This window comes from Corythoichthys intestinalis, chromosome 1, assembly GCF_030265065.1.
Source record: "Corythoichthys intestinalis isolate RoL2023-P3 chromosome 1, ASM3026506v1, whole genome shotgun sequence".
NCBI classification, from domain to species: domain Eukaryota; kingdom Metazoa; phylum Chordata; class Actinopteri; order Syngnathiformes; family Syngnathidae; genus Corythoichthys; species Corythoichthys intestinalis.
In genome coordinates this window covers 23,780,756-23,840,888 of record NC_080395.1, presented here as the reverse complement: position 1 = coordinate 23,840,888, position 60,133 = coordinate 23,780,756, and the positions used below count along the sequence as shown (strand labels likewise).

The 60,133-nt window shown below is 38.9% G+C and overlaps 6 protein-coding genes across 7 annotated transcripts; 3 read left to right on the top strand and 3 right to left on the bottom strand.

The window, feature by feature from the left end:
• The first annotated feature begins 6,468 nt into the window (after positions 1-6,468).
• LOC130926453 (gastrula zinc finger protein XlCGF8.2DB-like) lies at positions 6,469-13,235 on the top strand. Its single transcript, XM_057851403.1, has 2 exons — positions 6,469-6,907; positions 8,756-13,235. Exons 1-2 carry the CDS (start codon positions 6,763-6,765, stop codon positions 9,787-9,789), a joined length of 1,179 nt encoding a protein of 392 aa, XP_057707386.1. The 5' UTR covers positions 6,469-6,762; the 3' UTR covers positions 9,790-13,235.
• Positions 13,236-20,652: 7,417 nt separating this feature from the next.
• Positions 20,653-23,408, bottom strand: LOC130926469 (gastrula zinc finger protein xLCGF3.1-like). The gene is made up of 2 exons (XM_057851404.1): positions 23,064-23,408; positions 20,653-21,979 (listed from the first exon to the last, which is right to left on the bottom strand). The coding sequence occupies exons 1-2, from the start codon at positions 23,110-23,112 to the stop codon at positions 20,883-20,885; spliced, it is 1,146 nt and encodes a 381-aa protein (XP_057707387.1). The 5' UTR covers positions 23,113-23,408; the 3' UTR covers positions 20,653-20,882.
• A 2,941-nt stretch (positions 23,409-26,349) lies between these two features.
• On the bottom strand, positions 26,350-33,049 carry LOC130926513 (gastrula zinc finger protein XlCGF62.1-like). Of its 2 annotated transcripts, XM_057851445.1 has the most exons (3): positions 32,836-33,049; positions 27,550-27,867; positions 26,350-27,002 (listed from the first exon to the last, which is right to left on the bottom strand). In XM_057851445.1, the coding sequence occupies exons 1-3, from the start codon at positions 32,957-32,959 to the stop codon at positions 26,908-26,910; spliced, it is 537 nt and encodes a 178-aa protein (XP_057707428.1). In that variant the 5' UTR covers positions 32,960-33,049; the 3' UTR covers positions 26,350-26,907. The 2 variants fall into 2 exon arrangements, with proteins under 2 accessions (XP_057707428.1, XP_057707420.1); XM_057851437.1 differs by having other exon boundaries at positions 26,350-27,867.
• Positions 33,050-38,760: 5,711 nt separating this feature from the next.
• Positions 38,761-43,284, top strand: LOC130926506 (dead end protein 1-like). Its single transcript, XM_057851428.1, has 5 exons — positions 38,761-38,947; positions 40,542-40,621; positions 40,833-41,064; positions 41,144-41,276; positions 42,397-43,284. Exons 1-5 carry the CDS (start codon positions 38,882-38,884, stop codon positions 42,894-42,896), a joined length of 1,011 nt encoding a protein of 336 aa, XP_057707411.1. The 5' UTR covers positions 38,761-38,881; the 3' UTR covers positions 42,897-43,284.
• Positions 43,285-46,176: 2,892 nt separating this feature from the next.
• LOC130926331 (zinc finger protein OZF-like) lies at positions 46,177-49,338 on the top strand. The gene is made up of 2 exons (XM_057851394.1): positions 46,177-46,657; positions 47,533-49,338. Exons 1-2 carry the CDS (start codon positions 46,531-46,533, stop codon positions 48,963-48,965), a joined length of 1,560 nt encoding a protein of 519 aa, XP_057707377.1. The 5' UTR covers positions 46,177-46,530; the 3' UTR covers positions 48,966-49,338.
• Positions 49,339-53,696: 4,358 nt separating this feature from the next.
• On the bottom strand, positions 53,697-56,375 carry LOC130926485 (gastrula zinc finger protein XlCGF8.2DB-like). The gene is made up of 2 exons (XM_057851406.1): positions 55,990-56,375; positions 53,697-54,739 (listed from the first exon to the last, which is right to left on the bottom strand). The coding sequence occupies exons 1-2, from the start codon at positions 56,183-56,185 to the stop codon at positions 53,802-53,804; spliced, it is 1,134 nt and encodes a 377-aa protein (XP_057707389.1). The 5' UTR covers positions 56,186-56,375; the 3' UTR covers positions 53,697-53,801.
• Between the last annotated feature and the right edge of the window lie 3,758 nt (positions 56,376-60,133).

The window sequence follows — 60,133 nt, the reverse complement described above, 5'->3', positions numbered from 1 at the left end:
CACTTTACATCTAGTAATTGATTTTTGGCGAGCGGCTAGCCTAGCTTGTTTATCAGGTGGGACTGAACATTCGGCTAATTTAGAGAGTTGTATGGAGACAAAGGCCTTACATGATACCTTTGCTAATATCGGTATCAGTACTGATAAGGCAGTAAATTAACTCATTTGATGCCATTAACAACGATATACATCAAATTCAGACATCATTCATTCGCCCCTTGCAGCCTTCTGTTGACCTGTTGTTGTGCAAAAAAAAAAAAAAAAAAAAGAATAACTGAATATCGATACTTTTACCAGCAAATACGATGTCCGGATAAAACATTTCAGTATAGATACTTTTGACCACTCTACTTTGTCGGTCGCGTCCACTGGCAGAAGCTCAAGTATGTTCAAGTGCTGGACCACAAGTGCAAATTCTGCTCTTATTTAAAAGGGGGCGCTAATGCGACCCTACTTTGTCGGTCGCGTCCACTGGCAGAAACTCAAGTATGTTCAAGTGCTGGACCACATTGCAAATTCTGCTCTTATTTAAAAGTGGGCGCTAATGCGATTGTTTAGTTTCTAAGGCTGCCATTTTATCCAATGAAGAACGTCCTTTTAATTTGCTTAATCTCACGCGCTTGTTTAAATAAGGTTTTTTCTTAAATTTCTAGCGATTAGATCGACGTCTTGGTACCTCTGAGATCCACCAGTACTCGAGTACACTGAGGATCATTCATGTCCGGATACATTTGCCTTGAAGCTTCTTAGGCTAACATAGCTTATCTTTTCCGCTAACAAAGAGACGTGTTGGTCGAGCAAGTGAGTAAAAAACCTTGCGAAAATGTGTGCAAGAAGTTCAGCGGACTACATGGAGGAACTTTGTAGAACAAAAGAGGAGAACAAGCGATAGGACGGGCTTCAGAGAGCAGGTTTGTATCACTCCTCACTCACATTTTCCGACCTACTTTCTACTTTGCATTAATTTAATCGTTTACCGGTTCGCGGTACAACTCATTATATACAACCAACGAACAACCATAACGAAACTACATTTAAAAGACAAAGGAACAGAGAGGCATGTGGCATAGCCTATTGTTTTCCCGGGACGGGGGCAAAGTATGGCTTTCGACCCTCATCTGTCCTTGTCCAGTATCTTCATCGTTGAAATTAAAATGGAAAGTATGCACAAATTTTAATCTGATGTCAGAAGTGCAAGTGACAGTAGCAACATGTCTTCATTATGCAAACATAGAGATAGTTCTGCTGTAGTTAGCAACTTTTGTTACTCTTTTAGAAACTATTTTTACAAATAAGCAAATACAGGACTGCCAACACTTTTGGTCTTCATGTTACATAGCAATTGGTAACACACTTTATTTGAATGCTTCTTTTGACAGTGCCATGAGACTGTCAGAATAATGACCTGACACCTGTCAAGAATATCATTAACTGTCATTCTGTAAATCATGTCACTTTTGATGCAAAGTTGACATTGTTCCTAAAGTTTTTGGGTTAGTGTTTATGCTTGGGAACCGTGTTAAGCACTTAATGATATCTGTCATAAGTATACACTCATTTTCATGACAATTGTCTTGTCGTGATTGTGACAGTCTCATGACACACGTAAGAAGCTTTGAAGTAAAGTGTTACTGAAATATTCTTCGTTTTACGTTGTTTAATAAAGGAACCAACAGGTTTTCACCCAAAAATTTCACAATGCCAAAATCTCCAGTGCGTATGTTCAGTCATTGGCTGCCATTGACGGCGCTAGACGTCCAATTTATTTTGAATGAGAGGGGTGAATGAACGCCCACTCCCAGTCAAAATAAATTGGACGTCTTGCGCCGTCAATGGCAGCCAGTGAATTCAGAAAGACTTGCTTGTTTACTACAATGTAGCGATAATGTATAGGGCTACAGCTATCGAATATTTTAGTAGTCGATCAATCGATGAACTAGTCAGGTCCAAAAATTGAGTAATCGGATAAGGAACATGAAAAATTAAAATACCTGAATTGAGCCTCAAACGGTATAAAAAAAATAAATATATAAATGAGGATCTATGTACAACAAAAGGACAATTGGCTAACTTTCATAGCAAAAGTCCGCTAGCTTAAATGCTATAAAATGCTAGCGTTTTATTTTTTTTACAATGCTCTCAACAAATGGTTCAGACACATATTCCCGCAAACAACGGCTAAATATTCTTATACACTAAATTACGAATGCATTAAAAAAAACATTAGCTCAAACAAAAACTTTGCTGTTGGTCTTAACAGAGAGCAGCTGGATTCACCCATGTGAAATGAGGCAGACCAGAGGGCAGTGTATCCACCCAAATCAATAAAACTAAATGCAAACACTTTCAAAACAAACCATTACAACGCCACTTTAATTAAACGAATACTTGAAGCAGCAAAATTTAATCCGAATCTTTTTTTCTAATCGAATACTCGAGTTAATCGAATAATCGTTGCAGCACTAATAATGTACTGTTGCCATACTTACAGAAACGTTGCACTGAAATGTTGTTCTAGTCTGTGGAGAAGGCAAAAGCTTTTGACAGATTGTCTGCAACAATGCAAAAATAAACATAGTTTATTTTCCATTTACAAATAGCTTTTTTTCTCTTGTATCATATAATATTGTAGATTGATGTCCTGACCCATCTATCAATAATTGGTGTGTCGCCATATTGTGAGATAATAGTTATCATGAATCTTGTATCGCAAATAGTATTTCATCGTACCCCTAGTGTGAAGACAAATGGATTCAATGCATCACAATATTGTTGGGTAATCTGTGTGTCCTTTCGGTAGTTTGTAGATTACCTCAACTCATTTTTTTTTAATCATCGTAAGCATTGTCTAAATATGTGCATACAATAATTCTCAACATGAGATTTGACAAAGCAAAGCTTGACTCAAGCAAACCCATGAATCTTTGTCTCCAGCTATCAGTGAAGAATATCTTCATCTTGAGCAACAAAGGCCAAAGCTCCTCCAAATGAAAACAGAACACAATAAAGAAGAAAAGGCAGAGACTTCCCATGTTAAAGAGGAGGAACAGGAGGATAAAAAGTTTCCATTAACTGTCATTGTGAAGCGTGAAGAAGGTGATGGAGCGCACTTTGGAGGAACCCTAGCAGACAGCCTATCAGCTCCACTGTTAGAGAGTGATGACATCACCTCTCATTCTTCTGACACTAACGAAAATGTTGATGAATACTCCAAAGGTGATGTGACATGTCACGCTGAGCACAAACGTGTGAAATGTTCTCAGTGCAGCAAAACCTTTGTCAGCAAGGGATCGTTGAAAATACACACAAGAACACACACAGGAGAAAAGCCTTTTTCCTGCTCATTTTGTGGGAAAACATTTTCTGTAAAGGGAAATTTAACAATTCACAACAGAAAACACACTGGGGAAAAACCTTTTGCCTGCTCAGTTTGTGACAAAAGATTTTCCACAAAGTCACAACTAGAAAGTCACAAAAGAACACACACTGGGGAAAAACCTTTTGCCTGCTCAGTTTGCGATAAAAGATTCTCTGCAAAGGAAGATGTAAAACGGCACATGAGAACACACACTGGTGAGAAGCCTTTTGTCTGCTTGGTTTGTGATCAGAGATTCAGCGAACAGGGAAATTTAACGCAACACTCAAGAACCCACACTGGGGAGAAAGCATTTGGCTGCTCAGTTTGCGATAGAAAATTCTTAAGAAAAGATGAGCTTCAAAGGCATGCAAGAACACATAGTGGTGAAAAACCTTTTGCATGCTCACTTTGTGGTAAAAGATATAAACAAAAACGAAATTTAAAAGTACACACAAGATCACACACTGGAGAAAAAACATTTGTCTGCTCAATTTGTGATAAACGTTTCTTTAAAAAAGAGGATTTAAAAAGTCACGCACAAACCCACACGGGGGAAAAAACTTTTCTCTGCTCATTTTGTGGGAAAACATTTTTTACAAAGAATGCATTGAAAAGGCACACAAGAACCAACACTGGAGAAAAACCTTTTCAGTGTTCAGTTTGTGGTAAAATATATCGGGAAAAGCAAAGTTTAATAGTACACATGAGATCACACACTGGGGAAAAACCATTTGTCTGCTTGAGCTGTGATAAAAGATTCTTTAGAAAAGATGATTTAAAAAGGCACACACAAACACACACTGGGGAAAAACCTTTTCCCTGCCTGGTTTGTGGCAAAAGATTCAGTAGGAGAAGTCATTTGACTGAACACATGAAAAGTCACACTTATGGGAAACCCTTGGGCTTAAGTGTGTCTATGTGACACAAAACTCTCTTTAAAGGGTCACCAAATATTCTGTTTTTAACTCATTAGCTGCCATTGACAGCGCTAGATGTCCAATCAATTTGAATTAGGACTGTTGGCAGTAAATGAACTCATTGACTGCCATCCGCCCATTTCAAATGGATTGGTCATCTACTAGGGATAAACTAAGGCCATGTCCACACCTAGCAGTTTTTTTTTTTTTTTAACTGAGGATCCTGCCCTAATACGTTGGGAAAAAACAATTGCGTCCATCCTGCACGTTTGTAAAAAAAAAAAAAAAAAAAAAAAAACTTCCACAACCAACCACCTATGGGCCAAACCGTAGAAAAATTTCTTCTTTTTGCCAAATATCCTGCTACTTGTGGACATGGCCTAATTCATGGAAGGGTGCATCTTGGCCATATAGGGAAGAACTAATTCATTTTTTTAGATCATTGGCTGCCATTGTGACCCGACCTCGGATTAAGAGGTACAGTGGGGAGAACAAGTATTTGATACACTGCCAATGGGTTTTCCCATTGACTGTGTATCAAAGTGTATGTAGATGATGGATGGATGGATGGATGGATGGATGGATGGATGGATGCCTTTGGCAGTGCTAGGCGTCCAATCTATTTGAAATGGGGGGAGGGTGGGTTAGCGAATAAACGTTGGATTATTTGCTTCCACCATCCCTCTTCAAATGGTTTGGACGTGCACTACTGATAAACGCACACAAAAATACATCCAATGTGAGGATAGCACTGCTTATTTATTCCATTCTCTTCTCCATTCCATTCTCTTTGATTGTTGAAGTATCGAAAAAAAAAAATTTTTTTTTGTTTTTTGTTTTTTTTATCAATATCAAGGCGAAAATGTTAGTATTGTACAGTATTGGATCATTAAACGTTAATAATTTTTTTTTCAGATTTGTTTGTGTCATTATTTTTAATTTTAATACATGGTATGGATAAAAATAAACACTCCAGAACAAATGGTGACAGGAATGCACTAATAATGGGCTTGACAACTGCAAATGAAAGAACCGCATACTATTTTTAATGTATTATATCATTACGATGAAGAACAATTTGAATTAAACAAAAATTCTGTTGAGTTAGATTTTTATGCTGATTAAAACTAACTCTGGCATGCTGATTTTAAAAGTTAAAAAAAAAAAAAAAAAATTCCACAGAACATGTTGTAACTACATGCACACAACTAGCCATAGGCCTATCTATTATAAAACATTGTCAAAGTTTGCAATTATGCTTGTTTGCTCTATATTTCATTGTATTTCAATATTTTTATATTTGTTTGATCAAGGCAAACATTTAGATGGAACAAATGACACTAATTAGTCTTACAGCATTTACCAATATATTTTTGAAATTAAATTAAGCATCAACATATATGCATAGCCTTCCTTTTCAGTGCAGTGTAATAAAAGTGAATTTTAATTCCCAACTATTCCATCCCATCCAATTGTATAACGTTGGTCCTACACAGTGGCTCTGAGCCTTGCGAAAGGTACCAAACCCCATGAATTTTACATGTGCATTCACTAAACCTTTGGAATTTAAAAATAAAGCAATTTTTTTTCTTTTCACTGAGCCAAACCGTTTCTACTCCCATAGACAGCTAACAGTCAATAGAAATTGAATAAAGCCTGGAAATTGGGGACAAACCAGTCTAAAACCTAGTCTAAAATGCCTTCTTGCCTAGATTTAGTCTTCGTACAAAAACAGGGCTTTTCATATCTTAACCTTAGTTGAACCCCTTAGACTTTTTATATTGAAGTATCGATTTTTGGGGGGGGGGGGTCAATATCAAGGTGAAAAAGTTAGTATTGTACAGTATTGGATCATTAAACGTTAATAGATTTTATTTCAGATCTGTTTGTGACATTATTTTTTATTTTACTATATGGTATGGGTAAAAATAAACACTCCAGAACAAATGGTTGTTGAAGTATCAAAAATGTTTTGGGGTTTTTTGTATCAATATCAAAGCGAACATGTTAGTATTGTACAGTATTGGATCATTAAACTTTGGTAAAAAATTTCAGATTTGTTATGTGTCATTAGTTTTAATTCTAATATATGGTATGGATAAAAATAAACACTACAGAACAAATGGTGACAGGAATGCACTAATAATGGGCTTGACAACTGCAGATGAAAGAACCGAATGAAGTTTGTCCAAGAGTTGTCGCTGTACCAGTGGTAGGCAGCACGACACCCTTGTCGAGTTTGCGGATTCGGAACCCCTTGCGCTGGAATACCTTGTGTTTCTTCCAATATCAGTGGAAAATGGACCGAAACCTGAGACGCTCCGAGTCTCACAAAAACTCCACTAGACCAAAAAAAAAATCATTTCCGGGGATACTGGCTTTAAAGCTTCTGAAGCTAACTTAGCTTAGCTAAACTAAGCTAAGGGGCTAAAGAATAGATGCTTTCGGGTAAGCAAAACTCGCGTGAGTGGAAATAACCTTGCAAACATGTGTGCAAGAAGGACAGACGACTACGTAGAGGAACTTTATGGAACAAAAGAGGAGAACAAGCTTCATGCAACAAAAGAGGAGGAGAACAAGCTACAACGTCAAGATTGCAGCATGCAGCTTCGAGTTTCGTTACTCAGAGCAGGTTTGATCATTTCTCATTCGCAGTTTTTACTCTAAGTAGTAGATACTAAGCTGTTCAGGTCATGGTAGTTGGCAAAGGTCCAATCAAGACAACTGGACTTTTTGTTGAAGACTTTTAACGTCATCCAGAAGAATGCTTCAAAAATTTACTTCGTTTGATATTATCGTCAACATTACTAAAACTAGGGATGGGAACCTCTATATACCTCACGATTAGATTTGCGATTCAAGTCTCACGATACCGATTATCTCTCAATATGACAAAATATAATTGAAAGTAGTAGTCATAATAGGAACTCAAACTATGATATTTTACTATACCAATATTCAAGATAAAAACTTTATGAAAGATCTACCTGGAAGCAAGAACAAGTGAAAGATTTTAAAACTACATTTTTAAAATGTTTGTGTCATATTCATTGTCTTAAAATGAATAATGTATATTTTTCGTTTTCCTCAAAATTATTTTGCATTTTTAAATGTACATTTAAAAACACATTATTTTTTTCAATATTTTCTTCTTTGTTAAATTTAAATTTTTTTTTTCTATTTTCTTATTTTGTTTTCTATATTTCCTCTTTTAAAAAAAAAAAAAAGATCATTTCCTCCCATTGACAATGATTTAAGTCTAATTTATTTAAACTGGGAGAACTGGCCCCAAAAGCTTGTGTATCAATGCCATTAATGGCGCTAGATGTCCGATTCATTTTGACTAGGACGGGGTAAATAAACAAATTTTGACTGGGAGGGGACGAATGAACAAATGTTCGTTCGCCCCCTCCCAGTCAAAATGAATTGGACGTCTAGTGCTGTCAACAGCAGCCAATGAGTTAACATAGGCACTAATAATTTTGGTCTGGTGGAAAATTCTGCCACCAACCTGTTGTTTCCTTTATCAAACAGTGACAGCTTTTTAAAATGATATATCGGTTCCTGGCGGTAGCATATTGATAACCTATTGGGATTCAAAGTACAGTGATACCGCTACATACGAAATTAATTCGTTCCAGGACCTTGTTCGTAAGTCGAAATGGTCGTATGTCGAGCAGGATTTCCTCATAAGAATACATTATAATTCCATTAATTTGTTCCACAGCCCAAAAACCTCCACAAAATCATTAAGAAATACTGTTGGTACTATTGCAAATAGCAATTGCACAGAACAAAACAAATAAATAATGAATAAAAATCGGAATAATAATTCCTGAAATAATGTCACGAGGCGGGTTCTAACGTGGTGGATGTGTTTTGCGTGCTGTACCTGAACATACCGTGTGGCTAAAGCCACAGTAAGATAGGTGCGTTTGGTAGAGTTTTTACTTTCACTTTTAATGCCCTGTTGTTATTGGCATATACTGCGGGGGACACAAGGCATGTTGTGCTTCACACGTCCTTGCCGATGTTACAACAATAATAATTGTCACCTTATAAAGACTGGCGAACAGAGGTCGGAGGACAATAGAGATCGTAGACATTCTAGGGCCGTATTGTCAAGCCACTTAACGGACGCGCATCCCACGCTCATATTTTTCTATCATTTCCATCTTCATTTCAATGGTAAGCCTCACCTTTGTCCTTTTTTTCACCACCTGCAGTAACATTCTTGGAACCCATGTTGATTTCTCTCACAAGAAAATCCGCCGTGCGTCCGTCTTGCAAAGCAATGAAATTGCAAAGCTGTCACAAATCGTCGTATTTAGAGCATGTCGCTGGATGTAGAAAGTAATGGCGAGTCAAATTTTATGTCTGATGTCGAAAAGATCGTGTGTCTAAGCGATTGTATGTCAAGATACTACTCTGTAGCCAAATATCACCCCTATTTACACCCCTTGTTTTTTGTCTTCTGCAGACATCAGTGAAGAATATTTTCCTCCTAAACAGCAGGAGCCGGAGCCCCCTCATTTTAAAGTAGAAGAAGAGTCTAGGACTGGCCACATAAAAAAAGAAGAAGTAGAGCCAGAAACCAGCCACATTAAAGAAGAAGATCAAGAGGACAAAGTCACCACCTTTCCTTTGACTGTTATTGTAAAGAGTGAAGAATGTGAAGACAACTGCGAAGCATCAAATGCAGATGACCTCTTAGCTCCTCTGTCAGATGCTGATGATATCACCTCACATTCTTCTGACACTGATGATGATGATGAACACTCCAAAGGTGATGGGACATGTCACAGTAGCAACAAACGTGTGAAATGCTCTCAGTGCAACAAAACTTATGCCAGCAAGATAACATTGAAAAGACATGCACAAACACACACTGGGGAGAAAACATTTGTCTGCTCAGTTTGTGGTAAAAGTTTCTCTTTGAAGGGAAATTTAAAAATGCACATAAGGACACACACTGGGGAAAAACCTTTCGTCTGCTCAGTTTGCGGTAAAAGATTCTCGCAAAAGTCAAATTTAAAATATCACACGAGAATACACACGGGAGATAAACCTTTTGTCTGCTTGATTTGTGGTAAAGGTTTTGGTGAAAAGCGACATTTAGCGAATCATGCAAAAACACACAGTGGAGAAAAACCTTTTGCCTGCACAGGATGCGGAAAGAGATTCACTAACGAGGCACTTTTAAAATTACACATAAAAACGCACAGCAAAGAAAAAACTTTCCCTTGCTCAGTATGTGGAAAAAGTTTCTCTTTGAAGCAATATTTAACAAAACATGCAAAAACACACAGCGGAGAGAAAAAAAAGTCCTGCTTGGTTTGTGGCAAAAGATTCTATGGAATAGAAGATTTGAAAAGGCACACAAGAACACACACTGGCGAGAGACCTTTTGTGTGCTCGGTTTGCGGCAAAGGCTTCTCTCAAAATGGAACCTTAGTTAAGCATCAGAGAACACACACTGGTGAGAAACCATTGAATTGCAGTGTGTCTGAGTAACGTAACATTCTCTTACAAATTTGCTGTTCCACTTGTTAAGAAGGAACCTAAAGTACAAAAAGTTTGTCTTCCTGTGGGTGTGATGTTTAAAAAATTATTATCTAAAATTGTGGACTGAAACTACTACGTATTGTGTATGTTTCAATTATTCAATAAACTGCTCTAGAGAATACACATATTCCTGCATTGCACAAAACCATTATGATCTTTTAAAAAAAGACACTTGTTTAAACTATATAAAGTATCATATTGTCTAGATATAATACCCCTACAGTGTATGGAAGTAAATCTGTGCTAGTGGAGTTTGAATTTCAATTTCTAACCTGAATTTTTTTCATAATCCAAATTCAGTTAAAAGAAAATTGATCACCAGATTTCAGCTACAACAAATACAACCTGCTGCGATGAACTTTAAAGGCTGAGCGAGAATCTTGCTACTTCCATGTTTTTTTCTTCACTACGGGATGACAAATAATCTTGAGTCTGTGTCGTAACTTGATTGCCTGGATGTCCGATGGAGTAAGACTAAGATGTATTGCTTTTCCCTGGCGACCTGGATGTTGCAACTGATATTTTTTGCTGCAGAATTTTCTGTTGCTGCACTTTTATAAAGAAAAAAGTGATGTGTTGATTATAAGAGTGATGTGAGCCTTTCTGGGTTTCAAAAAGATTTTGTTCACCGCGAAGAATGCGCAAAACAAGTATGACGATCGAGCGACCGTTGGACGGACGAGAAAGTGAGTAAGCTACGTTTTTTATATTGTCAAATACTGGGATCATGGCACACGTTTTAATAAGGCGGTGGCTTGCATTTTGTGGGTGACAATGCTCCCTGTCCACAGAGAAGCCGGGAGTGGCCGCCTACCTCGGCCGATGCTCTTGTCTACGGTTCTCGATTGTGTTGAGATTTCCATCCCTCTCGGCCCTCTTTGTGTACCCGCCAAGAGAGTGCTACCCTCGGCTTGGGCTTGGTCAGCCACGCGCTCTGACGTCGTCTGGTTTGTCCACCGAGAATGCGCTATTTTTGGCATTCATTCCCCTGTTGTCCCCGTCGACAAGCACTTCTGCTGAGGCCGCAGCAGGGGAACGACGAGCCGAAACTTGCTCGACGCCGGAGGCTGGCCGATCAGTGAAGGCTATCACCCCCGCTGCCGTGTGTGACATGAGTCGGGGTAGTTTTGTGTGATTTTTCGTTTTCAAAGGGCGAGGAAGAGACTTGGAAGAGCTGCTTGGTTCAGGATAGCATGTAGTACACTCCTTTTTAATTACACTCTTTCCTCAGTCTACGAGTCCCCACTGGGAAATGACGAGCCGGAATAACCTCGGTGGCATAAAATACCGTTCGGGAGCTTTAATAAGTCGGCAGTTTTGACTATTATGTAGTAATTTCGCCCTGTCGTACAGAATAAATGTTGCCTGGTATAGACCCTACTCACGTGACGTCACAGCCATGCCCCCGCGCCATGTTCTCCGTATACTTGTCATGTTAATGCATTAGCGCTTCGTAAATTCCTCCTATTATGGCGTGTTTTTCTGCTCGTTAACATTAATAATCAAAATGGTGTAGTCGTGTGTGGCGGTCGGTTGCAAAAACAGAGAAGATAGACGGAGAGACTTGAAGTTTTACCGTATTCCGAGAGACCCGAAGAGGAGACCGAGATTGACTGCTGCAATTCGACGAGAAAACTGGGCTCCAAATGACTACCACAGATTATGTAGTAGTCATTTTATATCTGGTAAGATGCATTTAATATATATTTAGAGGGTTTTGGGCTGACAACCACAATTAAGATCATTGCTAGGCTAATTGCCGACAACATACACTCAGACGTTGTGAATGAACTACCTGAAAATATATAATTATAAGGGGATAATCAGACAGTTGTCATACAATTAATTTACAATTTCACTATTGAGGTCACAAGCCAAAAAATAAATTCAACTAGGGACAATCTGGAGTAGTGCTATCGCACTTCATATTTATTACCTATTATATATGTATGTAGTGAGAGTGCTATCGCTAAACCATATAAACATTAAAAGCCCTAGCTCCATTGACAAATGACATGAAATACATTAGACTTGACAGTGGATGTTAGCAAGAACAAAAGATTTTGAATTGCAAATTTCGTAACTCACCTTCCGAGCACAAGATTCCTGCTGAATTTTCGTGTACGAGGACCTGTTTCACCCAACCAGCAACGTAGCATTTATAAGCCTCCAAGCTCTTAAAGTTTTTCAAACTTTCGTGAGAATAGGCTGATTTTGTGTGGACAAGATAGTTGTAAATATCAGGATAGCAGATGTCAGGCAAAGACGGCGAATCAGCGGGTCGAAAAACATCGATTTAGGCATCAAATACGGATCTGGCGAATGGATAAACTGAAGCTTTTCCACGTAACGCCTTTTATGCAACGCATCCAATGAGTTTACAGCGTCAGATAACACCGGGGCTTCCATGAATTGCTCTATAACTTGCTCGACTAATTGAAAACAATGAGAATAGGTCTAAAAAAAAAGGTACAATATGGCGGCCGGAAACAGACATGCCCATTTTGTGACGTAGGTGAGTAGGGTCTATACCAGACTCACCGCTGTTCCAGCGATTGAGTCTGGTGACCGTCCGGCGGATCAAATTCCGAGGGTAGAGCAAGCTACAGCAAACACAGCGGAGTGGACCAATCAACGACGGGCAGACGTGATGTTGTTAAAGCGACAAGTAATTAGCGTGAGCGGAGAATGGAGAAGTTTATTCCACATGGCTAGCGCGATCCATGTTGACTGTTGTCAATGACTTGTTACGATGTGTTTTTGGTGATTTAAAACTGGTTTTACCGCGGATTGGAACATATTCTCGGCTCTCCCGTTCGCCATCTGCGTTGTTGTAGAGACGACTTTCGGCGCGCAAGAGTGACGTTACTCGTTAAGAACACCTCACGCAAATAAACGAATCTGATTGGACGGTTGATTTTGTATCTTGCTCGAGAGGCCGTTAATGGGCTGGGTCCCAGACTATTTCTCACAGTGTTTGAAAAATACAGGGAGAATAGACTGGCTGTGCAAGGCAAGAATAAATGCGTTTTTAATATTTCATATTCCATTTAGCACAAGACTGTGGGTCCGTTTAGATGGTGACTCTCCGAGAAGACGAAAAATTTCATGTTTGCATCTATATGGTTCCGTCTCCATTCGACCAATGTCGCAATTCCGCATCAATACGATGTAATATTCATGCCAGGCCCTAGGGGGCAGTGCAGATTTATCAGGTCACAGAGAATGATGCACTTTCACTTTGACCCCAACAACTTCCTAAGCCCGGAAGACAACATGCCCGCCCACTCCAAGCAATGGCATTTTTCTTTTGCTCAAAAAGGCTCTAAAATGGAAACATTCAACATACAGTATTTAAATTAAAAATATTATTAAAATTAAATTAAAGCCGACATTCCGCCATTTGCTGTTTTTAATATTTAGTAGCACCGCTGTGCACGCCCATTGTGACCTGTGCGAGTGCTGATATTATCGGCGCAGGAGCTTTCCATTGATATGAATGCAGAGCAAGCCCACGCAAACAAATACTTCCACTTTGGAGGCAGGATTCCAAGGTTTGCGTTTTTGCTTTCAGTCTTCACCGACACAATATGATTGCGAGGCCACGCCACAACACAGTCATTGCGTCTTGGTGTCGCAGAATCGCCTTGTAAACTGCCGCTGTTATTTGTCATAACCATACAATTTATTTAGCAATCGGGAAAAAAATATTTAGATACAAACAATATCCAGTAAAAATATTGGAGTAGAGAGATAAAACAATGATGGCATTTTGCAGTATGCTCTAGCCATCAGCCTCCTGTTTGTTGCCTCCTCCTCCAAATACCACTCAAACGTATATGGCTGTATGCCACAGGCTTCCTCTGGATCGACTATATTAATTGAAAGATCCACACTTGAACCAGAATAGCTGAAAAACGCTTCATCCTCCATTGGGCTGAATTCAAAATCCGCCGAAATTGCTACTCCGCCGACGTCATCACCCAGATGGAGGCGCCAGAGCGCTATAATGACAGGAGCAGCGAAATGACAGATTAAAAGACTAATTTCTCGTAATCTGCGCTTTGCTAAATTGTTGTATATAGTCGAATGCTCTCAAATTATGATTTTAATTCCAATAATAATGCTATTTAAGTTTTTTTTTTATCGTGTCACAGGCACTTTAAACCCGAGATAGGGAAAGTGACTATTTTGGGTCATTAAAAACGAAACAAAAGCAATTATGATTCTATAAAAATAATTACTGTATTTAAAAAAAAAAAAAAAAAAAAAAAATCTAATTGTTCATGAAAATATATAAAATGTTAATAGAAGTTAAATAATTAAAATGAACAAAAACAGCATTTTATGGCCCTAAGTAACACAAACTTATTTTTTTCATAGTATTTCACTCATTGCATGCCAATGACAACGATAGATGTCCCAGTTCATTTAAACTGGGATGACTGGTGTTGAATGCTCATGTTTGAGTTTCGTTGATGGTGATAGACATCCAATTAATTTTGACTCTCAGTCGAAATGAATTAGACGTTGAGCGCCATCAGTGGCAGCCAATGAGTTAGTAACTATTCTAGTGGAAAATTTTGGAATAGTGGAAAATTTTGCTCTCAACCTTTTGTTTCTTTATTAATCGAAATATCGATTCTCGGCGGGGGAGTATCGATGACCTATCCCACTTTTAAAAAGGCTTGGAGTTAATGTGGGAGCCGCATAATGCCCTTTATTTTGAATTGGTGCGTTTATGTTTATTTCTTTACATTGCACTTCAAAGTAATGGCAATTTTGTTGTGCCAGTTGATGTTAATCAGGCATTAATTGTTAATATAATTAATTAAAGTTAATTGGCTATAAGTAAAGCTTGTCATAAATTTATCGCATTAGGCGGGTCGGCTCTCAAGCTCAATGAGGACCAAGTCACATCTCCAGGTCCTCCTCTGAGAACCTGGGCAAAAAAATTATGTGCACCCCTGTTTATATTATAAAGTATCATTGTGTATACACATATTGTAGTATACTATAAAATTAATACTATATATTTAATTTTTGTTACTGTGAGTATGTGTGCCTCTCATTCAAAATAATTTTGGTAATATTTCAGTGTGCCCTCTACTTTATCTATTTTCAGGTTAAAACAATCAAAAGTTGAACAGTTTTTCTCCTCCCTCAAAAATGTGGAATGCACACCAGAAAAAACATCTGAACTCACACAAAGTATTCTGAAAATGGTTGTCCGGGACATTGTAATTCATTTTAACATTTAGAACAATATTGACAATGACATACCACAAAAAGAGTAAGAATTGTTTTGACTCCTGTTAAAGAGATGAAGTCTCAGTGTTTCCGATTACATTTTTTTTGCACTAGTTCATGCCAGCAGCATTTGATCTCATTGTTTGTGATCTATTATTGATATTTTTTATTTATTTATACGTTAATAAAGAATTTAGGTGTTCCAAAATGTTTTTTGTGAATTAATAAGCTTCAACAAAAATGTCATTATTAAAGTAATAAATAAATTTAAAAAAAAAATTAGATTAGTCGACTAATCGTAAAAATAGTCGGCTGACTAATCGGGAGGAAATTAGTCGTTTGGGACAGCCCTAATTGACAGCGATAGACGTCCAATCCATTTTGATTGGGATCGCTGACACCGATCGAACGAGCCAGCTATTGAGTTAAGGGCGCATGTAGTGGAATTTAAAGAGGAGAAATGACAAATATAGCATTTTTAAAAATAGTTTATTGATCAGAATGAGTACAAATAACTGCCAAAAGAAATTTCCTCAAAAAAGCAGCAGAGGGCGACAAAAACAAGACTTGAGGCAAACGTTCTTTTTACGCTGGATTTTCAAATTGTCGATTTTACTAGCATTCAAAAGTAGGCCCAACTCTTTAGAGAAACTTACATCGCAAAGGCACACTAAATTTCTCATATTGGATAATCTCAAACTGAACAAATAGTTTTTCTCCAGTGTGTGTACTTGTGTTAAATGCAAACTTCACTTTTCAGTTTTTCCCATAAACTAAGCAGACAAAAAGTTTTTCGCCACTGTCCATTTTTGTGTGTCAATTCAATGTTGACTTACTGAAAAATGTTTTGTCACATTGAGAAAATTTGACACGTTGTTTGCTGGTGCTCTGTCAAAAATTTCACCCTATCAGAAATTGCAACTTTGTGGTTCTACGCATACGCCTAATCTTAAAAATGGCTGTGAATGCAGCGGTTCCAAAGTAAACACTACAAACTTTCTTTAAAGAAAGGAATATTTACTTAGGTTTGATCATGGAAGGACTTTTAGAAAAATTCTCAGGCACATCCTGCCATGTTAGCTGCACACAACAACTGCACACTACTCTATCACCGTTAACGTCTTCGCCGTCTCGTTAAGCATTAGTTTACGCCATATTCATGTTGCAAATATGTGTTTATGATGTAACTTGTTTATTTAGCACTGTTGGATAACATTGAGAGTCCAACTGAATGTAAAAGAGGACTTACTCACAGCTACACAGCTTCGGGAGCAAAATATTATAAGAGTGGAAAATTTGACAGAACACCGGCGTGACGTGTCACATTACCTTTATGAGTGTGAGGTGATGTTACTACTATCTGATAGTGGAGCTAAGACGCTACCTGTTGATCCTGCACAGTGGTCGGCATCATAGTCTTCACGTTTCACGATCACAGTCATTGGAAACTTGGTGAGCTCGTCTTCCTGCTCTGTTCTAATGTTTGGTGGCTCCGGGTCTTCCTCTTTAATGTGAGAGTGATTCTTTAACGATAGAGGCCTCTGGCTCCTCTTTTGATATTAGGAAGCTCTGGCTCCAGCTTCTCAAGACGAAGACATTTTTCACTGCAGAAGGCAAACAAGTCTCACGTTGTGATTATGTCTAAGATAGTTTAAATTAAAGAAGTCTTTTGGAAGACAGGTGAAACATTCGCCATACAAAAAGAGTCGTTATTTTAATTCAACTTTTGCGAATTACCTTGACCTGGACGACTGAGACCTACACAGATGTAGCATGAAATATCTTTTAAAAATCCACGGAGAGGAACGTCAGGTCTTAACTCATTGGCGTCAAATTCATTTAAACATAACGGACTGCCTTTTAATACTCTTAAGTACCGTTGACGGCGTTAGACGTCCAATTTATTTTGACTAGGAGAGGTGAAAGAACGAACCTGTTAGATATTTTATTAAATAGTGACGTCTTTTTAGAATTGATATATCGATTGAATTTGATTCTTTGCGGGAGCATATTGATTGGGATACAAAGTATCGTTTTATATTTTCCACACCTGGTTGCCAGTGGCCCCAAATAAATTCCATTTTGAAATCCACTAGATTCAAATTGCACACGTTAACGAATGTTAATCATGTAATATTAAAATAGCGTTAAACAGGAATCAAATCAATGTAAAGTATAAATTTGCTCGTAATGATTTGATCAAACCTGCTCTGCGAAGCGAAGGTGGCATGTTGCAAACTTGACGCTTTTGCTTCTCTTTTGTTGTTCCAGAAGAATCCATAGAGTTCGTCCACGTACTCTGCTGTCATCCTTGTTGCAGGGCCGGCCCAGGCCATTTGGGGGCCCTAAGCAAAATAACGCAAACTTCTTCGGAGTTTAACTGCAGCATTTATATGGAAGTTGTTGATTAGTGCTCTCTTTCGGAGCTCACAATGTTCTTGGTTACTTGGGCAGCAATTTACACTTCTGTTCTCATACAGAAATAAATCCAAGTTTGTTTGTTTTTTCAGGATTAAAATTCATTCATCTTCCCAGGTGACGAGCAGTAGGCGGGGACACCCTAAATTAGTTACTAGCCTATCACAGTGCATAAAAAGACAGACAACTAGTCACACACACGCACGCACGCTTACCAAAGGACAATTTTGTGTCCACAAGCCTTCCATGCATATTTTGGGATGTGGGAGGAAACTGGAGTACCTAGAGAAAATGAGAAGACGGAGAGAGAGAAGGTGCAAACTACACAGAAGGCCAGATCCCGGGTTTGAATGCTGGATTTCATTACTGTGAGGCTGACGTGCTAACCACTCTTTCATCGTGCTGCCCATCAGGCCCGGATCTAGGTTTACCCACCAGAGTGGGCACTAAGAAAACTTGAGGGGGCACCCCCAATGCAGGCTTTTTTTAACCCTCTGCATTTCTCCAGGCTTGGGACCGGCGCAAGTAGGACACTGGCTTGTGTCCCGTTGAGGCTGCATTAATTTTTGGGGGGTTTGTTTTTTGTTTGTTGTTTTTTTTCCATTCATCTATCTACTTATTCTTGCTGTCGGCGTGATGTCACGATGACGTCATCTCGCATAGCAACGTGTCGCCATTTTGAGATGGGGGCATACACAGGTAAACATCCGTAGACAAACGTCTGAAATTAATATATTTCAGCTGTGTTTTGCGTCTTTTTTTCATTAAAAACGTCTTAAACATGACTTATTATCACAAGTCACTGCCGACAGACGCGAGGAGGCGATACAACTTAAAATTAGCGTGTATTGGCCTGCAAATCTGCCCATACAAAGTCGCAGCTGATAGCTGGATAAACAATCCAAAGGAATTGCCTGCAGTGGAGTTCGGTAACATCTACAACTACCTCATAAAGTCACCCAGTAAGTTGACCTTTACCAATTACGTGGAATATGTACTGTGAGGAACTAAGAAAACTGGTAGTATATACGGAGTGATCATTTCTGCCGTAACCGGTAATTTGCCTCCAAGCGTTATTTAGCTGTGAACACGTCACAGCAAAATAACCAATTCCCACCAGTCCAATAATATACCGATTGACCGATCAGAGCAGTTCATGGCAAAAGAAAAATAACGCTTTGCAAGTTGTCAGTTACGGTAATAATAAAAATGCTTAGTCTATTGAATCCTAGCAGCTAATCGGGGCAAGAAAAATCGATTAAAGTTTACTCACCACTAATAAAATGTCAGCTGCAAACGTACAGTAAATGTGCCTGGATTTCGGTTCCCACTGGCGAGAATGGTCCACGGAACAGTCTTCTTTTACTGTTCCTTAATTAATTGCTTTCAGCCATTTGCTTGTCCTTTTTTTCTCACGAGGAAGAATAAAGAACTTCAAATGTGGCTCCGAACTCTTCCTTGTGTTACAAACCTCAACACGGCAACTTTTAGTCATTCCGATGGAAAAAAAGACCGCAAATAAGACAAAAGTTCAACGCGTTTGTACTACAATAAAGGACAGAGCAACTGCTTGTGACTCGTGTTTTGCTCCCATTTCAATATGGCGACGCTTTGTTGTGGCTGGTGACGTCATTAATGCCCGGATGTCCGACTGCGAGAATGTGTCAGGAGGAGAGAGAGAGGAAGCGCGGGGATAACAAATGAGGTTGGAAAAACAGCTTGTTTTGGTGATTACTTGTTCGGCGTGGTTGCGGCCAACAGTAACAGTTAATCCTGCAATAAAAAAGTAGGTGAGACCAACTCTCCGTGCGTTCTCTATATCCAGTGCGACGCTAAATAGAGACTGTGCCGTCACGATAGTCGTGACTATGAACACCTTTCTCGGATCAACGACTCTACAGACGTGGCTATGTCTAAGCAGGTTTATTAACACTCAAAAGGGTGAAACTAAAGAAAACAGACAAAACAACACAATCAAATTATGCACAATATATGAAATCGCATATATACTGCCCTATCTGTAACAAACTGCATATGAAAATATGAATAAACAATTAGCAGAGCGCCCGAGACGCCATTTTGCCGATCCTCTAACTCGTGGGTAATTAACATATCACAAGTTTCATACTAAGTGAATCTGTCACACTTTTTTTGCACTTTAGTACACACAATTCACATATTTACGTTTTTAAACACATTTAAACAATACATACCGGCGATGCAACTTCAAATTCAAGGCAAAGTGGTCACAGAGACAGTGCGAACTGACTGCGGCCGTCTTCGTGTGATTCCCTACTGAACAACTACTGAACATCCGTGTGACAGTTTCTTTCAAATAAAGTGCACATGGGATGCAGTAAATTAAGGCGTCCACTAGATGATGCTAATAAGACGTAAAAGCAATAAAACTCAGGCATTCAATCACAAAACCCATCAATCTTTTATGCATAACAGAACACCGACATTTTGATTGGGTGGGCACGACTCACGTCTGGGTGGGCCGTGCCCACCCCGGCCCCCCCATAGATCCGGCCCCGCTGCCCATGCATCAAAATTCACCTAAAAAAAAAAAAAAAAAAAAAAAAGTCAGCCCCACAAACGCAACAGTGAAATGTCAGTAACAAAAAAATCAAATTTCACCATCAAGGTAATCGGAGAAGCAATCCTTCCCCGGCTCATTTCAATACAGCATTCACAACATGCGTGACGAACTTTTAACATACTGTCATTGTCATACTCACTCAAGAAGATGGCTGATCAAACATTTTCTGCTGCGGCTCCTTTTTCTTCTTGTGGGATGATACCAATAACCTGAAGTCTGTTTCACATGACCATGACCAGTGGAGCGAGCGTAAACTAACTTGATTGCATATTCTAACTTGATTGCAAATTCCAATGAATGGAAACAGGCATCAATTGCTTCTCCTTGGTTACCTGGATATTGCAAATGATTTTTTGAAACTGAATTTGAATGGGGGGGTGACCTTGTTTTCGAAACTACAGTGGCACAGATGTACTTTCTTACTACACAAGGGCAAACTTATGCTTGTTGTACTTGTATCACTTATTTCACTGTTTTGTAGCTTGGCAGATCTTGTAAAATCCTGAAAATTCCACAACAACGCACAAATATTTGGTGTCCTCTGGAACATTTTATTGATTTCATTAATGCAACATAATTGAGATTGCATACAGATAAAAATACAGAATAAAATGAAAAAACTTTAGTGCTCACTTTAGATCTGTTTAACACTTTCAGGCAAAAATCCTATTTTTTCTTAAATATTTTTTGCTCACCACAACCCATACTTTGACCTTGGCTGGCAGTGAATGAGTTAAGCTAATGATCATTTAGCGATAGTGATCAACTCATTTCAAATCACAGCTGACACACTGCAACTTAGTGTTTCTTCTTCAGTGTGTGTTCTTGTGTGATTTGTTAAACTTTGCTTATCACTATATCTTTTATCACAAACTAAACAGGCAAAAGGTTTTTCTCCAGTGTGGGTTCTTCTGTGTCTTTGTAATTCATCGTTTCTTAAGAAAGTTCTACCACAGAACGAGCAGGCAAATGTTTTCTCCCCAGTGTGAAGTCTTTGGTGCCTTAATAAACTTCTCATAATAGAGAAGCTAACACCACAAAATGAGCAGGGAAAAGGTTTTTCTCCAGTGTGCGTCCTCGTGTGCATTTTTAAAGCACCCTTCGCAGAGAAGGTTTTCCCGCAAATTGAGCAGGAAAATGGTTTTTCTACAGTATGTGTTCTCGTGTGTACTCTTAAGTATTTCCTCATAGAGAAACTTTTGCCGCAAACTGAGCAGAGAAAAGGCCTTTCTTCAGTGTGTGTGCTCGTGTGTTCTTTCAAAAGAGCCTTGTGAGTGAATCTTTTCCCACATTCTATACAGGCAAAAGGTTTTTCACCTGTGTGTGTTCTTGTGTGATTTGTTAAAGTTTGCTTTTCACAATACCTTTTACCACAAAATGAGCACACATAAGGTTTTTCCCCAGTGTGTGTTTTAGTGTGCTTTTTTAATTCTTCCTTTCTAAAGAATGTTTTTCCGCAGGCTGAGCAAGCAAATTTCTTCTCTCCAGTGTGTATTTTTGCATGTCTTTTCATCGTTGATTTGTTGAAAAAAGTTTTGTCACACTGTGAACATTTGACACGTTTGTTGTCGGTGTGACATGCCATATCACCTTTAGGGTGTTCGTTATCGTCGTCTGTGTCAGAAGAATGTGATGAGATGTGGTCATTATCTGATATTGGCGCAAAGATGCCGTCTGCTTGGGATCCTCCGCATGGGTCTTCAGCATCTTCATCACTTTTCACAAAGATACCAGTTAATGGAAACTTGATGATTTCATCCTCTTGCTCTTCTTTAATGTGGGCAGTCTCTGGCTTTTCTATTTCTTGAATCTGGGTTGCCCCTGGTTCGTCCTCTGCTTGACCAGGACCAAGAGATTCTTCCCTGCTATCTGCACAAGACAAACATAAATGGGTTGCAGTCAAGTCTCGTGTTGTTATACTTTTTTTTTTTTTTTTTTTTAATTCCGGAAAAACCCTGCCACGTTGCCACACACGCATCTCCAATAAGAACATGAAATGAAAGAAAATTAAAAATTAGATGGAGTTTTGGATGGAATTTTGTAAATCAGTAAAAAAATAAAAATTTGACTGAAAATCAGTTTCTCATTTATGCCTTGTTCCAGTGTAATGTGGTAGTCTAATGCAGGGGTTTTCAACCCAGTCCTCAAGGCACACTGTGGGTCCTGGTTTTTGTTCCAGCCGATCCAGCAGAGACAGTTGAACCAATGAGGCTTCTGCTAAAACAAGCCACACCTGACTGCAATCAACTGATTGCACTTGTAAAACACCAGATTGGGGAAAAAGTGTTGTCATCTTGTTTGGTAAGAATGAAATCCTGCACCCACAGTGTGCCTTAGTGGAATAGGTTGGGAACCCCTGGTCTAATGCATGTGTGAAGAAACCTTTCATTCATTCATTAGCAAAACAATTGCACTATTTTTTTCCCCTTTCTTTTATTAGATTTTCCACACTGATCGATATCGATTACCTTCTTGCTATTTTGTTCCCTAAATTTTTACTGGACGTTTTGATCTACTTTACCGTGTCAGGCAGGTCGTATATTCAACTGCGTTCTTTATGGAGAACAAACAGAAGACTCAGGACTGGGTGTGACAAGAGACGAAATGTGCATCTTGTCCACAAATATTTTTTATTTATAGTCAAACCGTGTAAGGCGGTAACCACTGATAAGACGTTTCTAATGGCAAACGGGCTCTCCCGTGGCATACACTGAGCCTCTGATTAGATTTATATTTCCTCTGAATTGGACTTATATTTAAGTATATGCATGAGCTCTTTTTTTTCATGTTTACAAATGTTGACTGTGGAAATTTTGTTAATTTAATTTAAATAAAGCTATCTAAAAATCGCCGGATAAATACTTTTTATTGTCATTAGGTCATGAGAAAAACGAAATGGGACAGGCTTTTAATGTAAAAAAGGTAAATAAAGAGTAATAATAAGTCAACAGACCTTCTGTGTGAAGTTCTTCCACGTACTCTTTTGTCCTTTTTGAAAACATTTTGGCAAGGCTTTCCAGAAAGTTTCCGCTGACACTTCACACGTTTGTTAGCGGCGAAGCTAAAATAAGCTAAATTAGCTGGAGAACTTTCAACTCCGAACAAGAAAAATGAATATTTAAGTCCAGTCAATTTGAGGTGGGCCAAAGACGTCGTAACGCTTTGATCTATTCCCTGCTAATTCAGTCAACAAGCAGAAATATTGCATAAAATGCGTGGGATTCGGTAAAACATACAGGCAGTATTGCTACGGCAGAATCTTCTTCGTTGGTGTTTACTAGGAGCCTTTGTGTCCAAACCGTTGCATTAGCACCCTCTTTTGGGCTATTCTGCTTCCGATCTGTTCCTTCAGCTCCTGCCTTTGGACACGTTTGTGTCTGTGCCAGGCAACGCGACAGAGTATCCTATAGCTTACTGATTAAGAATGATAATAGATTCTGTATAAGAGAAGTCGTTAAATAAAAATAAACAAACCTAAACGTGACGCAAACATATACATTTTTTTTTTTTTTTTTTTTTTAAACATTTTCACTTGTTTTGCCCCCAAGTAGATGCTAAATCAAGTTGAGAAAATCAATTGAATTAGGAGAGACAAGAAGATCCAGATTTGGTGAACCCTGAATTAGGCTATGTGAGGTCACAAGCAATGTTCCCTCTAATTTTTCATGTGTCTGAGCAGACACACTAGCTCTCTGAGCACACTGCGGACCACAGTGAGCAGCATCATATGTGTATATGGTGGCCACAAACCAGTATCACGCCTGTTCAAAACCTCGGATCATAGCAAGTTACATGGTTTATTGAAAGAATGAAATTACAGCAACATTTTTTAAAATTAATTTACCTTTAATATAATTGATTTGGCCCACTTAAAATGAAAAATCATGTTGTTCGTGAGATATGTACTATGTTAGATTTGAGAGTCCTTCTTTAACCATAGCAAGAGTCGTGCTTTGGCCTGGGTAAGGTCCAGTTGTGGCATGGGTGAGTTAATGAATAAAATAAAATGAACAACCACAATGGGAGTACAGTATATCAAACTCCTACATTAAAACTGTTCAGACAATAAATACACTCAAGATTCCTCTTCTCCATGTCTGACCAGCTACACTGCAAAAACACACCTCATTAAAACTAGTTAAATTCACTTGGTTTCAGTGTAAATCTACTAGAAAAAAGTGAAATTGTCTGCCAGTGCTTCAAGAAAATTTTACTCAGATTTCTTTAAGAAAAATACCTAGCTGAACCCTCTTGAGGATAACCGGCTCGGAAAATGAATGAATGAAAAAAAAAGCTTAAAGTACTTATTTTCAGCAATAAATAAGTATATTTAATCTTTAAAAAGCTTTGAAAGGTCAGAAATGTTAATTCAAGAATAGCTACTGCGCAAAACATTATTTGTAAGCATTTTTTTTTTTTTTTATTTACGTGAAAAATGACCAACTTTCAGATTTATGGGCTTAATAAGCACAAATAGTTATATTGAATCTGACGCATTAATCAGTTAACTAGTCTTTAACACTCAAAACAAGATGGAGAAAAAATTATTTGACTAGATTTAAGAAAAAATATCTGATTAAGACGTTATACATTTGCAGTATATAAAGGGAAGGTTTAAAAAAAAAAAAGACAGAAATTCTCACCCAGTTTTAACGCTTGTTCTTCAGTTTTCACATACTCCGACAGCCATTCCATTTTAAAAGAACCACATTTGTTTTTACATTGTCTTGATAAGTGTAGTATCGCTGCCCGTTCCTTTCGCCACGATAAGGGGTTAGTAGTTGCGTCTCTTACCTCAGCTGCACTGTTATTAGCGAGCTAACTTGCATGGTGCGTATGGGCAAGGCACATATGCACAACACTATCAATGCTACGCTTGGCTGCATAGCGCAAATAAGTGAACTGTATCATATTATTGGCTAGACACCTGTCGCTCGTTGAGTTAGGTTGCAAAATGGTACAGAAAACAATTTTGTTGGTCTAATTAACTTGATTATATCAGTTCTAAAATGAGATACTAATTAATACTGTAGCGCTTGCAAAGATTGGCAGCGGAATGTTGCTTCAGTAAAACAGTACAGGAGTCAGGCTCACTTTTCTCCACCAATGGGAGCATCGCATTGACGTATCGAACGCACCAATCGGAGTGTTGCACTGACACATCACAGCGGCACCGACAATTGTCCTAGTTGCGTTGGTGAATCGAAGGCACCAATAGGAGTGTCGCACTGACATATCACAGCAGTGCCGACAATTGGCCAAGTAGTGTTGCTATTGTATCGAATGCATCAGTCGGAGTGTCACGCTGACATATCAACATATCAAACAGTAGTCCTATTGACGCTACAATGTTTCTGTTGAATTTTATTTTATGCGTTGCATAGATTTTCTTATGCGCTGAGTATGTGCAAGCAGCTCGCGATTGCGCACTTGCGCAGCTTAGAGGGAACATTGGTCACAAGAGATTTGTAAAATAAAAGGACAAAAAAAGTTTAAACGTCATATGTGTGACCCGTGTTTACATTCAGGTACTGCACTTACGCTAACGAAGATTTGAAATTTTACAACTTCACATATACATCGCAAATGTATTAAAGGCATATACAGTATAATACACATATATAAACACATAAGCAACGGCGAGCGATGGCGACCTGTGCTAACATCTCAGTTCATCTTGGTTGGTTCACGAACATCTCAAAAGGCAAGGGTTAAACAGACAAAATACGATAGTTGAATCATTTATTTACTTTTTGTCATTCACTCTGTGCTTGGGTGCTCATCAATTAATATTAGGGCTGTCAAAATTATCGCGTTAACGGGGGGTAATTAATTTTTTAAAAATTAATCACGTTCAAATATTTGACGCAATTAACGCACATGCCCCGCTCAAACAGATTTAAATGACAGCACAGAGAAATGCCCACATGTTAATTGTGTTTTATGGAGTTTTGCCGCCCTCTGCTGGCGCTTGGGTGCGACTGATTTTATAGGCTTCAGCACCCATGAGCATTGTGTAAGTAATTATTGACATCAACAATGGTGGGCTACTAGTTTATTTTTTGATTGAAATTTTTACAAATTTTATTAAAACGAAAACATTAAGAGGGGGTTTAATATAAAATGTCTATAACTTGTACTAACATTTATCTTTTAAGAACTACAAGTCTTTCTAATGTTAATGCCATCTTGTTGATTTATTGTTATAATAAACAAATACAGTCCCTATGTACCGTATGTTGAATGTATATATCCATCTTGTGTGTGTTTATCATCCCCTTTACTCTTCACAATGACGTCAATGAATGTCAATAAACTGTCCTTTATATGGAAACCTTTACCAAAAACTGAGCAAGCAACAGATTTCACCCCGTGTGCATTCTCGCATGTTTTTAAATGATCTTTTCAATAGAACTTTTTGCTACAAACTGAGCAGGCAAAAGGGTTCTCACACATGTGTGTTATTGTATGTCTTCTGACATGTCCCTTGTGATAGAATCTTTTACCACAGAATTAGCAGGCAAAAGGCTTCTCACCAGTGTACGTTCTCATGTGTACATTCAAATAATAGTTGGCAGAAAAGGTTTTTGCACACTTGGAACATTCCACACGTTTCTTTTTAGTCTTACATGTTTTGATGCCTTAGGAATGTTTATCACCATCAGGAGAGAGAGCTTGGGATCCACCACAGATGTTTGCCTCTTCTGCTGTTGTCAAATGCTGACTTGTATCTGCAGGCTCTACTTTCATCACATGAAACAATAACCTCTGATGCTGATCATCATCAGTGATACTAGTCACTGGAAACGTTGTGGGATTTCTCTCCAGTTCTTCCTTTGTGAAAAGGAAGAACTCTCTGGCTCCTTCAGCTTAAGAGAAACATCTTCCAATCCTGAATACAAGTTACAGAACATTCATTGAGAAGCCTTTGCAACGTTGTGTTCTTGTGTGTCTTTTTAAGCCTCCTTTCTCAACAAATTTTTTCCCACAAACTAAGCAGGTGAAAGGTTTCTCTCCAGTATGAGTTCTTGTGTGTGATTTTAAATGTTCTGTTCTGGAGAATGTTTTCCCACAAAGTAAGCAAGCAAAGGGTTTCTCCCCAGTGTGAACTCTTACATGTGATTTTAAATGTGCCTTCAATAAGAATGTTTTTCCACAAACTGAACAGGTGAAAGGTTTCTCTCCATTGTGTATCCTTGTGTGTCTTATCAAACTGTCATTCGTAAAGAAACTTTTACCACAAAATGAGCAGGCAAATGGTCTCTCCCCAGTGTGCATTTTTGCATGCCTTACTAAACAGTTTTTTATAGAGAATCTTTTCCCACAATCGAAACAGGTAAAAGGCTTCTCTCCAGTGTGTGTTCGCATGTGGACTTTCAATTTGTACTTGGTGCCAAAAGTTTTCCCACACTGTGAACATAAACAACGTTTTTTATCACCTCTAGGTTGGCCCCCAACATTGTCAGTGTCAGGAGCGTGTGACGTGATTTCATCACTATCTGATAGTGGAGCTAAGAGGTCGTCTGCTTTCGATTGTCCGCATTGGTCCCGGTAAACCTCGGTTATAGACTGACTGGAGACATTGTCTGCAGGCTCTGCCCAGCTTTCCTCACTTTGATTTGAATGAGGCGGTGACCTCTGACTTGCGTCTTTATCTTCCTCATTCTTCACAATAAGACCAATCAGTGGGATGTTGGTGTTATCTCCCTGCTGCTCTTCTTTTATGTGAGGAGCCTTTTGATGAAGTTCCCTGATGTCTGAAAGACACGAGAAGACAAAAAGAATTGTGGTTAAAGAGTATTACAACACCTGGGGAAATGCTAATATTCCATCATTTATCCATAAACGCATGCCTTTTGGATTCATATCATGCCACTTCGTGTAATTACACACATCGCCACACCAAGAAAATGATAGAAATTTGGATCGATTGTCAAGCTAAAACGACCGGCGCCCGAGATCCCCAAAATCTAGCATATTGTATGTGTGACGTCACAACTAGGAAACATCCGGCTCAGTGCTTGGTCCTGACAAAGTACTGAATGGCGGCGATGATGGCGGACAATTTTGTTTCTAGTTGCAGCGACGAATCCGACGTAACGAACGTTCTTCTAATGGTGACGAGGAGAGTTATGAACCTTTCTTTGCTGTTTTGGGTTATCAATTTGAGCCCAAACGAAAGCCTATGCAGCCTAATGAAACGATCAGTGAGGGGAGCGATCACACTGATGAAACGCCGGCAACAGATCGTGTGGGAAACACCGAATGGTTTGTTTTGCATTTCTTTTTGTGAAGCTGATACACCGTGACCGCAAAATAAAGTAATATATAGAATAATTATTGTTTATTGGGCTATCACAGGTTTTCGCTCTGCCAACAGACACAAATATGAATGGGATTAAAGGATTTGTTGTATATATTTTACGAGCGATAATTTATACATGTGTCCAGTCCTATATCCAATGCGTGATATATTTTTTATTATAAAAGAGTACTCACTCTGGCCATTTCGAGCTTGGCTGCTCCCCTCCTTTGCTTTGCCTGGGGTGGTGGGGTTGTCTCATCAGTGCCAGTCATCATCCTTTTTCTTGATATCTCGGGACATTTAGGTGGCTGCGCGTGTATGGTGGGAACCGCATATGCTTTCAGCATCAATTTCTTAGCAAAACCTGATTTCATTTGTCCATACTTCGAATAGCTTTCAGGTGTAAAATGTGCACCATACAAAACCGTGCCGGAGGCTGGGTCTGCAAAATTAGCCTTCTTTGCACCGACAAACTTTACCCATTGTCTCCATAGTCCAGCTCTTTTTCTCTCGTTCGGGAACTCATGGGTACTAAATTGCGGCAAATGGCTATTTGTACACCACATAGCACGACAGGTTTGAACCATTTTAGCGATTTTTTGATAAAACATGAACGCAACTCTGTTTTCGATAAACAACGATGGCACCTGCCTCGACCTTTTGCTTCCTGGCAGTGACATCACAGCCCGATTCGGCTGTTTCCGGGCTACATTCGGAAATGTTCGTAATTTTCGATCTATTTTCGATAATTGGTCATGGATGCGATTTAAATTTTTTTTTTAACTTTATTAATATTTGTTATCTTGCCACATAACGGTTCTATTGATATCTCACAGCCCCTTAGTATTATAATTCTCTTTAAGCCAAATCTCAAAATTTGACTTCTGTTTTCTGAATTACTGTTCGTTGATGTCAGCCATTGATTGAACTAGATGTCTAGTTTGTTTGGACTGGGATCATTGGATTCAGTGTTTTTTTTAGGCGTGAACGATATTGGAAAAAAAATATTGCTGCGAATTTTGGGGGGTTTGCGTTATATTGCGATATTATATATCGATATTAAAACTCACATTTTCACAAGATGACCTGAGGAGCTGTTTGGAAAGACTTTGGTTGACTCACCGTGGCCACAGTGTATTCATATTTTGTGTATTCATATAATACAGTCTATGAATGATGAGGATTGCTGTATGAAGGGATCCAGGAGGCCATGTGTCTGCACAAAATAGATGATTTATTGAACACGGTATTTTACACTTCAACAGCGACAAAGATCTTAAATGACGAATAAAGAGAGGGGGGACAAGTCCCCTGAGCTGTTCAAAAAATATTACAAATAAAAACTTCTCTAAAATAACAAAGTTGTAAACATATTTGAACACAAAAATAATAAATATGACAAATAAAAGAGCAGGTACAATAATTCAAAGTTGTTCTCAAACTATAACAGTAAATAAAAACCTCTGTAAAACAACAACATTGTAAACATATTTGAACTTAAATTGTAAATATGGCATATGAGTTGTTTACAAAAATATAACAATAAATATAAAACTGCAAAACAGCAACAAAATTGTAAAAATCTTAAAACAAAAATATCAAATATGAAAAATATATGCAGCGGTGCTATACCTCTGAGTTATTTGAAAAATACAATTTACAATAAACTTCAATATAAAAGAAACAAACTCAATTGTACTGTTACATAAATGATGAATAACAACCCTTTTAATTCCCCAAATTTCCTGCATTTCTGATAGCTGTCACAAGAAGAAAAAGAAGAAAAGTCATTCCTGCAGCTGTGTTATGTATTCGTCTGCATCTCATAGCAATTCTCAAGTGGATCTCATTGGTTTCTGGCCAAGAGTACTAGTTTATCCACCAATGTGGGGTTGAAACAAGAACATTGGCATGTGACAATGTTCCCACTTGCCTCTCTGATGGGGAGCTCGTAGCAGGAATGCATAGATACTTGCAGGCAAGCTTGGAGAGTCGTGGAAAGTATATTTGGTAAATTTTCCACCATGCAAGTGCATCTTGACCTTTTTCTATGTAAGGTGTTAGGAGGTACTTGTTGAACTCTGCTTCCACAGATTCCCTTAAGGTCAGAGAGAAGGTAGTACCAGCTGCTTCAGCTTTGCTCTGTATTGACTGGAGGAAGCCTCCAAAGGACTTCTTGGATTTCTTTTCCTTTGCTTGTGTCCAAAGCACTGCAGCCGGGTCCACTTATTCAAGGTAGCTGCCCTCACTATGTTTACAGCATTGTTTGACGTCATACAGACAAGACGTTCCTCGTTCAGGTTCTAAGAAGCCACAGCTTCTCTCAGCCCTGCTGCAATGTTTTCACTTGTATGAACATCGGGGGAAAATGCAGTTTGCAAACACTGACATTTGAGTTCAAATGTATCATTAATGAAGTCAACGTCTTCCATCGCTCCCTTCAACGTGCTGCCTGTTTTCAGTTTGAGAACAGCCCCTCCTCCCTCCACTCAGTTGTTTGTCCCCCCTTCTCCCTACACTCCGCTGTAGCAGGGGGAGGGGCCGATGACTGCTGAGCTAGGAGGAAGGAGAGACTGTGTGGAGAGGATGAAGCAAAACTAAAGTTTGTGTATTAAAAAATAAATAAATATATAAAATAAAAAACGCACGTCCTTGCGATGGGACTATTGCGCATGCGCACATCGCTATGGCGATGTTTAAACGATATATCATTCAGGCCTAGTTGTTTTCGTCAACAACGATGATAACGAAAATATTTCGTCAACGAACACTTTTTTCATGACGATGACGAGACGATACCAGATTAAAACAAAACGATACAAATGCCAGTTTTTGTCTGACGAGAACGAGACGAAAATGCGCAACAGTTTCCGTCACGTTCACCATGTGTGACATTTTATACGTATGTAGTTAGCCTGCATTGTAGCAGAGTCTGGTTATGTCACCCGTGATGTACTGCGCCTCCCCGACTCACCAGTGAAGTCTCGAGTCACTCCAGCTTGCACACAGTGTTTTCCTATCTTGGCCAGAGATAATATACAATGTTGCTTTAGTCTTTAAAGGTCTGTGCTGAGTGATCATCACACACTAAATGTAACTCGTTGCGTTAGCATAGCGTTCGGTATTAGGCTAATGCTAACAGCGAGCATGCATCCTTTAAAACTCCCGGACAACTTTTTTTTTTTTTTTTTTTTTTTTTTTTTACATATAGTGTCCATGTGGATATAATTCATTGAAAATAATGTACTGTTTTCCTGCTGAGTGTGTATTATCACTAAGTTGGAATTGTCCTTGTGGGCGCTACAATATGTGCTCGTCTGTCAATGTTCATTCAAAATAGCTGGAAAACTTTACTTATTTAATTCTGGAGTTTTTTTTTTTTTTAATTTTACAGACGAAAACATTTTTAGTAAACGTCAACTAAGCCAAGACAAAATTAGTCTTGAGTTTTCGTGAACAAAAACTAGACGAAGACACACATTTTGAGATGACTAAAATCATGACTAAGACATTATAATAAGTGTTGTCGTCTAAAAGACTAAAACGAAAATGAAAAGGACTGCCAAAAACAACACTGATTAGATTGGATGTCTATTGCTGCCAGTCAATGACATTGAAATGTGAATATCCTTTGGCTGTGACTTTAAATGAGTTCATCACTTGTAGACGTCCAAGCCATTTGAACAGGTAGAGATAACTGTATGAACAGAATGAACATTTGTTCATTTGCCACAAGCCCTTCCAGATCAAATGGATTTTACATTTATAAAGTTGAAATTCAAATGGATATAAAATCTACCAGTGATAAACTCATTTTTCACAGAAGATGGATGATTGGACGCCACATGCTAGGACGCCTATCATCGTCCAATAAATGTTCGTTTATCCACTGCGAGCCCCCCAACCCCACACACACTTCAAATAGATTGGCCGTCTACAACTGATAAACTAAATTAAATTCATAGCAGGATGATTGGACGCCACATGATTGGACGTCTATCATTGTCAACAGCAGTGAAAGAGTTAAAAAAAAAAAAAAAAAAAAAGATTTGCATTTCCATTCCCGTCAACTGGTGAGTGGATATTCATTTGTATATGGCACCATCTATTGGTGACTTGACAGTACTTTTAGTAAATTGCGCAAATATATATTTTATCTTCCATAATGAAGAATAATCGGTACATATGTTTATTGATGCGTTGAGGGGTTAATTATGCAACTATTTGATGTGCATTTGTCTCAAAAGTTAGTAGTTAATAGTTTTATATTGTTGAATAGATATAACTATATAGTACATCTGCAATCTGGAGCCAGTTAAACCTCCACACTCCAATATGACATGACCAAACAATAAACGCACATCTCTAGAACTCCTTGTCTGTTTTTAAATGGAAAGTAATCTAACAAATAAAGCCAAACCTGCTGTTTTCAGTTCATCTTGATACTTGATGAAATCCCGCTGTTGAGCTTCTCGCTCGTTGTCGCTTTTTGTTAGACAAAGTTCCTCCTCGTAGTCTTCTTCTTTCACTATTTTGGCACACATGATCAAAATACTCACATTATCTCGTCTAAAGTTTGGTTGCTTACAAAGCTAAACTAAGCTAAACTGGTAAATTAGAGAATGCGGTACATAAGCGGAAGTCCATTTGCGGGAAAACTTGTGAACTTGTACGGCAAGTCCCTTTGGACAAACATTGAATTAAATAATTATTCTTTAAAGTCAGTAGTTAATTTCAACAATAAACCATTTTTTGTCCTGTTTATCATTCATACAGAGAGGGAATGGAATGCCATAATTCCGCAATTTGTGTAAACCTTTTCTCAGGCTTAGCACATTATTCTTTTTTAAAATCATTTTACATCAGACATATTTCATGATTTATCTTTAAAAAATGTACTGTTATAATTTATTGTGCAAGTTGGTTAATGTGACCAAATTTTGGGTGGATTTATGGAACAAAACCATGTAGTTGGGACAGTCCAGAATTGTGATTGATTAGACCCAACATTCGTGTACAAATAAACAACTTATTGTGTTTAAGTCCTATTACAGGACAAGTTTGGATCAATGCCATTGGCAACTTAATATGTTCTATCTTTATCCAAATGTTGCCGCTCAAGAGTATAGTATAATGTCAAGTAAAGATAGAATCACCTTTGTCATAATATCTGAAGCTCATCGTGTGATCAATAACACTCTTGTACACTATTATGTAGAGGTGTGCATCGGCACTGCCCTCACGATTCGATTCGATTACGATTCGGAGGGACACGATTCGATTCGATTTTATTCGATTCGATTCAGAGGGCCACGATTCGATTCGGTTCGATTAGGCAATGCATCACGATGCATTAAAGCCTGGGATGCATTAAAATGCTAAAGCAAAGCATATTTTTCGTGAATCATGAGGCAACACAAGCGGTCAGACATTAAACAACTTTTTATAGGTTCTTGTGTCATTCCTGGTTGTAGTCAAATGAAAATAGTAATATATATAAAAATTAAAAATAAAAACATCACAGCATTTAATTGGTGCTTTGAATGAGCCCAGGGCTTTTTTTTTTTTTTTTTTTAAACACAGTAGCAGCCTTTCATTTTTTACACAGCATAAGTTTGGTCAAGTTTCCCACCAACCTCATAGAAGCCAAAATGTCTCCATATGCCTGCTTTCAATGTCTTTGGTGCGTCAATAGTCTTTCGCGCTCCCTCTTTCTCCGCTTCAGCCATTGTTGTTATGTCTTATCTCTCTGCTTTCTTGATTGCCACTGCGCAATTGCGCATGTCTGTGACGTTACTCCCGTGAGGAAGCAGATTTGGGTTCCTCGTCCCCCCTGCATTGCTTGTACAGTAGCTCCCTCTACAGGTAAACATGAGAATAATACAAATGGGGAAACCAAATCCATTGCATCACCGGAAGATTTTTGAACGGACTTATATATTTTAATATGTGCTGAATCGATTCGGCTTGTTGCCCGCATCGAATCGCATCGTCCATGGCCCGCATCGGGATGCATCGCCGCATCGATTATTGTTGACACCAGTGCTATAATGTATTCGTCTTCCAATTTGATCAGTCATTGGCTACGTCTAGATGGACGCCTAAAATTATTCGGATTATATAATCTCAATTAAAATGCATCATGTAGACACTCCATTCGGAATATTCATACCCAATCAAGACTATTCTGATCAAGATTTTATCCCGAATGAGGAGTCGTTTGTGTTGATTTATAACATGATCGGCACGCAAGAGAGATCTTAAAACTGTTAAAAACTTGACGGTAGAAAAGCAGGAAAAACAAGTGATATTATGTTAACGTTCAAAGTAGGAGTTACTATATTATGCATATATCTACCTATGTATACCGTTTATATACTCAGGGCCCGCCCAGCCTATACGCAGACTATGCAGCTGCTTATGGCCCCTGACCACTAGGGGGCCCCCAATCTGGCAATTGTTTAATTTATATTCTATTTTGTTTACTACAGTTTGCTTTATTTGACTTTTGTGAGTTTTGATACTTGATTACAAGCCTAAAAAAATAATAAAAGTTCTTCCTTAACTTCTTTCCTCTTTTAGAAAAAGGTTTGGCGCTATCTACTGTAAGTACTGACAATTATTCAGGGTGAGAAGTTTGAAGTATGCAGTGCAACAAAATCTGATTAATATACAAAATATGGACGTATGGGTTGGATTGCATGTATGGGTTTCACAGTACACTGTGACGAAATTGTGGGCCAAAAATATGGGCCCCTTTGCATTATTTTGCTTAGGGCCCCCAAATGGCCTGGGCCAGCCATGTATATTCTGTAGTTATTATGTTGTACATTTGAATGAAAACCCTACTTTAACAAAACAATGTTTCTGAAAGCTAATGATGTTGAATGATGGTTTGCGTTTCAATCAATTTGATTGGATTATTGAATTGACAACAAAAAATGGTTTGAATCAAGAACTACAATTACAGTACACTATATGACAAGTCAACCAATATCAGGGAGCAGTACTAAAGTAACACTGCATTTCAATAAGAGGCACCAAATTGCAGAATGAACTAACATCAGAGTTTATAACAAATACACATATACAAACATAGGGCGAGACAATTCACATATAAACAACAGACTCTGAAGTACCTGCGCTATTAGGCTCAAGCGTTTACGTCACAGAATGGGGGATCACGTGAGATTTGGCAACAACGCAGTCATATTGGAAGCAGGTCTGGCTCGCAGAACATTAAACTTTAACTTGCCAGTTCGATAAAGAGACAAACTCGTTACTAAGGCGAAGAACAGATATGCGATCAAACTTAAAGAGCATACGACACCAGAAAAAAAGTCTTAAATGGCATTATTATGTGAATTAGAATCATATTTTGAGACGATTCGACTATATACAACAATTTAGCAAAGCGCAGATGACGAGAAATTAGTCTTTTAATCTGCCGGTTAGCCACGCCTACAATTATAGGGCTTTAGCGTCCCCAACAGGTGGATGACGTCAGCGGTAGACTAGGCTCATCGGTTTTACTATTCAGCCCATTGAGGGGGAATTGTTCAGAACGAGGAAAACGAGACGAAGAGAGCTGCAAAATGTCATTGTTTCAGTCTCTCTACTCCCAATATTTTTACAGGATATTCTTTTTATCCAAGTATTTTTCCCCAATAGCTATATAAATGGCTTGAGAAGGACCAGTCAGCCCGTCGAGGGGGAACTATTCACAATGAGGAAAACGCGACGAAGAGAGCGGCAAAATGTCATTGTTTCTGTCTCTTTACTTCAATATTTTTACAGGATATTCTTTTTACCCAAGTACTTTCCCCAATTGCTAAATAAATGGCATGGTCATGACAAATAACTTGTGCTAAATGGAATATAAAATAATAAAAATCCATTTATTCAAGACGACATGGCAAAATTACTCCATAATGGTCAAAACAGTCGACTTTACCTTTACTGTCACACCTGCCGAACGATATTTTATGACACCTAAATCGGACATATGTCATTTCCCTTCCCCGGCTTCGGAGAATGTAAACAGACCAGAAGGAGTGACAGCTAGCCGACATGCTAACCCGAACCGAGGGATGTTTCAAAGTCTTCGAAGTGGAAAATCACACATAACTAGCCTGGATTATTTGACATGACGACCCGGTTGTCGAGTTTCTTTGCGGATCGGCAAACCGCCCGGCGGAGAGCAATTTACAGTTCGTTCCCTGGAGGAGGGTGGCTGGAATTGTTGTGTAGCTAACGTGCTAACAGCTAACTGCTAATGAGCGTGAGGATAGCTTTTTACATGCCTATCAATGATCCAACGTAAGTAGTCCTTTATTTAAAGGAATTTTATAGTGTTTACTTTGTAATCACTGTATTCGTATTTGACGTAATACAAAACAAGATGTTTACTCACTTCCTTGTAAGTCCAATGGTCCCACAGTAAATATCCACGGTGAATGGGAACCTTTTGAAACTCCAAAAAGGCGCATACGCCTCTCCCGCATACAGAATTATTTTTCTGCAGCCGTTTGGCTGGCGTGATGCAAAAAATAAAAGTATTAATCCGCAAAATCAGCTGAATCCTTCGTCCTCATACACAACAGTACACTGTAGCGTGAAGAGGACGTCTTCTACCGTACACGTCACAGCGCCCTCCTCCTCAATGCGAGACCGAAGCCGGAAGTCACTCATTTTCCTGGCGCGGGATTCAAAAAACTAAATAAATATAGCGATCGCTTCCACACACATCCAAGCGGTCCATATCATTCAGGAGCATAAAATACCGTGTGTATTATGAAATAAACATGCTTTTTCGTGTCACAAGCACTTTAAGGATGTGAACAATGTTGACCCTTACGAGCAAGCCGAAGACAAATGGAGTAAAGATGTCGACGGGCTTCCAGAATTACACGAAATGGACATTCTGATGTATTTATTGTTTGGTGTATGTTACTAAACTCATCAGTGATTCCGAAATTACAAATCGTTACAAAGCTACGGACAGTTTTGCTGCGGATGGGTGCAGGACTTGCACATTATGACCGTATCAAACGGCAACTCCATCGTTCTTGCAAAAGTAGGCTATGTGTGTTTACTATTTTCATTGCCATGAACCTGAACGCACCCAAAGTCTTGGATGACAAATAAACAGAGCAGAGTAGACTCGCTACGGCTGGTAGTTTCTTCAGTTTATTCAATGTAAGTAACGCACTGCTTTTGACTGTCAGTGACGGTAACAGCGTTGTAACAGCAGAAAAAATAATTACCCCGTTACTGACAAAATAATGCCGTTATGTAACGGCGTTATTTATAACGGCGTTATTCCCAACACTGATTGTAATAAATAACTTTTATTTTAATTCTGTTTTCATTACTGATTTTCATGTTCAATATTTAATTCCTGGTATTCTTTCATTGTTTTATCATTAATGCCGACCGTCTGTCTCAGATGTCCATTATTACGGAGCCCCTGAGGTGACATGGAAGAAGAAGAAAGAAAAAAAAAAGTGTCCCATAAGGGACACGGAAGTTTTTTTCTTTTTCTGTCAAAGCAAAAAAAAAAAAAAAAAAAAAAACCTATAGGGGCTCCGTACTACGGACATCTTTTGGTGATTTAGGGCAACATAAATTATACTTGGCTTGACTTAATAATAATGATAATAATGTTATGGTCGGAATAATAGTTGTTACTATCATTTTAAAACAACACAGTGATTGTGATTCAAAACAGGGCACTTTACCGTAATACCCAATTTTAATCCCAGACTGAATTTCAAAGTTTTGTAACAAACCCGAAAGTTCGTTTACCCCTGAGACAGCAGCAAGGAGGGGGCTTGACGAGGCTTTCCAGTTCACATCACTGAGTGTATTTAAAAAACAATAAAACAGGCGAAAAACAGGTTAAAAGAGGCTTGCATCGGTCTCAGCTTGGGCAGGGCGGTGTGACGTTCGTATTCCCCTGGGCGGACGACGCTGCTTCATGGCTCTGCGCAGCAAAAAAAAAAAAAAAAAAAAAAAAAAAGTCACTGCAAACCACAAAATCACTCCACCTGAGCAGGCCTCCAGAGCTCCTGGGGGTTGAGCCTTTCAAGTCCCTGCTGGGCCACCCCTCAAAGTATCTCTTTAAAAAAAAAAAAAAAAAAAAAAAGTCAAGAGTCAAGAACAGTCATTAAAATGGACAAAAACAATAAAATTTGCCCACCCCTCCTTCTTTTTCTCCATCCTTCAGTCCTCCTCCCTCGGTGTGGAGTCCATCCGCAGAGCAGGACCTCCTCTGTGCTCTCTCGATGCCGCATTTAAAGCCACTAAGTGCTCCTCTCCACCAATCCACCTATCCAGGTGTTAATCAAGGTCATTGGGAGCACCTGGGGGAAAGGTTAGGATACGCTTGTCCTGCCACGCCGCCCTCAGTACGTTACAGTTTGACTGGACATTTGACGGTCAGGTGATCACATCTGCAGTGCAACATGCACCTCAGACCTCAGGCGTCACATTCAGCTAAACACAAGAAGATGGAAAGCAACAAAACCCAGGTAGCAAAAACCAGAGTAAAAGTCATGTTTTTGCAAGTTTTAATTGTATTCGTTCGTTTGAGTTCGGCTAGGTAGCCGAACAAATGGACCACTGTTGCTTCGAAAATTATATTTACTTATTTAAAATAACTCACTGGTTTGGAGATTGCGTGAATATTTTGTTAAATTTTAGTAGTCATAGCATGGCGTACGATTATGGCGTCATTGTTGTGTATGTCGTTAATTCAAGAACGAATACCACGTTGAGCAAGATACTGAACCCCACGTTGCTCCTGGTGCTGCGTCACCAGTAGGTAGATGGCGAGATAGTGTAAAGCGCTTTGAGCGCCTTGAAAGGTGGAAAAGCGCTATATAAGTATAATACCATTTACCATTTATGCCCAAAACTCAGAGAAGCCATTTTGTCTCATTTTGGGAGTGTTTTTCATTTATTTATTTATTTATCTATTTATTTATTATTTTTTTTTACTGAATCAATTAAGATAAAAAAACACCCCTTTGTGAGTTGTGTGTTCATATTTTATTGCTTTGATATTTTCATTCTAAAACGTGTGCTAGGTTTTCTCATTCACTAACAATGACGGGGATAGACGTCCAATCCATTATGACTGGGTGGCAGTGATCAAGAGTTTGTTACTAGTACACGTCCAATCCATTTGAAGCGGAACGGCTGGCAGTGAATGAACATTCTTATCTATCAGTGCCATTCAAAATACCGATGTTACTATGCAAAAATTTTCAACACGATCGATACCCAAAAAAAGCTCAATGCCATTTTTGATACATCAGTTTTTTTTTTTTTTAAATGTTTTTTTTTTTTTTTCATTCTTTCTCTTCTCTCTCTAGTCTAAACCCTTTCAGTGTTTCTCCATTGATGGTCATTATTTTAAATCCCCCCCCCAAAAAACTTCCTCGAATCACCCCAAAATTAACAGGATGTCACCCGGGAATACCCCAAAATATACAAAATATGCATGCATCTGTTCAACCATCCAAATTATCTGTGTTCATAGCTGTACTCGGAGGGGGTTGGGCCTAAACTAGAAGTGGGTGTGTTTTTTTTCAAACTGGGTGGAGATTACATCGGCACTATTATTTAATGTGAAATTGAAACGGATTGATCAAAAGTTGCTGCATTTTTGTTATTTTGAAACCTTTGGAAGAACAGCCTCATTGAGATTCAAATAAATGAAATAAATAATAATAATAATAAATAAAAAAAAAAACATTTATTTTTTTAATGATCTGTGTGAAATTATCAACTTGGTGATTTATGAAACCATCCACAAATGACAAACAGGGAAATAATCTAGCATGCTCACAGTCTTGTTCACAAAAGCACTACAATCTGTGCAAAGTTAAATTCCATTACCAGTCAAATAAAGAGCAAGCAGGCGGTTAAAAAAACAGGAAATAGAAAAAAGGATTGACCAGATGAGTCAGAGACTGACACGGCAGGAGCAGGTTCAGCTCTGCCTTGTGAAATGCATAGCCACCAATATAACTAAACTAGTCCACCAAGGAAGAAGAGTAGTTTGTCCTGTAATTGTTTGGAGACCAGTTTAGCTAAATGTTCATCTTGGTTTACTTTCAGGTGCTTGAGAGGGTGCAGGCCCTGGAAACCTGGCTGAAAATGACCAAAACAAAGATTACGCAAGTTAACGGCCAACGAAGGTATGGAGGACCACCTGAAGGTGAGAGTGGTTCCGAGCGGTCTCAAGTAGCACCTGAGTAAAAGATTCTTATAAGACTCACACAATTCCGGTCTTTAGTGAAAGTTTAATATTTCAGTGTGGGAAGGCTCAATCCCTGGATCCAAGGCTGAGGTTTTCATCAACTGTATCCCGTGGAAAATCTACGAAGACCTGCTCATTCCTTTTTTTAGCTCCCTAGGACCTCTGTGGGACTTTCGACTTATGATTAACTTCAGATGGCCTAACCGGGGATTCGCCAACGCCAAATACAGCTCAACAAATGTGGCTAAAAAGGTGGTAGGCCTACTTCACGGCGACGTGCTTGCGCCAGGTTTGCGTCTAATCGTGTGGCGTAGCACTGAGAGGAGGTGCCTCTGCATGACGTTTTTACCAACTTGTGCTCAGGAAGATGAGCTTCTTCAGGTCTGTTTATGTTACTTAGACATAATGGAAATTATTGGATACTTCTGATGTTTTATCGGTGTTTTTATTTTAACACCAGGTGCTCTATGGATCGACAGATGGGCTGGAGGAGCTTTCACTGACGTCCGAAAATGGAATGAAGGACATATCAGCTATAGTTCTCTTCTCCTCTCACTATGCAGCTTCCATGGCAAAAAGAGAACTGGTGCAAGGTGAGTGAACTCTTGGCTTTAGACACAAAATTAAAACTGACAAAAAAGCAAAAACTAGAAACCATTTTGCTATGTTTTATCTCCAAGATATTCTGTCGTAACAATACTCCTCAACTCCATATTGATACTCAAAATAATCCACCATACAGTTTACACATCACACATATACCGTTGACTACATCAATATAAAAATAAAAAGTAATGTTATCAAGTTATGTTTTTAATGAACTCTTTCATCGTTTCTCCAATGGTGGTCATTATTTTTTACCCCCCTGCTTCTCTTTAAAAGAATAAATAAATAAATAAAATTGCCCCAAAACCAACAGAAAGTGACTTAAAATCAACAGAATGTTGTGTGGAAATGCCCCAAAATCAACAGGAAATGACCAGGAAATGCTTCAAAATGACCAGGAAATGCTTTAAAACCAACAGAAAGTGACTTGAAAACAACAGATCGTGGAGCTGGAATGCCCCATAATCAACAGGAAGTGACTTGAAATGCCCTCAAATCATAATGGAGTGACTCCGGAATGTACCAGAAGTGAATCTAAAATTGATATACAGTACAAGCGAGCCAGAATTAACTAATTGCCTACGATTGACAATAAAAGAAATACAATTCATTTTAAACTGAGAGGATTAGCGGCAAATGCTCATCTTTCAGTGCCATTGACTGCACTAGACATCCAATTCATTGTGACTCAGAAGAGCGAATGAACATTCGTTCATGAATGAATTGTCTTGCGCCGTCAATGAAAGCCAATGAGTTAAGAAGGAAAATTGAAAAATTTCCTCTATAACTATCAAGAGTAGTTCAAATTAAGTTTACCCTACGAACACAAAGTTTTGGTGACCTGTGGTAGTAAAAAAAACAAATAATTGAGAATTAATACTTTTGCGATCAAATATTGTATCCGGATACTTTTATATTTCAGTATCGAAGATAGAAAAAAGTGTATGTTCCTTCATAAATCAAAAAATTATGAAATAAAGTGCAGCAGTATCGGATCGGTACTTGATATGAGCAGGTCCTCAAAACCAGGTGGCTCGGACTTGAATTCGGGTGCGAAATAGGTGATCGGGACAACCCTACCAATAATGTGCATGTTTCTCTCACTAGCATTTTGGAAGCAGTTTGGTTTAAGCATCTGCGTCCATTGGCAGTCCCCAAAGAAAGCACGCCCAGACGACCGTCTTCCTCAAAAGCCTCAAAGTGGCCTGACCTCAACTCCAAATCTCGGGATGATCCCCTCAAAGGTTTCAATCGACTTGCCTCCTTATCAGCAATCCCCTCTGGATTTCTGCCGAGCTGTAGGGGCACCGGCTAAACCCAAACCGACGTCCAGTCAAACTCCCTCAGCCCTGCTTCAAAATTGTTGTGCCCTAGTTGGAGTTGGTCCGCCGGCATATGATTTCTCCTGCGGCCCTGCCGGGCCTGATGGCTCTCTTCGGGTAACCTACATGGTGAGAATCTCGGGTATAGGGGTCTTCCAAGGGTTGGTGAGGGTCTTGCCGAAACTCACTGCCACGAGCACTTTGGCTGGCGCTCGAGAGGCGGCGGCGCAAGAGATCCTGCAGTGGATTGAGGTCAAGAAAATCATCCGCTTAGGAAGAAGATAAAAGCTCACACATTGACTCCGTGTTGCCGGGTTTGATTTTTTTTTTTACCCCAATTTTTCTAAAGGAGGTGTTTTGTCTTGATTGTGGTTTTCTCATCTAGGCATGTTTTTATTAAGAGTTGTAGTGGAGTGATGTGACTTGTTTGAAGTGTTTTTTATTCACGGGTGCGTTTAATTGTTGGATGTGTTGTTCTTCCTAAAAAAAAAAATTTTTTTTTTTAAATAAAAAAAAAAAAAAAAACTAAAAGAAAACCAATTGTTGTCTTTTTCCATATAATATCATCTTGCAAATTATTGTCTGAATTAATATAAAATGTACTGAAGTCCCTAAGCAGTACACCCGTCACTACTTTATAAACACCTCTTGGAGGACATAGAAGCTTCTCCAACTTAACTATGAGGGTAACATTTTGCACCTAATTTTATTTTACACTTAAGACCTTGGTGACAATTTTTGGTCATTGAACAAACTGAAATATTAGCAATTCTGCTACTACTTTTTTTTATAGTTATTAATCATTCATCTATTTTTATATTTTTTATAATTAGTAGGGTTGTCAAATTTAACGCGTTAATGGGCGGTAATTAATCTTTTAGATTAATCACATTACAAAATATTTAACGCATTTAACGCATGCGCGGAATGACCCGTTCATGCATTGCCTTAAACAGATTACAATGATGCACTTGAGAGCTAAGAGGCAGAGAAAGGTGTCTTGTGCTGGCACTTTGTTTCTTTATTAGCACATTCAGCTTCAACATTAACACAGTTTACGGCTCTCAGCAGGCCGTAAATCTCACTCCTGCATCATGTGAGTAAACAGCATTGACGCCGCGTGCACTTCAATGTACCTTGGATAATTCTATATCGGAATATTACAAAAGGCGAGTGGACACAGGCGTTCATTGGACTGCGCTGTTTATTGGCATAAGCTTCGGCAATTCCTTCACAACAAACATAAGTTTTTTTTTGTGCTTTCACTAAATCAATCTCTCAAAAAAAAATAATGTTCACAAAAAGAAAAGCGCTTCAATTTGTATTAATGAGGCCCTATTCTCACACAGTCAAACAACAGTGCAAAGAGAACTGGCATTCACAATCAAAAGAGCTATGCAATATACACATAAAACTTACTCAGACTTTGGTCAAACGCTATTCAAACATTTCGGTTGGTTCAACAAATACACTGGATGGCAATATTTATTCACAATATACAAACTGTCAGAGGTCAAGTACGTTGTGAAGCCAGCACTCAAATGACGTGACTGGCGTACTGCACGCATGCTATTTTTAGACCGTGACGTCGCATCGTGAAGCGGAAGTAAAGTAGAAGTGGGACATTATAGACCCGCCCTCGCATAGAAGCAATGTAAAATCTGCTTCTTTTCTCCGGTAATTCTTTCAAAAACGAGCATGCTGATCACACATTGCTTTTTTGGAACTTGTAGAAACGACTCTAGACATTACGACATATGAAGGATGTTTTCTTCATACGTTTCCCGAAACTAAAAACTTAGGGGAGAAAATGTGAAGACTGAATCAACTTGCGCGGACTTTTAACGCCAGCTCGGCAGTAAACATTTATGCAGTAAACATTTTGTTGGGTTGGCATTGTCTTTCAGAGGACAAAGAGGTAAGCCATTTTGATATTTTTAACTTATTTTTTGGCGTGACGTGCCGGGCTGCTTCTGTCTGACAATGAATGACCTGAAAAGAATTCAAATGTATCTGACTGCCACTGTTACATTTTCTGTTGTAAAAAAACAAGTTTAGTAAGGGGGAAGTCTAAATAAGAACAGATTGTAGAATTAAGATTTGTTAACAATGACACAATTAAAAGTGTCCATTGGCTGGAACTGAGTAGCATTTGCGATCTTTACACAAAACTAACTAAATTACCCCCAAGAACGGTCAGAGACGTAGGACAACCAGAGGATATATAAGAAAGACAGGGCTGTTGGTAAAGGACATCTTGTTGAAACAGGAAAATGTCATTGTCAGTCGCGTCGATAAAAAAGCTAAGGCTATGCTTAGGTCGGCTCATTGTTTTTCATCTTTTTCAGCCTTCGACACTCAAGACATCTCTTTAAATGAACATTTTTATGTTCTTCCACATCTTTGCCTGTGAATTTGGCACCAGGGACATAATTTTTGGGAGAAAATTGGTAGGTTTAGCTCTGTAAACATCTCCTTCGTACACGATTTCCATTCATTTCCTATTAGGGACAAACGATGGCTTGTCCCCACTTAGCAACAGTAGCTAATGTCATGAATATTAATGAGCGGAAGTGACGTGTTGCTTGCGGTACGCCATTACAATGGATGGACCAGGAAACTACGGCGTCAGTCGAGGGACAAAACACACTATTTGGCTTGATTTCTAAGTTAATTTAAAACTCGCCATTGACACCTTGTGCTGTATTTAGTGTATCCAGTTTATTTTTTGATTGAAAATTTTACAAATTTTATTAAAACAAAAACATTAAGAGTGGTTTTAATGTAAAATTTGTATAACTTGTACTAACATTTATGTTTTAAGAACTACAAGTCTTTCTTGTGGATCCCTTTAACAGACAGAAGGTTAATAATGTGAATGCTATCTTGTGGATTTATTATTAAAATAAACAAATGCAGTACTTATGTACAGTATGTTGAACGTATATATCTGTTTTATGTCTTATCTTTCCATTCCAACAATAATTTATGGAAAAATATGGCATATTTCAGAGATGGTTTGAACTGCGATTAAATACGATTAATTACTTTTTATGCTGTGATTAACTCGATTACAAATTTTAATCGTTTGACAGCCCTAATAATTAGACATACATTTTTGAATTAATACAAGGTTATTAAAAACAGAATTAATACAAATAAAATGAATAAAAACAGAAATACAATTTGCTTACAGCCCCAAGTAACACCAAAGTTTTTTCCTCCATAATATTTGACTCATTGCATGCCATTGACGGCGATAGACGTCTAATTCTTTTGAACTGGGGGGGACCAATGAATACCCTTTAAGGGTTAAAAATAAAAACAATCGGTGCATGAAAAGGTTAACATACACAAAAAAGATAGGAAACGAGAAAACGTTTAAAAACACATTGCTAAACTTTTTTCCTGTCACCACAAGAGGGAGGTAGCACGCCATTTTGTCACTCACTGGTGACGCCTGCATTAGTGCATAAAAAGGGCATTCTTATCACAAATGTATTATCTTGCATGGCTTCTTTGTAACATATAACAATTTTCAATGTAATTATTGTTTAAATGGTACAGTATAAGAATATTTGTGGAGTTTTGGGGATAAGTTTGTCCCAATGGCGTTTCTGTACAATACCCGTTCACTTCCGGGTGCGTCCTGTTGGCTAGAACTCACGCGGCTAACGAGTCTTCTCTTCCACTATTATAACCAAACGTACTAAAATTTTAAAGAAGAACGCCATATGGATACCATCTTTAAATCAAATAAATTGAATCCTGGTGTTCGGACTAACGCGTCTTTTGAAGCGTCTTAACCTATCCCGTTAAACTTTACTTTGCTATCCGCAAACAAAGAGAAGCCGTTATCGGCAACAAATCAAGAAGAGGAAATCAAGTGGTTGTGGAAATTCGTGATTAATTTGGCAAAATGTGTGCAAAACGTGTTAAGGAAGAGTACGAAAATGAGCTTTGCCGGACCAAAGAGGAAAACGAGCCAGGACGTCAACGACTGGAAGCTATTTTCAAAAAGCCTCGAGCTAAACTACATGGAGCAGGTTTGTTAATTTCTCTTTTAAAAAAGACAATATTGATGTGCAGTAAGGGTGAAATGCAGAGAATTATCACGTTTCCCTACCATTGATGTTGGACGCCCAATACGTTTAAACCATTCGCTTCCACCCTCCCAGTTCAAACGGATTGGACGTCTACTAGTGATAAACTCATTTAAAGAGTCTGAATTTAGGTTTTAAGAGCCACATGACGACACATCCGAGTCCAAATGGATTGAACGTATATCTCCGTGAATGGCAGCCAATGAGTTAAATCTACTAGATGGCGGAAAGCTAATTTACCTCGTATATCCACCTCTTGTCATTCATACTACCAAACAGTAGCCTTCTATTGATACAAACAGGCCCAAAAATTGGTTAATTCTCTCTCCAGTGTTTACTTCCTGTAGATTACGTTAAATGGTAAGTAGTTAGCTGAAACCAGAATATTTTATACATAACTGCATATCAAAAGACACGTTGTTTTTTTTTTTTGTTTTTTTTAAAAATCAGATCTATACCCAATTGAAAATGTGTAAATGGCCAGAACTGTGAAGTTAAATAAATAAATAAATCAATTCCTGATCATCAATATTAATAGAAATTTCGAGAGAAATTGCGTAGAGATGCTTTGCTTTCCCATAGGTAACTTCATTTAGATTTTTCTTCACTTTCTAATTTTGGTGCGTTTTCGGGTCTCTTTCTAATATCTAGGAATAATCTGGCTCTAAAGTTGTGACATGCATACTTCGTAGGCCAAGCGACAAATTATTCTGGGTGATTTTGGTGTGCTGCAATTGGCACCAGAATAAAATGGCGTTGAGCTTCTCACTTGTTTCACACTCTACAATTAACAAAAAAACTCTTTCTGTGTATTAAAGATGTTGATGAAGACGGTCTTCTTCCTCTGGATCCAGCGCTCTCTAACATTAAAGAAGAGGAACAGGAGGTAGATGTTACCAAGTTGCCATTGAATGGTGTCCCTGTGAAGAGTGAAGACGATGAAGACAGCCGTCAGACTGAGGAGAAGAGATGTTACGGGCCTTCAAGCAGCAGTGGCTCAAGTCATCTAAAGACAGAAGGGGAAGGAAGACCACAAGCTGAAAGCTTCTTAGCGTCACTCTCAGATTGTGATGACACATCGTCACACTCACCTGTCACAGATGAAGAGGATGATGATTGTGATGAACGTTCTGAAGGTGATAAAACATCCCGCGATGACAGCAAAAATCGGGAATGTTCTCAGTGTGACAAAACGTTTTTCAACAAGTCCTCGTTGAAAAGACACATGAGAACACACACTGGGGAGAAACCTTATTCATGCTCAGTTTGTGGTCTTATAGTCAACCAAAAGTGTAGTTTAACAACTCACATGAGAACTCATACTGGTGAAAAACCTTTTGCCTGCTCGTTTTGCGGTCAGAAATTCTCCGAAAAGGGAAATCTCATGAAACATACAAGAATACACACTGGGGAGAAACCTTACAAATGTTTGGTTTGTGGTAAAAGCTTCTCGGAAAAGGCAAGTTTAACAAGCCACTCAAGAACACACACCGGGGAGAAACCTTTTTCCTGCTCTTTTTGTGGTCAAAAATTCTCCGAAAAGGGAAACCTAAGAACGCACACAAGAACGCACACTGGAGAGACGCCATTTGTTTGCTCAGTTTGTGGTCAACGTTTCGCGTGGAAGGGACTTTTGAACGCACACGTCAGAACACACACTGGGGAAAAACCTTACTCCTGCTCAGATTGCGGCCAAAAATTCTCTGCAAAGGGAAACTTAAGAATACACGCAAGAACACACACAGGCGAAAAGCCTTTTCCCTGCTCAGTTTGTGGCCAAAAATTCTCAGTCAAGGCAACGTTAAGAACACACTTGCGGACGCACACAGGGGAGAAACCTTTCACCTGTACAGTTTGTGGTAAGAGCTTCTCTGTAAAGGGAAGTTTGATAAGTCACACTCGTACACACACTGGAGAGAAACCTTTTGCCTGTTCAGTTTGCTGCAAAATATTCACTCAGAAAGTACATTTGACAAGACATATGAAGACGCACTCAGGAGAGAAACCTGGGAAAGATGTTTGTCCTAAGCAGAAGGAGCCCAAGCCCCCTCATATTAAAGAGGAAGAGGAGCCCACCTATGTTAAGGATGAAGAAGAGGAGGAGGATATTGCCAAGTTGCCGTTGACGGTTGTAACTGTAAAGAATGATGATGATGAAGAAAAAATGGAGAAATACAGAGAGGAGCCAGCTCAGAAGGTGATGAGGTCTAAATATGGAGCATTACGTGAAGAAATGTTTTTTAAAAATTAGATTTTGCTTTGTTTTTAGTGTTATGATTTAAATTCAATGTTCTTTGTTTTAATTTATATTTCATTTAAAATGATTTTGTTTCTATAATATGGAAGACAGTTTTTTAAAATAATAAAAAAGCAATGTTTTTCATTAAAAAAAATAATTAAAATAAAGTTATATAGAATATAACTTCACTAGGAAATAGTGTTAAGTAATTCTTGTCCAACACTCATGTAGTTTTACTTGACTCACAGGATAAGTTCCAGAAAGAATTGTCAAATCAAGCAAAGCTTTTGATTAGTAGACTTTTGTACTTTATTCCTTCAATTTATACCCACCGACCCATGCTCATGTAATATGTGTTCCCAATGTGCTGTGCGAATAAAATCCTTGTATGAATCCAAATTGGCTTCTGACAGTTTTATTATGACGTTCATGAGTGTAATCAAACTGTTTTTGCTTCATTTCCACCTTTTCACAATGTGTAGTAATTTAACTCATTCACTGTTTTTGACGGTAACAGATGTCCAATCCATTTTGAACTGGGAGAGGCTTGCAGAGATCCTCTTAGCCGTCAATAGCAGTGAATGAGTTGACAATCTAACTGAACTGCAAATGACATCGAAGAAGATGAAAACAGCTAAGAATGGCAATAAGAGGCAAATCTTAGAACTAAAATAAAAAATGTGTGTGTGTGTGGGGGGGTTGTTCATTAAATTTTCATGGTACTTTTTGATATTTTCATTAAAGATTGTTCTGTCCAAAATGTTAGAACTATGATAAAATAAAACTGGCCATTTTTATTGGTTAGTGATCATTCAGTTCTTATTTCATGTTTCAGTTTTATCGAAGATGTTTCTTTGACCGTTTAAATTTTAACCTACTTGACTAACCTGACTCTTGGCCACGTGTGTAACAGTGTGAATTACTCACCTTGTGGACTTGTAATTCACTCACAGGTATGTAATATATACAAATGTGTGTGTTTGTGATATGACATGTTATTGTATGTTAACTTTTTTTGTAAAAGAAAATAATCGTTAATGTAGAATTTGATTGCAGCAACATCTTCCAAAAGGGCTGGGACAGGGTCATGTTTACTACTGTGTCAGATTGCCATTTCTTAAAACAATATTCAATAAATGTATGGGAACTGAGGGCACTAATTGCTGGAGCTTTGTAGGTAGATTTCTTTCGCATGTAATGATTACTCCATATTCTGAGAATCTTTTGATGAAATTATAAACAGTAGATGACGAAATCCCTAAATCCTTTGCAATTGTACATTTAGGAACATTGTCTTTGAACTGTTTGGCTATTTTCTCATTCACTTGTTCGCAAAGAGGCGATTGTCTCCCCGTTTGCTTGTGAATTACTGAGCAATTCAGGGAAGGTTGTATACCCAGTCATGGCACTCACTTGTTCCCAATTAGCCTGTTCCAATCAGGTGTTTGATGAACATTTGTTAACTTACTGTCTCTTTGGCCAGCTGTCCCAGCTTGTTTGGAACAAGTTGTAGCCCCCCAAAAAATAAATTAATGATGATTTGATAGAAACAATTAGGTTTAGGTTTATCATTTGGAATATTAAATGCCATGTCTTTATAGTGTATATCAATTAAATATATAGTAGGTTGAACATGGTTAGCAAATAATTGTATTCTGTTTCTATTAACAGTATGTTCACCACAATGTTGGAATTGGGATTGTTTTTTTTTTTTTTTTTTTTAACATTTCACAATCCAGTGCCATCTTTTTTTTCATGGAATACATCTTACACAAATTGATGGGCGGTGGTTTTAAGGGGCTCTAATGGAATAAAAGAATTTCAAGTCATGCTGTCAAAAATATTTGTGAGACAATTGATTTAGGAAGTCTATCATCACAGAACTGTACTCATATGTAAAAAAAAAAAATACAAAATAAAAATATTTTCCATTGATTTCAAGTTAATACAAGTTCATCTCGAATCAAAATTTTAAGTAAAACATAATAAAGTGGAAATGTTTCTTCACAATGTGATTGTGAAGTTTCCATCAGCTTCTTTTGCTGTTTTTGACTTAAACTGCAGCTCGGAGGCTCTGCTCGTCCTTCTCCTCAATTGGATAATCGTTTTCATCATCTGTACTCTTCAAACTCACTACAGTCAATTATAATTTAGAGATATCATCCTCCTCTTTAATATGAGAGGACACCTGCTATTGTAGCTCAGAAGTAGTCGCAGATTTAATCGGTACTAGTGTTTCCCTGTGCCGTTTTAAAGTATCTCTTTCAGTGACGCTTTTACCGCAAATTGAACAGACAAAAGGTTTCTCCCCACTGTGTGTTATTGAGTGTCTAATCATGTCTAATCATGCCAGAACATGTTCAGGCACCTCTTGATTTTGGCCTCCCTGTGTTCCGGGACTTATTTGGCAGTGATCCGTTAGCTCTTGTGTTTAGAACATAATAATAATATAAAAACGTTTTTAAAAATGTATAAAATAAAATAATAATATGCAGAGATTAATTTACAGAAAAATCCCAAGAATTGTATGTTGTTTAAAAAAAAAAAAAAAAAAACTAACATCATTTGAAAGAGTCGGAGATTTGTTGATGACAAATCACGCCCCTCCCCGACATAAAAAAAAAAAAAAATCTGGCATCCGGGGGGCAAGCAGCCAGGATTAAACATTATTAAACATTATTTCAACATGCCAAAAAGACAATTGAATTTACAGTTTGTTTGTTTTTTCCCCAGAAAAGGAAGACTCAAAACGAGTCAAAAAAGCAACAACCGGCGAACAGGGCAGCGGCCGCGATCATGCCAACGGTGAGAAGCAGGTGCAGCAGGAGGCTAGCGCTGCAGCAGCTAGCCAGGTTCACGGACAGCCAGCCAAGCAGGAGGCTACTACCATGCTGGTCAGGTTCAGCGCCACCCGGATTCGGGACCAGCTACAGCGCCAGCAGTCAGCCAGGTGGACCACCAACAGCCGGAACAACAGGCCTGTACCCTGGCATCAGCTAGCCCGGTCAAGCACCCAGAGCGAAAGGTGGGAACCACGACATCAGCTCGCTCAAAGGAAGATCCAGAAGGAGAGGAGAGTGCACTGAGCGGAGAAGAAAGTGGGACTTCTTCCAGCGACGGGGTTTGGACAGCAGCTCAGTTCAAGGTGAAGCAGACTTACTACCCCTGACTTCTTATGGGAAATTCGGGTTTGGGTTGCACAATTTGTAAGGCGGTGGGAACTTTGGGGCCAGATATTTAACAAACTTTCCCAGCGTTATTTCGTTATGTAAATCCATTTATAATGACCATAAAAATATGTAAACTATTTAAACATTAAGAAAACTTGCGTTTTTTCCTGCCAACTCGAAGAAATTAAAATAAATGTCAAATCCACTGTACGCCTGAAAGAACAGACACAAATATAAAAGATATACCTGTTAATTGAATATGCATCTTAGTCTTATTTAACTGGTAGAATTAGTTTCAAAATACAGGCTTTAACTTGTTATCGTTATGCACGGACATCATCACGCAAAACGCAACCTTTTTCCAAGTAGTGGTCTGTCCAGGTCTGACTAACGCATCGCATTGCATCCCCGCATTTCCTCCTCACAAATAAAACATAGTACAATTTCAGGGGGGTTTCGGGCTGGAGTGGAGCCTACGAATAAACATAACATTTTCGGGGGGGGTTTCGGGCTCGGGCCTACGAATAAAACATAAAATATTGTTTTGTTTTTTGGGCTCGGGCCTATAAATTTGGTTAATCGATCAGCCTCGGGCCGGTCGGTCTTTAATACCCGCGTGCCGGGTCGGATTTTTAGGCCCGATCTTACCTCTACGAGTAGTGAGGGTCAGGAGAAAAAAGGCTGCGTTCAGTCTTTCCGGACCGGTAAATGCGGTTATGTGGGCAATTGCCCGTGCTGTGCAGAGAAAAGCCAAAATAATTGTAAATTGTTGTCATAACATTTATACCATGGATATAATCTGAAATGTGAGACTTACAAGCCTCATTGGGGGCATTTGTGGTTTGTTTTCGACACCAGTTTCTGCCTGTGTTCTGGGACCTGTGCGTGTCTAGTCATCCCTGCGCTGTCATTTGTACTTTGCGTTACAGCACCTTATGATTTACAAATTAAGCACTGAGTACAGGTTACATATACACAGTATATATATATATACAGTACAGGTCAAAATTTTGGACACATCTCATTCAGTGTAACACAAATGAAGATCCCAATCCCATTGATAAAGCAATAAATTCCACTAATCAACCCTAAAAAGGCATACATGTGAAGTAAAAAAACATTTTAGTTGACTCCCTCTTGAAGCTCATCAAGAGAATGGCAAAAAGTAATCAGAGCAAAGGGTGGTTACTTTAAAGATACGAGAGTATTATACATGTTTTTAGCTAGTTCACCTTTTTTTGCTGAATACATAATTTCACATTTGTTCATTCAGTTTTATTACCTTCAGTGAGAATTCACAATGCATAAAGAAAACACACAAATGAGGTGTGTCCAAACTAGGTCTGTATATATAAATATCTACTGTATATATATTTATATAACATGTTTATATCAGTGTATATAAAACGTTTATTCGCCCTTCCCAGTCAAAAGGGATTGGACATCTAACGCCATAGATGGCAGCGAATGAATTAACAAGGGAGTGACCTGAAAATGCCGCAAAATGAACAGGAACTGAAAATCTACAGGAAGTGACTTGCATTCTTATAAAAATTCTCCAGATATTCCATTTTTCAGTTTTATTTAAAATCACACACAACTACTCAGTCATATTCACAACTCAGGACAATATAATCTTTACCAACAAAGAAGAAAGAACTGTGTTATATTCTTGTCTTCAGATGGAATCTGTCACCAAAAACTGAGGCGAATCTTTCCCCCCACCGTGCGTTCTTAAGTGTGTCGCCAAATTTGGCTTCTGAGAGAACCTTTTCCCACAAACCATGCACGGAAAAGGTTTCTCTCCAGTGTGTGTTTTTGTGTGTCTGATTAAACCGTCCTTAGTCGAAAAAGTTGTACGGCAAATTGAGCAAGCGAAAGGTTTTTCTCCGGTGTGTGTTCTCGCATGTGTAATCAAATTTGGCTTTTGGGAGAATGTTTTACCACAAACCGTGCAGGCAAAAGGTTTTTCCCCAGTGTGAATTCTTGTGTGTGTTCGTAAATTTCCCTTAATGGAAAATCTTTTACCACACACCGTACAGGTGAAAGGTTTCTCTACCGTATGCGTTCTCGTGTGTGTTCTTAAATTCCCCTTTCCGGAGAAACTTTTCCCACAAAACGAGCAGACAAAAGGTTTCTCCCCGGTGTGTTTTCTTGAGTGTGTTCCCAAATGTCCTCGTTGAGTGAATGTTTTACCGCAAATTGAGCAGGCAAAAGGTTTTTCTCCGGTGTGGATTCTCATGTGTATTTTTAAAGTATACTTGGCATCAAAAGTTTTGTCGCATCGAGAGCATTTCCAGCGTTTGCTGTTGTTTTTCGAGTGTTCATCGTCATCTGCCTCGGACGAGTGTGATGTTAAGTCGTCACTTTCTGAAAGCGGAGGTAAGAGCTTGTCTGCTTGGGATTGGTTTTGGCGTTCGACGATACGTTCGTCTTCAGTCTTGACAATTATATCAGTCAGTGGGAAATCAGCGCTGTTGGCTTGCTGTTCTTCTTCTTTTACGTGGTGGGACTTCAGTGCCGGTTCCTGCGTAATGTACAGATGTGCTTCCTTGTCTTTGACGTCAGTGGAATAAAGCTCGTGCTGCTCGGGATAAAAATATTCTTCACTGATATCTGCAGGACAGAAAAAACAAACATGATGTTTTGAATTAATTGGAATTAGAAAATAGCCGTCCAATGCATTTTGACCGGGAGGGATGGCAGCGATCATTCGCACTAGCATTGGGCGTTTTTAGCTGTCAATTAATGAGTTAATTACATGTTTAACCCTTTCAGTGACAGTGGTCACTACAGTGAGTGGACAGCTATTCAAGAGTTGACACTTCAGACCTTTAACCCATTAGAGAGCATTTGACTATTTTTGATCATTAAAAAAAACTAAATATTACCAATTATTATACATATATTTTTCATTAATATTTATTGTATTTTTCACATCTTTATAACTTGAAATTAATACAAAGTTAAGAAAAACTGAATCAGTGAAATTAAAATCAATAAAAACAGAAATACACACTGGTTACAACCCCAGGTGACACAAAGTTTTTATTCAACAGTATTTAACTCAATCCAATGAACATTCATTCGCCTCACTCAGATAAAAATGGATTGGGCATTTAACACCCGTCAATGGTAGCCAATGAGTTAAATGAGTACACTGTAAGGGTTTTTTTAAAAAAAAAATCGTAATTCGTGCATGAAAGGGTTAACCTTTAGATGTATAAGTGGTTCAGAAATGACTCGGTCACATTATTTTCTTAAATGTCTTCATGATGAAAAATTGTTGTTTCATATTACAGGAATTCCACAAAACACATGTTTTTGATATCGCTCCATTTACATTTTTAACTTGGCTTTTGGAAAATTTAAGAAATTGTAGTTTTTGTATGAGTATCCCAAACATTGGAATTCAATATTGGGGACCACACAGACTACTTTTCTTAAGGGTTTTTCCGACCTTTTTCTTGTAGTTTTTAGAATTTATCACAGCTTTGGGGGTTTTCGCGTTGTTGTGGAGGTTTGCATGTTTGTTTGTTTTTTTACGTTTGTTTTTGTTATTTTTGCTATGATGGATTTTTTTGCGGTTGGGCTACAGGAATATGGATGCTGCTGGGCCACAGATGACTCGCAGGCCAGACTTTGTAAACGTCTGATATAAAGTCCAATAATAAAACTACACGTCTTATATGGTCGCTGTGTTTCCCACGTCCCATGTAATTGATCCCTTTCATCCACAGTAGATAAAAATCAAAGGATCCAATTGAATTCCTTAGAAAATGCATGCGGGTCATTTCTGATCCACTGATGGATGACTGTCAGGTCCAGTCATTCGTAAGGAACGTTACAGTAACACATAAAGGAACCTGCGGTGTAGAAACCAACTTGGTTCTTGCAAACGATTTCCAGGCGCTCGTCCTGTTCTTCAGTCCAACCAAGTTCATCCTCCAACTCTTCTTTCACCATTTTTGCACACATTTCTCCACGACAATCACAAAATAATCGCACTCGATTTCTGCGAAGTGATGCCACCAAAGCAGGCTCTTTGTTAGCAGCTAACATGCTATGCTAAAATGGGTTTAAAAAAAAAAAAAAAAAAAAAAAAGCTGGAGACAATTCCATGTGCATAATGGTGAGTTCATACGGATACGGATTGAATTCATTTGGTTTGAGTCCAGTATAGCGGTAATGGGTTGTAATATAGGGGAGTTATTCAAGGAGACGCGTTATTTTGACAAATAACCGCACGGAATGGAGGAGCAGAGCAGACTGGACGGAAAGTCCACTAGAACAAACTACTGTTTTGTCACGCTCAATGCGAAAGTGGCGAGTGTTTTGTAATGATTGAGAAATTCCGTTTAGATCTCTTTTAAGAGATATTTCAATGTATAAAAGCACATTATTTTATTAAAAAAAAAAAAAAAAAAAAAAAAAAAACGCAAATTCTCAATAATTTAGAAGAACACTGCTGGCCATGGTAGATGCGTAATGCGCTATGTGAGCCAACTGGGACGGCCGTTACCACTTATCGGCCATTTTGTATCAGTGTAATTCGATTAACATAACATTATTCCTAGTGCACTTTGAAATAGCAATGACTTCAATGTCAAACCGATTTTCAAGCGGCTTGGATGTTTTCCAAAAATGTCAGAGATTAAGTAAAATCAACTGCGTACTTAAAAATAATTACATTTTATCACTCCCCCATAAGTCATCACCTTATCTTGGTGGGTGGGTTTGTGTGACCCAATGATGTTGAGGTAAGATTGGATTCAGGAGGAGCAGTGTGGTTTTCATCTGGGTCGAACATTGGATCAGCTCTATGCCCTCAGCAGGGTTCTCAGAAGGTCATGAGATTTTGCCCAACCAGTCGACATGTTTTGTGGACTTGGAGAAGACGTTCCACTGTGTCCCCAGACCCGGCGGCATGGGCGGGCATTAGGGGGCCATGCCCGCCCTGAGGGACGGCTGTGCCCGCCCTAGCTTGATTAAACTGTACTGTGTAATTTTTTTTTTTTTTTAAATCTTCCACAAAAACACACACACACGGGGAGAATGAACCCTATATTCCAGTGTTTTTCAATCGATTGTGCCGCCGCCGCGAGAAATTATCCAATGTCGCTTTTTTTTAACATCGTCAGGCAAAGTTGCAGTAGGAAGGAAGGAATGTGGAAAAAGTTGTCGGTTGTGTGCAGATGAGTCGTGTTGCTTTCAAGAACTGCTCGGATTTCTAGCCGTCAGCCACCTTGCTCTCCGTAACAATGTGGACCCAAGCACTTCTACTGTTCATTATTTGACTCGTCAAGTGTCGATATATACAAAAGTGTCCTTTCCATTTTATCCATATGTGACGACCGTTAATCCTCCCTCGTTGTTTTATTCCAACACATTATCGAGGACCGCTAGGTGGGAGATACCTAGAAATCCGAGCAGTTCTTGAACGCGACACGAGCGGCTATCTAGCGCCATGGCGCCATACAAGCTTAAAGTCATCTCCAAATGAACCCCCGTCGCTTCAGAACAAGTCGATGGATTATTTTGTACGCCTTCGTGAAAACACAGAAGTGGGCAACTTTTTTTGAGGAAAACTACAAAGGTAAATAAGAACGCCCTGAAAGCCAGTTACTTTGTTGCTAAATCCCAAAAGTCCCAAACTGTGGCAGAGACTTTAATACTACCTGTCTGCAAAGCCATTGTCAGCAAGACGACCAGCCCTGATGTGCTTAAATGCATTGCTCAAGTCCCCTGTCTGATAGTTTTTCAAGCCTAATTGCTAAACGTTTCACACTGAGTAAGTATAAATACTGAGAAATTATTTTATAATTAAATATACTATACAGAAAGTAATTTTGGAACATTTTGGTGTGGTGTGCCGCGAGATTTTTTCCAACGTAAAAACGTCCCGTGACTCAGAAAAGGTTGAAAAACACTGCTCTAGTCTAGTCATCCTATCTTGATCTGTCGTCACAATCAGAGCAGCGAATGTAGGCAATTTCTAGACAATCACAGATAAGTAGGCGACGGGAAGGCTTATTTATAACGCTTTATTGAGCGTTTATTTGATTTATTTGTTTATTTATTTTATTGTTGAGCGCCCACACGTCACTCGTACAGCTTTTTCTTACCAATCGATGGACATGGAAACGACTTTCTTATACCGTGAAAATATGTATTATTTTACTCTGCTTGAACGAAATGTCATAACTGTGTGATTGTCATTGAGATATGGTCGTGAAAACCTGTAGACTAATACATTTCTGTTCGAAGATGGTTATGTGGCCCAGTCCACGATTTGTTAGTAAAATAAAGTACTAGTATTTTGTCTAATTTATTTATTTAAAATTGATTTTACAGTCGTAAATCCATTACTGTAACGAGTCCATGAAAACATTTGATGTTTTCACCTCAATAAAGCGTTATAAATAAGCGTTCCCATCAGGGGGTACATTTCACGCGGGGCGGCTATTTTACGGCACAACACCTGCCATTGTGTACTGCGATTGGATAGGGATAGCTCCGGTTACAGAAATGGCGACTGAGCGGCTCCTCCGTTGCTAATTCAAATTGGAATGGACATCCATGTTTTTTTTTCAAGAAACTAAAGACGAACTCAAGCCATGACAAAGACGCGGCCGAAAGTCAACATGAAGGGATAGCGCTGCCACCTCCTGCAGTTTCACTGACTGACACTATCATCAGAAAATATAACGGGTAAAAACACCACTGTTACGGCTAAATTTACATTGAAGAAGTGTGCCCCCCCCAAAAAAATGTAATGCCCCCCCTGTAATTTCTTTCTGCAGCCGGGTCTGTGTGTCCCCCAGGGAGTTCTGTGGGGGGGGGGGGGGGGGGGGGGGGGGGGTTATCGAAATCCTTAATACAAGGGGTCTGGTCCCAGTATGGTGTTAGAATTTGGTCTGTGTAGCCGGTTGTGAGTTAGATCAGTTTCCAATGAGGGTTGGACTCCGCCAAGGCTGCCCTATGTCACTGGTTCTGTCCATAATTTTTATGGACAGAATATCCAGGTGCAGACGAGGCGTTGAGGGGGTCCGGTTTGATGGCCTCAGTATTGCATCTCTGCTTTCTGCAAATTATGTAGTGTTGTTTGCTTCATCAAGCCGTGTCCTTCAACTCTCACTGGAACAGTTTGCAGCAGAGTGTGAAGCGGTTCGGGATGAGAATCAGCACTTCCAAATCCAACACCATGGTCCTCAGTCGGGAAAAGGTGGAATGCCCTCTCCGGGTCAGGGATAAGGTTCTTCCCCAAGTAGAGAAGTTGAAGTATCTCTGGGTCTTGTTCATGAGTGACAGAAAAATGGAAAGGGAGATCGACAGGCGGACCGGTGCCGCGTCTGCAGTGATGCGGACTCTGCATCGATCTGTCGTGGTGATCTACGTTCCTACTCTCACCTATGGTAATGAACTGTGGGTCGTGACCAATAGAACAAGATTCTTGATGCAAGCGGCCAATATGAGTTTCCACTGTAGGGTGTCCGGGCTCTCCATTAGAGATAGGTGAGAAGCTTGGTCATTTGGGAGGGGCTCAGAGAAGAGCCACTGCTCCTCCACATTGAGAGGATCCAGATGAAGCTGGTTGGGCATATGATTAGGATGCCTCCGGGGCACCTCCCAAGTGAGGTGTACCGGGCACGTCCCACTGGGAGGAGGCCGTGGGGCCAACCCAGGACACGCTGTGGAGACTATGTCTCCCGGCTGGCCTGGGAATGCCTTGGGATCCCCCAAGCAGAGCTGGATGAAGTGGCTTGGGAAAGGGAAGTCTGGGCTTCCCTGCTGAAGCTGCAGCCCCAGCGACCTGACCTCGGAAAAGTGGGAGAAAATGGATGGATACATTTTATCAACATCCAGCCTCAATTAAGAGCTTGTTATACACCCAACTATTTGCATCTTATCAAGATTTTGACAAGTTAATAGTATTTCAGTGGAGAAAATCACTCACCATTGTTTAGTTGCAAAAGGGCTCGCCACACAAGTTCTCTGCTTTATGACGGT

Coding starts and splice junctions, on each gene's coding strand:
- LOC130926453 (XM_057851403.1), top strand. CDS start 6,763: ATGTGTGCAAGAAGGACAGACGACTACGTAGAGGAACTTTATGGAACA. Junction 6,908..8,755: donor AGTTTCGTTACTCAGAGCAG/GTTTGATCATTT, acceptor TGTCTTCTGCAG/ACATCAGTGAAGAATATTTT.
- LOC130926469 (XM_057851404.1), bottom strand. CDS start 23,112: ATGTTTTCAAAAAGGACAAAAGAGTACGTGGAAGAACTTCACACAGAA. Junction 21,980..23,063: donor GGAAGAACTTCACACAGAAG/GTCTGTTGACTT, acceptor TGTCTTGTGCAG/ATAGCAGGGAAGAATCTCTT.
- LOC130926513 (XM_057851437.1), bottom strand. CDS start 32,959: ATGTGTGCCAAAATAGTGAAAGAAGAAGACTACGAGGAGGAACTTTGT. Junction 27,868..32,835: donor AGATGAACTGAAAACAGCAG/GTTTGGCTTTAT, acceptor CGTGTCTTTCAG/ACATCAGGGAACTTCATCAA.
- LOC130926506 (XM_057851428.1), top strand. CDS start 38,882: ATGCACCTCAGACCTCAGGCGTCACATTCAGCTAAACACAAGAAGATG. Junction 41,065..41,143: donor AGGAAGATGAGCTTCTTCAG/GTCTGTTTATGT, acceptor TTTTAACACCAG/GTGCTCTATGGATCGACAGA. Junction 41,277..42,396: donor AAAAAGAGAACTGGTGCAAG/GTGAGTGAACTC, acceptor TTCTCTCACTAG/CATTTTGGAAGCAGTTTGGT.
- LOC130926331 (XM_057851394.1), top strand. CDS start 46,531: ATGTGTGCAAAACGTGTTAAGGAAGAGTACGAAAATGAGCTTTGCCGG. Junction 46,658..47,532: donor AGCTAAACTACATGGAGCAG/GTTTGTTAATTT, acceptor TGTGTATTAAAG/ATGTTGATGAAGACGGTCTT.
- LOC130926485 (XM_057851406.1), bottom strand. CDS start 56,185: ATGTTAGCTGCTAACAAAGAGCCTGCTTTGGTGGCATCACTTCGCAGA. Junction 54,740..55,989: donor AGTTGGTTTCTACACCGCAG/GTTCCTTTATGT, acceptor TCTGTCCTGCAG/ATATCAGTGAAGAATATTTT.